The sequence below is a fragment of the Nesoenas mayeri genome, assembly GCF_963082525.1.
Source record: "Nesoenas mayeri genome assembly, chromosome: 11".
Lineage (NCBI taxonomy): Eukaryota > Metazoa > Chordata > Aves > Columbiformes > Columbidae > Nesoenas > Nesoenas mayeri.
In genome coordinates this window covers 21,697,271-21,758,218 of record NC_137563.1, presented here as the reverse complement: position 1 = coordinate 21,758,218, position 60,948 = coordinate 21,697,271, and the positions used below count along the sequence as shown (strand labels likewise).

The 60,948-nt window shown below is 45.8% G+C and overlaps 2 protein-coding genes and 1 long non-coding RNA gene across 3 annotated transcripts; all 3 read right to left on the bottom strand.

Moving 5' to 3' along the window:
• Positions 1–1,052: 1,052 nt before the first annotated feature.
• Positions 1,053–2,177, bottom strand: LOC308044305. The gene is made up of 3 exons (XR_013922584.1): positions 2,140–2,177; positions 1,550–1,585; positions 1,053–1,131 (listed from the first exon to the last, which is right to left on the bottom strand). It is a non-coding gene; the product is annotated as an uncharacterized lncRNA (long non-coding RNA).
• Positions 2,178–18,606: 16,429 nt separating this feature from the next.
• On the bottom strand, positions 18,607–25,378 carry LOC308044762 (alpha-2,8-sialyltransferase 8E-like; the record flags this gene model as incomplete). Its single annotated transcript, XM_080351626.1, has 8 exons — positions 18,607–19,066; positions 20,021–20,107; positions 20,356–20,468; positions 20,618–20,762; positions 20,876–20,962; positions 21,141–21,209; positions 21,519–21,661; positions 25,370–25,378. The coding sequence occupies 8 exons, from the start codon at positions 25,376–25,378 to the stop codon at positions 18,607–18,609; spliced, it is 1,113 nt and encodes a 370-aa protein (XP_080207752.1).
• A 14,198-nt stretch (positions 25,379–39,576) lies between these two features.
• On the bottom strand, positions 39,577–40,515 carry OR11L1 (olfactory receptor family 11 subfamily L member 1; the record flags this gene model as incomplete). Its single annotated transcript, XM_080351625.1, has 1 exon — positions 39,577–40,515. The coding sequence occupies one exon, from the start codon at positions 40,513–40,515 to the stop codon at positions 39,577–39,579; it is 939 nt and encodes a 312-aa protein (XP_080207751.1).
• Positions 40,516–60,948: the final 20,433 nt, after the last annotated feature.

Genomic DNA, 60,948 nt, shown 5'->3' with positions numbered 1-60,948 from the left:
AATTTTAAGGAGAAAGTCTCAATTTTTGAGGTGAACACCTCCAATTTTGACCTTCCATGGTGACATGGGGCCTCAAGGTCGGTGGAGGTGGGAGGTCTGAAATGGTTAAAAAATAAACAAAAACCTCCATTTTTCATTGAATTTGGCGAATTTGACCTCACAGTGGCAAAAATTTAAGGTGAAGATGTCAAAATTTTAGGTGAAAATCTCTGATTTTGAGGAGAAAACCTCCAAATTTGAGGTGAAAAGTCCAGTTTTGAGGTGAAAAGCTCCAATTTTGAGATGAAAGCATTCAATTTTGATGTGAAAATCTCCAAATTTGAGGTGAAATCCTCCAATTTTGAAGTGAAAATCTCCAATATTCAAGTGAAAATCTCGAATTTTGAGGTGAAAACCTCAATTTTTGAGATTAAAATATCCAGCTTTGATGTGAGCATGAATTTGAGATGAAAATCTCAAATTTTTAGGTCAAAACCTCCAATTTTTAGGTGCAAATCACCAATTTTGAGGTGAAAATCTCGAGTTTTCAGGTGACAACCTCCAATTTTGAGGTGAAACCCCCCAGTTTTGCAATGGAAATCTCCAATTTTGAGGTGAAAGTCTCCAGCTTTGATGTGAAAACTTCCAATTTTGAGTTGAAAACCTCAAACTTTGAGGAGAAAATATCAGATTTTGAGGTAAAACCCTTTGATTTGGATGTGAAAGCCTCCAAATTTTGCATTAAAATCTCCAGTTTTGAGGTGAAAACCTCCAATTTTGAGCTCCAAACCCTCCAAATTTGGCCCTTGTCTGCTGGAGCCGTCTCATGACGAACATCACCCTGCCCACCTCTGACGCTGATGACGATGGGTTTGCTCTCCCGCGAGCGCAGGTAGCGCCGGGCTGGGGTGAGGACGCTGTAGGTGCAGGTGTGGGCGCCACTGTCCTGTGGCCCCGCGATGGTGAACGTGTAGACATAGCTCTTTGTCCTCACCCGTGCGTCCACCGCCCACCCGCTGGTCCCCGAGAAGTGAAACCCATGGATCTTCTCCTTGGTGGCCGGCGGGGCAGAGCAGCGGAGGGAGATTTTGTCACCCATGATGTATTCAAGCTTCTCTGGCGTCACCGTGATGGTGGGAGGAGGAGGAGGGTCTAGGGAGGGAGAAGATGGAGGAGGAACCACTTGGTTGTCCTCAAAATGTCTATTTTTGAGGGTTAGAGGAGATAAAGAATGAAGAGAAACCACACAGTTTGCCTAAAAATCAACATTTTTGTGTTTGGAGGAGACGAGGCAAGAAGAGAAGCCACCCGATTCTCCCCAAAATGTCAATTTTTGGTGGTTGGAGGAGATAAGGAATAACCAGATTGAGGAGAAACCACCCAATTTGTCTAAAAATCACTATTTTGGTGGCTGGAGGAGATGAAGCAGGAGCAGGTGGGACCTCAATGGGTTTGGGGTAAAAAACAGTGAATTTGGGGGCTGGGGGTGGGGGGGAGATGGGGGGGGGTAGGTATTCACGTGACTCAGCAGGCAGGTGGAAACAGGTCGTTTTCCCCAAAAATTCATTACCTGTGGGTGATGCCGGTGGGAGGAGCTGGAGAGAGGCTGGAGGAGAGAAAAATGAGTGAAAAATGGGATGAAAAAGGGGGAAAAAAAAGAAAAAAGGAAAAAGAAAAGAGGGAAAATAGTGAAGAAATTGGGAAATAGACAAGAAATAGGGAAAAAGATCAAAGAAATGGAGGAAAAGAGCAAAGAAATGGGGAAAGAAGTGAAGAAACTGGAAAAATAATGAAGTAATGGGGGAAATAGTGACTATTTGGGGAAAAATAGCAAAGAAATGGGGAAAAATAGTGAAGAAATGAGGATAAATAGTGAAGAAATGGAAGGAATAGTGAAGAAATTGAGGGAATAGTGAAGAAATGGGGGAAAATAGTGAGGAAATGGGGAAAATAGCCAAGAAATGGGGGGAATTTGTGAAGAAATGAGGAAAAATAGTGAAATATTTTTTGGGAAAAAGTGAATATTTGGGGGAAAAAGCACCAAGAAAAGGGAAGAAGTGCCACAACTGCGGTGGGAAGAGGGAGGAGGCCCCAAAATGGGTGGAAAACCCCAAGAATTTGGAAAAAATAGTATTTTGGAGGAAGATACGGAATACTCACCGAGCAGGGGCACAAGGAGCAGGGTCCCCATAGTCCTGTCAGCACGAAAGTGGTGGAATAAAGGGGAAAACGCCCCAAAAAAAACCCCGCTGGGATTGCGACATGGTTGCTGATGTCACTGGAGCGGGGATGTCTCGTGGTTTTTGACTTCTCCACGGTGGCTTTGGGCCAAAAAATAGTGGTTTTGAGGAAGAAAAACATGGCGAATTGCAGGAAAACGGCCCTGAAATCAGAGGAAAAAGGGCCCCAAATCGGGGCAAAAAAAGGCCCCGAATTTGGGTGAAATCACCCGAATTTGGCCAATTCCTAACTGAACCCATCGGGTTGTCCCCAACCTGTAGGAGATGATGCCTTTTAATGGGACATTTTGGGGGTTTTTAACCTGATTTTTAGGGAAAACCCTCAAATTTTGGGCCTGTTCTCCTATCTGGGGAGAAAAAAAGGCAAAGAGGGCAACTCTGGAGCTTTGAAACAGGGTTAAAAACCTCGTTTTTGGTTGTTTTGAGGTCACAACAGTGGTTTCATCACATTTCGGAGGATTTTTCAGTTCAAAAATAACAGTAAAAAAGCCCAAAGTTAGGAGTTTTACTTCCTGATTCCGAGGAACCTCAAGGGCCGAACTTCCTCATTTTCGGCAAAATCGCGGCTCATTTTTAGCAAGTTTTATTTTTTCCTTCAGAAAATCCATTTTAAGGGAAAAAAAATATTCATTTTGAGGGTCCAAATATTCATTTTGAGGGTCAAAATACTTATTTTTTTAGGGGCCAAAGCCACATTTTTTGGCCAAGAATTCCATTTTAAGGGCCTAAATTTTCACTTTGAGGGCAAAACCCTCATTTTTTTAGGGCAAAAAGCCTTATTTTGGGCCCAAACCTCCATTTTAGTGGTCTAGATGCTCATTTTGAGGATCAAAATACTGGGGTTTTTTAGGGCCCAAAGGCTCATTTTTAGAACCAAACTCCTAATTTAGGGCCCACACTTCATTATTTAGGGTCTGAAACCTCATTTTGGGAGCACCACTATTTTAAGGACAAAATCCACCATTCTGGGGCCAAAATCAACGATTTTGGGGAACAAAATCCTCCATTTTGATAGCAAAATCCACTATTTTGGGGATCAAATCCACCATTTTGGTGATAAAACTCAGCACTTTGGGGACAAAATCCACCATTTTGGAGACAAAATCCACCTTTTGGGGGACAATATGCAACATATGGGGGACAAAATTCACCATTTTGTTGCCAAAACCTACAATTTTGAGGTAAAAAATCCTCCATTTTGGTGCCAAAATCCACCATTTTCAGGAAAAAATCCACCATTTTGTGGACTAAATCCACCAATTTGGCACCAAAATCCACCATTTTTGGGGAACAGAATCCTCCATTTTGATGACAAAATCCAGCATTTTGAGGATCAAATCCACCGTTTTGGGGACTAATTCCACCATTTTGGTGATAAAACCCACCACTTTGGGGACAAAATCCACCAATTTGGAGACAATATGCAACATTTGGGGGACAAAATTCACCATTTTGGTGCCAAAACCTACCATTTTAAGGTTAAAAAGTCCTCTATTTTGGTGCCAAAATCCACCATTTTCAGGATAAAATCCACCATTTTAGGGCCAATGTCCACCATTTTGGGAGACAAACCCACCATTTTGATGGACAAAAAAATCCACCATTTTGGCAGCTAAATCTACCATTTTGGGGACTAAATCCACCAGTTTGATCACAAAATCCACAATTTTGGGGACAATATCCAACATATGAGGGACAAAATCCCCCATTTTAGCACCAAAATCGGCTATATTAAGGTCAAATATAGCCAAAATCGGCTATATTAAGGTCAAAATCCACCATTTTGGGGACCAAATCCACCATTTTGGGGCCAAAATCCTCTATTTGTGCGCCAATATCCATGATTTTGGTGCCAAAATCCACGATTTCCTGGACAACCTCCACCATTTTGGGGACAAAATCTACCATATTTGGACAAAATCCAACAGTTTCAGGACAGAATTTACCACTTTGAGGACAATATCCACCATTTGGGGTCAAAATCCAGCATTCTGTGGACAGTACACAACATTTGGGGGGCAAAATCTGCCATTTTGTGTCTGCCTTCGCCATGACCTTCCACTTCTACCGCAATGGGGCCAAGATGGTGCCAGGCCCAGAAGGTTCCGTGGCAGAAAATCCGGGGAATTCCTCCCATTTCTACGTCCCCCGCACCCCTCTGGGGTTCGGCAGGAACTTCAGCTGCACTGTTGAAGAAAACATGGGCAGGATCTGGGTGGAGTGACCATGTAGAAACATGGCCAACATCACTGTCAGCGGTACCTCCATCTTCGGGGCTCAAAATAGGGTAAAATGGGAAAATTTCAGCTTTTTGAGAGGATTTTTATCTTCTGCTGACCATTAATTTGATTTTCTGCCAAGTTTCACCCTTCTCACAAAAATGAATTTCATCTTCTCATGATAATTTTTATCTTTTCATGATGATTGATTTAATTTTCTCCCATATTTTGTCTGCTCATCTTGATGAATTTTACCCTCTCATGATGAATTTCACCTTCTCTTGACCATTAATTTAATTTTCTTTCAAATTTCATCTTTTCACAATGACGAATTTCATTTTCTCATGACAATTAATTTAATTTTCTCCCAAATTTCATCTTCTCACAATGATGAATTTCAACTTATCACGATAATTTAATTTTCTCCCAAATTTTCTGTGCTTATGATGAATTTCATCTTCTCATGACAATTAATTTAATTTTCTCCCAAATTTTTCTCCTCAAGACCATGATTTTCATCTTTTTATGATAATGTTTTATTTTCCAATGAAGATTAATTTAATTTTCTCTCAAATTTTGTCTGCTAACAATAACAAATTTCACCCTCTCATGATGAATTTCACATTCTTGTGATGATTAATTTCCTCAAAATTTTCACCTTCTCCCAACCACAAATTTCATCTTTTTCTCAAAAATTTCACATTTTCATGACAACTAATTTAATTTTCTCCCCAAATTTCACCTTCCCCTGACCACAAATTTCACCTTTTTCTCACAAATTTCACCTTCTCAAGACAATTCATTTAATCTTTTCCCTTGATTTTCACCCTCTCACGACCCTGAGTTTCACCCTCACGAAACCTCATTGTCCAGTGGTGAAAATGGTGCGAAAATGAGTGTTTCTTTGGCCGCCCCCTCATTGGTGGTTTCCGTTCCTGCCCAGTCTGGTTCCCACTCATCCCATTGTTAGCTGGCTGTGGGGGAGGCATGGCCGAGCTGCTCCGGTTGCTCCCATTGGTCGTTTGGCTGTGGAGGAGACGGAGAGATGAGGAAAGGGGTGGGGCCGGGGGTTACATGATGCTTTGGCCACACACCCCTTCTTGTTTATTGGGCATGTGTCGCCTCCTGGAGGGGATTCTGGGATAAAGATGATGCCGGTGGCTTCTCATTGGCTGACGTGGGTGACAACTGGTCAGGCTGGCTGGGTATTGGGCCCCTTGGGTCCTCCCTTCTGATTGGTCAAGTTGGTCACTCATTGTGATGGGTCCCTTTATTTCTTCCTGGTTGTGATTGGTCCTCTCAGCTTCTCTCTCATTGTGACTGTTTCCCTCAGCTCCTCCCTCATTATAGTTGGTCCCTTCAGTCCTTCATTCTCATTGGTCCCCTCAGCTGTTCCTTGTTGTGATTGGTCCCTTCTGTCCCTCACTGTGATTGGTCCCCTTGGTTACTCCCTAGTGGTTGGTCCCTTCAGTCCTTTGTTGTGATTGGTCCTTTCAGGTCTTCCTCATTGTGATTGTCCCCCTGAGTCCTTCCTTGTGATTGGTCCCCTCAGCTCCTCCCACGCTTGTGATTGGTCCCCCCATTCCTCCTTTGTGAGTTTTCATTGCAATCCTTCCTTCTGATTGGCCACATCAGTCCCTCATTATGATTGGTCCCCACAGCTCCTCCCTTTGGTTTGGTCCTTAGTCCATCTTTGTGATTGGTCCCCTCACTCCACCATCCACCCCTACCCTCTTTCCCCCCACTGTCCCCTCCCCCCCCCCAACTGCCCCTTTTTTCCCTCCAAAAAAACTGCACTTCCCACCAAAAAGCTCTGCGCGAGGGAGGGAGGGGAACACGCCAGGGCGGGGGAAGCCAGAGGGGGCGGAGCCACCGCTCATTCACAGAGCAGGTGGACCCACCACTCATTCACAGAAGGGGCGGGGCTACCACTCATTGGCCAAGCGCATGGAGGTGTCGGAGCTCCAGGAACACACACAGGCGTGGGAAGGGCACCATGCGAGGGGCGGTGGAGCAATCGCTCTGTGAGGTTCTGTCAGACTCTGTGATCACTTGTCAGGTTTGTCGAGCCCTTTCAGTCTCTGTCGGGATCTGTCAGGATTTGTCAGGCTCTGTCGGGCCATATCGGGTTATGTCTGGCTCTGTTAGTCTCTTCTGCGCTTTGTTAGGCTGTGTCGTGCTTTGTTGGGCTCTGTCATGATCTTTTGGGCTCTGCCGGCCTTTGTTGAACCCTGTCGAGCTCTGCTGGGCCCTGGCAGGCTCTGTCGGGCACTATTGGGCTCTGTCAAGGTTTGTCTGGCTCTGTTGGGCTCTGTCAAGTTCTGTTGAGTTTTTTTGGGCTCTGTCAGTGCTTTGTCAAGCACTATTGGACTTGGTCAGGCTCTGTCAGGCTTTGTCAGGCTGTCTCGGGCTCAGTTGATCTTTGCCAAATCCTGTCAGGCTCCGTGGGGTCCTGTCAAGCTCTGTTAGGTTCTGTCTGGCCCTGTCGGCCTCTGTCAGGATTTATTGGACACTGTGTGGCCTTGTCAAGCTCTGTCAGGCCCTGTTGGGCCCTGTTGGGCTCTGTCAGGCTCTGGGGCTCTTTCAGGCTCTCTCAGGCTCTGTCGGGCCTTGTTGCGCTTTTTGAGCCCTATCAGTCTCTGTCGAGCTCTGTCGGGCTTTGTGGAGCCTTGCTGGGCTCTGTCAGGCTCTGTAGAGCTTTGTCGAACCCTGTCAGTCTTTCTCAGGCTCTCTCAGGCTCTCTCAGGCCTTGTTTGGCTCTGTCGGGGTTTGTCAGGCCCTTATCAAGGCTTGTCGGTCCTTGTCAGGCTTGTTTGGACTTTGTCAGGCTTTGTCAGGCTTTATCAGGCTCTTTAGGGTCCTCTCGGACTATGTTGAGAACTGTCGGGCTTTTCGAGCCCTGTCAGGCCCTTTCAGGCTTTGTTGGACTCTGTTGGTCTCTGTCAATCTCTGTCAGGTTTGTCGGACCCTTACGGGCAACGTCGGGCTCTACTGGTCCCTGTCGGGCTTTGTTGGGCTTGGTCATCCCTGGTCAGGGATGTTGGGTAGCTGAGTGTGCAGGGAAGGGGTGCAGAGAGGATAACAGTGGATGAAGGAGAAGACAACGTGCTCAGAAGGGATCAGAGGACACACACAGCTGGGGCACAGGGGACATGAACCCCCAGGGAAGAGGGAAGGGCTAGGAGAGAAGGGATGGGGTGGGGTGAGGTCAGAGCTTGTCCCAAGGGGAAAGGAAAGATCTGTGCAGGACCACATTGAGGGGACCATGACCACCTTGGTTGGGACATTGAGGGGTCCACAGACATCTTAGTTGGGTTGTTGAAGGGACCACGGCCATGTTGACTGGGGCGTCAAGGGGACCATGGCCATCTTGGTGTCTTAAGGGGACCAGAGCTGTCTCAGTTGGCTTGTTGAGGGGACCACGGCCATCTTGGTTGGGGCATTGAGGCTCCATGGCCATCCCCGCCAAGGTGCTGAGGGGACACAGGGTGACAGCCCGTGGGTGACACCCACCCTCGGGCCCCTCTGTCCCCTCAGGCCTGGGCTGGCCCGCATGCCCTCTTTGCCGCTGCAATGGTACATCCCACCGTCTCCTCCCCGCTTCCCACCCCTCGCCAGCCTCGTGACCGTTTCCATGGGGACAGAGCGACGCCTGCCAGCGGAGGAGAACATCCTCCTTCATTGGCTCCCCTACCGGGAGAGGGCGGGACGGGCAGAGTCACCCCTCCAATCGCAAAGACGTCCGCTTCCCCGGCCCCGCCCCGGCTCGTTAGGGTGGCTGCGGCGGTTTCCGGCGCGGCTGTCGCAGGCGGAAGCGGCGGCAGCGCGCACATGGCGTCGGCGGCGCCTGGGGCTCCCGCTCCCGCTCCCCCTCCCCCGCCGAGCGCCGAACCCCGCCCTTCCCCGACCCCCACGGCGGCGACGGCGACGCGCTCGGGGAGGCTGACAGTGACACGGAGGGCGAGGACATCTTCACCGGCACCGTGAGTGCGGGCGGGGGTGCCCCGGGGGTAGGCCCGGCCCGGGGAGCAGCTGCGGCCCCGGCTCTGCGGTGCCTGCAGGCAGCGGCATGGTGTCTTCTGGGCTTGCTTAAAACAGGGGGAAACGGCCTCAAAATCAAAGGGGGGGTCGTGGTGTCGCTGGGCTCTTGCTCTTAGAGTTCCTCGGGTGGCTGTGGAGGGGGGGCAATGGGGTACCCGGGGTCACGGAGCAGGTGGCTCTGGGGCTGAGGAACGACTCATCCCGGGCTGGCCTCAGTTTCCCCAGGTTTATAACCTGTCAGTCCTTGCAGAACCCAAGCGTCTCAAAGGTGTGAAGGTGTCGCTGTGCAGCGTAGTGCTCAATACCCCCCAAATCAGGAACACAGTAACCCCTGAGCAGGCCGCCTTGCTGGATTGAGATCTGCCAATGGTCACAGCTCAGTGTCTTTGCTTGTGAGACTTCATAGGGAAAAGCCTGTTCTTCCTTCAGCATCAGTTTTTGTCCTCTTGACATCTAGTGCGGTTGCCTTTGATTTGGAATTAGGGGGTGAACCCTCCATGCGGCAGGGATGAGGTGACAGGAGGGATCTGGTGTCCCTCACTCACGGTGAGGAGGGTCCCCAACACCTTGGTGACCTTTGCCTTGTACCAGCACAACTGGCTGCAGGATGGTCCAGGGCAGTTTGGTCGTGCTTGTTCAGCAAACCCTGTCCCTGTGTTGCTGCACAAATCCCCCACTAAAGGCAGAGGTGGGAAAGGTGAAGGGTTTCGGCACCTTTTCTTGTTTTTAATGGTGTTTTTTGGCCACAAATCCCTGGTTTTGGGCTCCTCTGTCAGGCTGGGTGCTTGAACACAAACAAGCCCTTGATTTGAAGGGAAAAAATAAATTTAACAGCACAGTCAAAAGAATGCCACTTAACAGTATAATTATTTTTTTTAGCACTGGGGAACACTGGGGATCATCCTCCATAAGTGCTCCAAAGACTGGATGCTCTTGCGTTGCTTATATTCGCATAATTATTACATATGCATTACAATTTTTGAAAATTTTTACATGAAATACATCTATACTAAGAAATAATTGATGATATTAGTCATAATTGTTTAGTTTTTTACTTACAATACACCGTTTAATTATTAAATATAAACTAAGCACTCTGCTTCTAAACAATGTACCACTTAATCTTCTGTCTCCCTCTTGTCATGCAGAAGGATCTAAAACTAGAAAAATATCCCCTCGTTCTGCAGGTGGTCAGAAAGCATTGATCTCGTGTCACTTGGTTAATGATGGGTGCGTCTTTTATAACTTAATCACAGTATACGTTAACTTGGCAGCTTTTCTTCAATTCCCTCTTTTTCAATACATTTGCAAATTCTTTTGCAATATAGATCTACAAAATATTATCATCTTGTGTTCTGGTACGGCATAATTCTCTGTTATCTGATAGCAGTACCAAATAGAACATTGTAGCATAATGCAAGTAAAAAAATTATTATCATTAAAATTAAAGTCACAAGATGTATCATTTTTGTGACTTCACGTAATACTTCAGTTTATTCCCAAAAGGATTTGTGATTGCTCGTATTTCAATACCACATAAGACTATTTTCAAGACTATAATTATCACCAATAATGCCAACAAGGGATATTTTGCATTTTCAGATTCAACCTGTGCAGACACTTCTTTCAGTTCATTTTGAGCTATAATAGTTTTCACTAAAGACTTGTATAAAAGCTGACTAGGAATAAAAGTATTTGTTAAAGTCACTAAGATCTGTGCTGAGGAAACTGTGAAGCAATAGGCCTGGTTCTGATGTTTGTTTCTTATCTGCTGCTTTCTTCACTCCTGAACAGTGAATCCAGGCGGGTTGCTCTTTAATCTTGATGGCAGTAAAGGCATCAGCAACACCTGGAATGGTCCATTCCACTTCTCTTCTAAAGGTGGACCTGAAAAAGCTTTAACAGAAACTTAATCTCTTCGCTTGAAAGAAAAGACCTAAGTTTTCCTTGATTCAAGCCTTAACTCTAATTCTGAGCAGCACTAAAGGTAGTGCTTGATTCCACTTCAAATTAGCTTCTTGGCAAATTTTATTTAACTGCTGTTTGATTATATGATTCATTTCCTTTTCTACCTGCTGACTTTCTTAAGGCTTGTAGGGCGTTTGCACCTGCCAATCCCTCTCTAATGCTTCACTGACATGCTGCACTACCTGTGCAAGAAATGTGGCCTCTGTCAGAGGACATCACAGCAGGTACCCCAAGTCAGCGTATGACCTCATTTAACAAAGCTTTAGTTACTTTTCTGACTTTACTAGTTCGGCAGGGGAATGCTTCTGGCCAGCCTGAGAAGGGATCCATTAATACCAGCAAGTATTGATACCCATCTTTTCTAGAGAGTTCAGAAAAATGTATTTGCCAGTATTGTCCTGGTACATTTCCCTTTTCGAATTGTTCTTATTTGTACCCTATTTACTGTATTAAGATTTTTTCCAGACATATTTCACATTGCTGACTAACTTGTTTCTAAATAGTATGTAAATTCACTTTTACCTTTTAATAAAGTCTTGGTGTAGAGCATCAGCTCCCCAGTTAGTTTTGTTGTATTCTAATAAAATTTTCCATAACATACTGCAAGGAATAGTTTACTGATGTTGGTTCGAGGAGACAGCCATCCGGGATCAGAGACATTACCTTCATATCTGTCTCTGTCTTTTTAGAAGCTTATCTAGCAATATAATCTGTAATCTGCCAATTTATTTCCAATTTCCTGATCAGTGTTTCCCTTTTTGATGCTCCTTGAAATGCATGATGGCAACTTTTCTATAACAGCACAGCTTCCAACAATTGGATTATCATGTTTAATCTGTTTCCCTCGAGCTGTTAATAAACTTAATACTTTTCAAATGGCTCCATGGGTGTGCACCACTCTAAAAACATACTTGAAATCAGTCCAAATATTAATCTTCTTCTCTTTGAATAACTTTAAAGCTCATGTGAGTGCAGCTTTCTGGGCAGAAGTCCTAGGAGGCAAAGGTTTCACTTTGATTACCCTGTCGGTAGTTGTCACTGCAAACGCAGCTTTACGTACTCCTGGCTTTACAAAGCTGCTTCTGTCAGTGAACCAGGAGTCTTCAGCATCCTCCAGTGGCTGGTCCTTTAAATCCGTCTGCTGGAGTAAACAGCTTCTGTTGTTTCCAAGCAATCCTGGACCACAGGCTTGGAAACAGACCCACTGAGGAAAGAAGCTGGATTGACAATGTTAGTAGTGACAATATTCACATCATCATTTTCCAACAACACCGCCTGGTACTTCAGGAATCTTGAGGGGGATAACCAATGGCTACCCTTCTGTTCCAGTATGGTTGTGACTGGATGGGACACTAGCACAGTCATTTTCTGTCCCATAGTGAACTTGGAGCTTCCTGTATATTGAGTACAACCGCTGCCACAGCTTGAAGACACCCAGGCCAGCCTTTGCTCACCTTACCTAATTGCATAGGGAAGCAGCCACTGCTCACTTATAGGCTCCTAATTGCTGTGCTAGGACACCCAGAGCAAGCCTTGCCTTCCATGTGAGAATATCCACAATGGTTTGGTGACATCTGGGAGTCTCAGGGCTGGAGCCCTCATCAGGTCCTTTTTTAGTTGTGAAAAAAGACCTCCTGGCTTCTCCCATCCAATTAAACTTGGAGGTGTTTTCTTTTAACAGTTTCATAATTATAAATTTCAAGATTATAAGTTTCAAGGCCAGGTGAAGGTAGAAGTGCATTTTCAGTGACAGCCACTGCAGGAAGTGTGGTTTTCCAAGAGTGCCTGGAGTGCAGGTGCTGCTCTTGGGGTTTCCTGTTTATTTGGCAGATACTAGCTGAGCCACAGTGCCCACAGGAGGTGGGACCCCTTAAACAGGGATGTAAGTGGAGTCTCCCATACTGGGCATTCAAATTATCTTCCTGCTGTCTGGAGCATCTCTCCCTTCTCTGCATCATTTGTGACGCATTCCTTCTTTTATAGATTAAGAGACCCATGGGTTTGAGGCTGAACCCAGAAAAACATTCCAGCCCTGCTCCTTCCTGGGCCAGTGCCTGCTATCCTTAGGTGCCTCTTCTGAAATGGGAGAGGTGTCAGTAAAGCAAATGCAGACTAGATACTTTGGATGGACCTGCAGCACTAAGACCACAGGTTTGTACCCTTCTCATGTTTTTCCTTCTTGCATTTTAACACGTTGGGACAGTTTGCTTAAAATGACTTTTTTGCCTTTCCTTGTTTTCTTTCCTTTTTAATCTTTAATGTCTCTATTTTTAGTGAGCTGCCTGTGCTCACAGGACTGGTCCCTCAATGATGGGGCAGGGCTTGCAATCACACTGCCTGGGTCTGCACTGAGAACCAGAGCCTCATGGCTTTCAGCCGCCTGGGCAGGAAAGGTAAAACAGGGTCCCATGCTCTCAATGTGGAAGTGTCCATGGCCTCCATTGCAGTGAACACTGAGGAGGCAGAAAATGAGAAGCAATACTGGCTCTGGGATTGCTGTCTACACCACCATCACCCTGACACCGCCTCCAGTTCACTACAGGGGTGGGCCTTATAGCTCAGTGCTTAGAGCACTGGCCTAGTAAAACAGAGCCCAAAACTGGAGCAGCTGTAAAGAGGAGCACCTCCTCACACAGCTTTGTACCTTCTCTGTCCACTCCCTTACCCCAGCTATAAGTGCTGCCTCATACCTGGGGCCCCAGGAGGGATACCCAAGCTCTCAGTGGCCCCAGAGGATTTCAAGGTAGGCAAGAGGCAGGCAGGGCATTCCTGAAAGGGGGGTTACTGGCATTCCTCCTGACACACCTTACCCCTTTGCATGGGGTCCAGCAGTGAGAATTCTTGTTTCTCACCTAGGCAGCCCAGGTCCCACTCCTGGTGTGGGAAGCAGTTGCTGGTGCCGCTATGGCCAGATGAGGTTTTTTTTGGTTTGTGTGACTTACAGCCTTTTATTCTATCTCCTCTGTCCTGCCTGCACCAAATCAAAGGGGGCATATCTGGGCCCTCGACCAAACTGTCCTGTGCAAAGGACTGCCTCTAACATCTTCCACACCTCTCCCTTGTCCCCAAGTCATCACCTTTTTGCCGATAACACAGAACTGTCCCACTGATGTCTGCAGCTCCTTCCCACCACTGCAGGGATTTGTCTCCCAGCATCAGAAGGCTGGCTCAAACAATCCCTCAGCAAGTGCTGTTAGGCCTCCTCCCAGCTCAGGCTGTGGCCAGCACATCCTCCTTTTCTCAGGTCTGCTGCTTTCAAGGCCAGGGGCTCAGCCTAGGGGACGTGCTCAGACATGCCTCTCCATCATCAACCCCAGCACCACTACAACCAGTGAGTTAATAGCCAGGAAAGATGACAGGGGGACTAACTCAGGGAAAGAAAGACCCACTGTACCACTGGGTGTTGCTACCCAGGGCTGGGCAAAGGCCAACCCACACCTGGGCTGATTTCTGGCACAATCTGTTAAATAGCAAGTTCCTAACATCTCCATAATCTGCTCCCTACCCTCCCCCCACTTAGCTATGTGGAGAGTTTGTTTGCAGCCAGTGGTGTTTATCTCGACAGTAAGTTCTTTCCTTCCAAGGGACCTGAGGACACATCCCATGACAAGGGGCATATCTCGGTCATTGGCACTTTGCCATTTCCTGCCCAGGGTGTCACTGTGAAGCTGGTATTGGCTTGGGGTACACACCATATCTAGGCAGCTGGGCACAGTTTTCTTCCCAGCTTGAAACACACTTTGTGGAGCTCCAGGAAAGCACCAAGATGTCACCTCCCCCAAACCACAGCTTCTACTTTGCTTCTGAGAAGGAAACACATCAGCCACCAGTGAGGGTGGGGTGCAAATCTACAGGCAATGAGCAACCACCACACACAAGCAGTTGTCTATGCAACCATGTTAAACACACCTGAACATTCAGACCTTAACTGCACTTGATATAATGACACTTCATAGCATGACCTCTCCCCAGCAGTCCTGTTTCTGGAAACAGGTCCTTTCCCACTGATTTCTCCAGAGATTTGAATTGTCATACATAGGAACTGGAGCTCTAGAGACAGAAGATGACAACTCTCAGAGGGGCCAAAAGGTTCCAAAACTTATCCTTGACCCCTGTCCGGGTTTTGGCTGGAATAGGGTTCATTTTCTTCCTAGTAGTTGGTATAATGCTGTGTTTTGGATTTAGTATGAGACTAGTATTGATAATACACTGATGTGTTTCGTTGTTGCTGAGCAGTCAAGGACTTTTCAGCTTCCCACTCTCTGCCAATGAGGAGGTGCACAAAATCTGGGAAGAGGCATAGCCAGGACAGCTGACCCAAACCAGCCAAAGGGGTATTCCACACCATATAATGTTATGCTCGGTATATAAACTGGGGGAATTGGCCAGGGTGACCATCATTGCTTGGGGATGGGTTGGTTATCAGTCACAGGTGGTTAGCAACTGCATTGTGCATTGCTTGTTGTGTATATTCTTTTATTATTTTCTCTACTGTCCTAATTAAATGTCTTTACCTCACCCCATGTGTTTGGATTATTTTTTTTCCCCTCATTGGGATTGGGGGGCCGGTGAGTGAGTGGCTCTGTGGCACTTGGTTGCCAGCTGGGGTTAAACCACAACAACCCCAAAAAGAGACTTCCATTGCCCTTACCCAGCTCCCAGTCCTCTTCTCCACTGGGGTGCCACAGAGGCAGCAGGGTCTTCAAGAAAACAGGACTGAAACCATAAACATCTGTACATGAAGTCCTGCCAAGGGACAAAGCCCTTCACAAATAACCCACAGATGGAAAATCTAGGGGGGAAGCCCATTTTTCCGTTGTCCAGCACAGCTGGGCTGACAGATGAGCCAGACATGGTGAGAGCTGCCATCCTAGGGCACACGGCATCTTTGTTCCCCAGCTTACCTGCCACCCAGTTTTACAGAATGCCTCTGGCTGGGGAAGGTAGATGAACACTCATTCATTCCACAGTTTACTTCCAGGCCAATAAGTGAAATAATCTAGGTCTTTATGCTCTTCAGATCTTGAGGAGTCGCTGCATTTGTTGTAAGGAATGGCATCTGTAAAGGAGGCAAAGCAGCTTTCAGTCCCAAAAGCTGGGGAATCAGGAGGCCAAGGGGAGGCGTGGGGCATAGCGGAATTGCCTCTTGGCCCAGAGCTGTTCCTGATAGGACAGAGTGGTCCTGCTCAGGGAAGGAGGTGTCATTGTTTGGGGTGGGCAGAGATAGTCCAGCAAATTAATGACTGTAAAATCTCAAGGAAAAGGCAGGACTACAAAATAATACATTCTACTTCTGCCCCGGCAGTTGATGTTGATGCAGCGCATTGACATGTCCAGGGTTCCTCATTCTGCTCCTCCTTACCTGTCCTGATAACCAAGATAAAGAGGTGCAAGCTGAAGAGATTTGGCAGTCTGGTCTTGTTCCAGCATGGTTTGGGTATCATACACAGAATAGTTAACAAATGTACAAATGCCCTCTCATTACATGTAGTGTACACCCCTCCACCTTGAAATAAACTCCTGGATGATAGGAATGCTGGTCCCACTCCCATTTCGGAGGTAGGCCAGGCATAATAAAGCAGGGATTCAGCTCACCTCCTGTGTGCCTCAACTGGCCCATGGAGAATCTCCCCTAGGGGTTTGCAGGCGTAATGCCTGCAGTTGCTCCCAAATCACTGTGCAGCCACTTTTGTTCCTTCTCACCATTCCCCACCAGTCCAGTGCCTGCTTTCTGCTTCAGCAAGCCAGAGGTACCACAAACATGCTGCTTTCCAGCTTCACTGGTCACCCTCTGAGCCAAAAAGTTTCCCTCCAGAAAAGCCCACATCCTAGCTGCCCATAGCATCACCAGCCTCACAGCCACTGGCCCTGGGACCTGCTCACAAAAAGTTTCCTGCAGCTGAGCAAGCTGTGTCATCCCAACCTGGAGATGGAAGCTGAGCACATGACAGAGGAGTCCTTGCAACCCAGCAGGGAGAGCTGTGTAGGGAGAGCCCGTGCCACTAAGTAGAACTCTGAAATGATTGTACTATCATTACTAGTATGGGTTGGAAGCACCTGTATAAAATGGAGACATGGAAAGTCTGGAACCAGACAGAGCTGGGTGTTTGAAAGATCCAGGTCCCTGCTGCTGCTCTAGTTTCTCAATGACTGTTCAGCTGAGCGGCCTTTTCAGCATGCTATAAGGTACAGGAATAATAACATACATGTGTATATGCAATACAGTATAGAAAATTAACGTTATCAATTCTTTAGAGATTCCCACAAGGGTCTAAAACTTAATGCAGTAATATTGGTGGGGACTGATAATTCTGATCGATCTCTCTACCAGTCATTCACCCCCTTGCTTCAAGCAAGGGGTTGCACCAGAGTCTTGTGGAGGTCCCTTCCCACTGATGAGAATCTGTGTTTCTATAACACCTTCCCCACAACTCATCCCCTCTGTCCTTCTCATGGGCATAAGAATCAGGACACAATCATGCCTGCTTTGGGTTTGCTCCGTTATGGCCATTCCTTTCAAGATAATTATTTTGGTTTACTTTTACTGTGCACCAAGAGATACTTCAGGCAGGATGCAGATAACTGATGTGTACTCAGAAATTATTCCTTGGCTATTGCACTCACCAAATAGCAAAACGCAGTGAGGATAAGCATTGATATGCCCACTGCCCCAGTAAGACAACCAAAGTCTTTATTAGTCACATGGAGAAACGTCAGCTCCCAGCTCTCATGGAGACAAAGATTCCCATTTTCTTCACCTTTTTCTCATAATATTTTAGAGCTCTTCAAGCCAGTGAGTTTTCTCTGGCATCCTCAAGCAATTAATTGTTAGCATCTCAAAAAACTTAACCCTCTAACTACAGGACTTTGCATTTCCCGTGGTTGAATTTCATTAGGTTCCCCTCAGCCCATTTCTCCAGCGTGCCAGGGTCCCTCTGGATGGCAGCAGGCCAAAGTGAACAGCAGTAAAACTTGTCCAGTGTATTAACTAATCCTTCCAGCTGTGTATCATCTGCAAAATTGCTGTGGCTGCACTCTGTCCGATCATGCAGATCATTAATGAAAATGTTAAATAGTACTGGCCTCCGTACGGGGTACACCACTGCTGGCTGCTGACTGGCCTGCGGCTGAGCTTCATGCCACTGATCACGTTGTGAGCTTGGCCATTCAGCTGGTTTGCACTCCACTGTCTGATGGTCTAGCCTGCACTTCATCGGTTCATCGGTGGTTATGGGAAACAGTGCTGAAACCCTTCTTAACAGCCTGATAAACAGTATCCACCTCACTCGTCTCATCCACCAGGGCAGTCACCTCCTTGCAGAAGGCTATCAGTTGCATGAGGCATGATTTCTCCCTTTGTGAATCTATACTGGTTACCTCCTGAACATAAGAGGAGCATACATATGCAAATATATAACAACTGCCTATATCAGCTGGCAGCCACCCACAGCATGGGAACAATTTGGTGTTCATTCATGCCGTGGGGAAAGAGACATTGCTTCATGTCTCATGAACACTGATGCCTGCAGCTGATCATTCCAGCCTGGGCTCCATGCCCAGTTACTGGCCCAGCGGGCGAGCCACGCAGCCGTGAGGACTGGCTGATTTAACTCTGAACTTCAAAGGCATGAATGAACATTAACTATGTAGCTCTGACAAATATGCAGAACTTCATGCTTTATGCCTAATGCTGATAACTAAATAAAAGAATCAGTGAAGTGAATCTGATTACAGCAAACAGAGATTAACAAAGAGTAATAAAAATGTGATAAGCACTTAGTTTATTGACAAATGGTGTTAGAGAAATGAAGGCTTTTGAGATGGGGTGTTCAAATTCTGAAATGCAGTTAATAAATACATACTATTGGCAAGAAAGGAAGTTATTTATTGGCAATCTAATTATACATTAAGCACTAATAGCTGACAATTAGTGATTTTCAGTTAATTAACAGAAAAATGATCTGATGCTAATGCTACTTACTGAACGGTGACCTTCTACTGGAACAGTGTGGAAAAGAGAAGGAGGCATATTTTTTATCCTCAGAGTCTCTAGGTTTGCATCTAGGTCTATATGTTCCCTTCAGAAGATCCCAGATGGATAATAACAGCAGGAACTCTGTTCTTTAGACTCCGTTTTGCTTTATCTTTGACTTGACCCCTTAGCACCGCCCCAGATGCAGCTGCAGCACGCCATGGAAGTGCATATCCACATAGTAAGTGAACTCTTTGGGCATGATGTGTATCCTGTTGTTGGGAAGCACATTGTCATAGTAATGATGGGGCAGGGAATGGCCATCAGGATGCAAAGAGAAGGGCCAGAATCCATAGAGTGTAATGTGTTGGCACAACTCCAGAGCAGCGTTCACCAGCATGAAACCTGAGGAGAGGCGAGGCGTATGAAAACCGTGGTCATGCCAGTACTTGCTTAGACCACTCAGGTACTGAGGGTGGAAGAAGAAGATATGTGACTGGGAGGCAGAGTCCTGTAGGGCATAGAGGGCTCGATAAGAAGCCTCACTGTTACCAGGGTAGGAGAAAGCTGGGATGAGGAACCGAGTCTTTCCATAGGAAGCTGCTGCCTTCACAAATGGCAGGCGTCGACCATTCAGACCATGAAACCTGTGAGGCAAGAGATGTGGGACCATCACCCTCTGACAACCCCATCCTCATTCCCTCCTGCCCTTCTTGTGCTACTCTGCCCTGCAGCAGTGAAATACCAGTCCTACTCTTTACCTCCATTTTCCCCTTCTCTGCATTTTGTGGGTGATCTGAATTCAAGATTCTCAGGTGCAGCTAACACAGACCAGAGAAGCTGCTTGAAAATATCCAGAAGGTTTGCTAGTAACTAGTTGGCTAAAAGGCTACGAAGATGTCTTCAAATTTTAAACTTTGGTGGCTTCACAGCTCACAATTCATGGAGAATGATGTCTCATAATGGTGGAGCAGAGGACTATGAAAGAATTAATGCCACCTGCCTTTAAAGATCTACTATATAGATATCTACATCTGAGCTAATTGTCTAAATGTACTTTCTAGTCAGTGGAGGGAAACAAGCACAGCTAGATCACAACTGACCTGTCTTATTTTAATTTTAGATGTTTGCTGTAGGACAAGGAGTACCTATTTTCTCCACTGAACATAAAGAGCATTTATGCAGCTAGGATCAGAATGATATTAAATAGTTCCCATCAGAGCTCCTCCTGACAGCAGTGGTACAGAATACAGCTGAGCCCCTTTGCCTGTCTTGATATCACCCTTGAGAGGATCAGCTCACTGGAAAGACTGGAAATGCCATTAATCTCTAGCAGTAAGCTAAACCAATCAGCAGCAACCAAGTCTTGAACAAAGTCTTCCCCAAACAATTCCAAGACTTGAAGTATCCCCCTGTATACCGCTGCATGTAGGGGAGCATCTCATGGCAGTAGATGCCAATAGCTTTTTTTTGTACAGGCCTTGTGTGGTAGGCAAGGCCTGTCTGTTTTATGGGACCCAGAGCAGAAGCAAAAGAGATTGCTGTTTCAAGAACACACAGTTAGGAGTCGCCTCCTCCATTTTTATTACCACACCTATTACCTTTTATGAAGGATACTAGGATTCACAGTGACAATGCTTGATTTTTTGCCCACATCCTCAGGGAAGTCCACAGAAGGCAAGTTAAACCTGATTGAGGTGATAAGCAAAGGAAGCCTATGACAAATAATGCTCCATGATATCCTGAGAGCTTACCCATTCCTCAGTGATGTTACCCAGGTCAGGTACACCCCACCATTTTTTCCAGCCCCTCAACTTCAACCACGCTCAGAACATTTCCTCTTTCTCCATTTTCTCTGCCCTCACCCTATTCCCATGAACACCACCTCCTCCCACTGGTCTCCTGCATCACTCCTGGGCAGTCTGGCAGCAATTACCTGATTACAAACTCGTGCCCATCAATTTTAGAGCCACAGCTACTGTTCCTGAGGATTCCTCCATTTCCCACTACAGCACAGGTTTTGTAGGGAGACTCTTGAAAGGGGGATTTCTATAAAACAACACATGTAGAAATTCACTCATTATTACAGAATTAGAGTAAAGACCTACCCCAAATCCTCCAACCTGATACATTTCAGGGTGTATGAGAGAAAAGCGTGCAGATTGTGAGTTGTATTCCTCATCAAAGAGCACTTTTACCTCTGGCAAGATCTCCAGCAAGCCACTGCTAACTTTCAATCGCTTTGAGGGATAGGCATCATAGACAATCTCAGACCCCAGTGGTGTACTGTCTTGTGTCACAGCCAGCCAGGCTGAGGCATTGCAGCAGCGCCCAAGCTCTGCCCTGTGAGGAGGAAGAGTAGAAGACAGTGAGCAGAGGTCTGGGGATGGGAAGAAGTGGGACTGAAACAGGATAAAAGAGGAGAGAGGGATGAGAATGAGAAGAGAGGGCATCACCTGTACTGGGCCAAAGCAGTAGTGTTGAACTTCCAGTGGCAGTTCTGCATTAACTTCACGTGTCTCAGGCTCCAGCCCTCATTCACCCTAAGGCAGAAAGAGCTTGTAAGCAACTTGAATGCTCTCACAAAGACTTATTGCAAACAAATGATTCTCTGTTGCATCCCTTCCCACTCCCTGGACCTTCACTGAGGCCACCAGGTGACCTAGTTTAGCCAGTTGCCTGTCTGCCACTGCCTAGCACACTTGTGGCCATGGCTCTCACTTCTGAGGTTGTGTTAGGTTGCTCAACAGTCTTTGACATGCTTCTGCTTCTGGAACCTCAATGTCAGGCCTGAAAAAAAACAAAAACAAAGGCTTAAACTGAGCCAGAATAACATCCTCACACAGCTTTCTGCCATCACTCCGCCCCAACAATCCCATATATGCAGTGTCTCCCCTTGGCCATGTCATGGCCCTGCCTGCAACCTCTCCCACCCTGCAATATCCGTCTGAAACTAGCACCACTGCATCTGTTCCCTACACCATCTCCACTCCTACCCTATTTATTCCTCACATGGAGGCCTCCTGGAGCGACCTTCTGTGTTCCTACCTCCTTCCAGGACTGAAGGGACACAGTTCCTCCACCCCATCCCTCACTCACCTATCATTCAACACCAGAAAGTACATATAGACAAGTGAGACTGCAGCTACAGGTAGCAATGTGAGCCATAGCTTGTGCATCTTCAGCAGTCCTTGCCTCACATACTCCTCCTTGATGATGCTGTTTGGCATTTTGGAGAACACCTGAGAGCAGAAGAAATGAGGAAAGTCCACATGTGAGCTAGTCTGTGTAAATACCCAGCCCAGGGCTTCTCTGGCACTGGCCCTCATTGAAAGTTTGCCTTAACTCCCTGAAAAAAAAACCAACAAAACTCCTATACAAGGGATAGTAGGGAACTCATTTCTTTTGGGCTATGCTGAGGCATTCCATGGGGTTGTCAGTGGATCCCACTGGACCCTATTGGAAGGCACCATGGACCAATACCAATCAGTATTACTCCCTCTCCTCTGAAGCTATTCCAAGGCAATGATTCCACTGGTATTCTTCCACGTCCTTGGCTCCACTCCCTGACACTTTCTCCATCTCATCTCTCTAGCAGTTAGCTGAAATTTCCTGCACACAGGTTGCCTCATTTATGTTGGAAAGAAGGAAGGTTTTCACCTCATTTGCTTTACTCCCCTGCACATCAGGGGCTGTGACCAGCACCAGTGACACTTAAGTCATGAGCACAGAACTGCAGCGCATCCTGCTCATGTCAGCTGTGAGACTTTGCCCTGGAATGCTGTGTCCTGTGTTGAACTTGTTTGCACGCAGTCACCTCAGTCACGTCAGCTCTATATCAAAACAGACGTGGCACCAGATCAGCATGTTTATTCAGAGGCACACCTTTATCTGGGGTGGGTAAGAGAGGTTTTTCAGAATTTTCTAAAGCATACCACTGTTTGCTCACATCACCGCCTTCCCATGCTTGTCTGAGGATTAATTGTTCTGTCTCTCTCCAAACAGTGGCATGACCAGAAGGTGCAGCAGAGAAGGGAAGGAAGAAGCAGAGCTTTGTTGTCATTCCTTTTGGAGTTTTGCCTCCGAGTTTGCTATTTTTCATCTCTGTTTACATGATGCTGAGTTAGCTTAATCCAAATTTTTCCAGTGGAAGTTTTGAAGGTTTGGGTAAAGATACAGTCCCCCATAACATTCTGTCTGCTAAAGTGGAGAGATATGGATTTGATGGATGGAATATTAGATGGATAAGGAAATAGATGGATGACTGCATCCAAAGAGTTACAGTCAGTGGCACAATGTCCAAGTGGAGTGCTCTAAAGAGTGGTGTCCCTCAAGTGTCCGTACTGGGAACAATACTATTGAATATCTTCATCATTGACACAGCGTGATTGAGTGCACTCTCATCAAGTTTGCAGATGACACCAAGATGAGTGGTGCAGTTTGCAGATTATACCAAGTGAAGGGATGCCATCCAGAGGGACCTTGACAGGCTTGAGAAGTGAATCCATGTGAACAAGTTCAACAAGACCAAGTGCAAGGTCCTGCAGGGCAGCCCCCGGTATCAGCACAGGCTGGAGGGTGAAGAAGGGTTTGAGAGAAGACCAGTAGAAAAGTACTTGAGGATACTGGTGGATGAAAAATTGGACATGAGCTGGCAATGTGCACTTGCAGCTGAGAAAGGCAATTGTATGCTGGCCTGCATATACAGAAGCTCAGCCAGCAGGTCAAAGGAGGTGATTCTCTCCTCTCTTGTGAGACTCCATCTGGAGTACTGCATCCAGTTCTGAGCCCCCTGGCACAAGAAAAATATGAACCTCATAGAGGTGTCCAGAGGAGGCCACAAAAATGGTCAGAGGGTTGAAACACCTCTTGTGTGAAGAACAGCTGAGACACTTGAGGTTGTTCAGACTGGAGAAGAAAAGGCTCTGGGAAGACCTTATTGTGGCATTTTAATACTTAAAGGGGGCTTGTAACAAAGATGGAGTAAGATTTTTTACTAGGGCTTGTAGTGACAAGACAAAGGGCAATGGTTTTAAACTGAAAGGCAGTTGCTTCAGATTGGACATAAGGAACAAATACTTTATGCTGAAGGTGATGAGAATCTATAACAGGTTGCCCATCACTGGAAACATTCAAGGTCAGGTTGGATGGGGCTTTGAGCAGCCTGATCTATGTCTCTGCTCATGGCAGAGGGCTGGAACTAGATGGTCTTTGATGGTCCCTTCCAACCCAAACTGTTCTATGAGTGTATGAATCTTTGATTGTATAATTCTATGGTTCTATGAAGGTAGAAGCTTTAGATTTATCAGGACTGTGATGCGATCATCAGTGACCTGTTCACAGGGAAAACAAAAGCTATTTCTTACCATTATTGCTCAACTATAGACTTTATCTCCCATAGCTGGAGCCAGACCAATCCAGCCCTGGGCAAAATACAAACAAAACATTTGTATTCCTATAAATCAACAAGTGCACTTCCTGTTACTTAGGTTTATTTTATGGGGGCAGGGGGTTATTGAACTACTTATGTTCAGGTTTTTGTTTGGTTTGGTTTGGTTTTTTTGTTGTTTGTTTTTGTTTTGTTTTGGTTTGGGTTTTCTGTTTGTTTGTTTAGTTTAGTTTTGTTTTGTTTTTTCTTTACCTGAGTAACAGATCTTTTCAAATGAGAGTAGTATTCTCTTTAAGGCCCTTGGTCTGCATAAACATATTGTCATCTCTTAAAAGTGACAGCTGCTGAAACACAATTCAAGCAGTGCACAAAGGTTTAGCACTAATTATATAACAACAGACTAGAAAACTGAAATTCATGGTTCAGTTTCCCACTCCAAAACTGCAAGGTTAAAACAACCTTTTCAATAAAATAAAAAGATATGGACTCTATACCCAAGAAAGCTAAAGTTCACATACCTTTCAGGGCAAAAAGTCCGTGAGGCACATCTGTTTGATCCCAAAGCAGGCTCCAAATACACTCATACCTGTGCCGATAGAGTTTTGCCGCATCTCAACCTTCAAACAATCTGGAACTGCCCTCTCTGGGGGAGGAGATCTGATGATTTCCTTCTGGTGTAATGATTCGCTCGTTTCTTAAGAATCACCTGTGAACTGTGATAAGTCCTCCTGACAGTCAGTGTTTGGTGCAATTATGTCCAGATCAAAAGCCTTTCTTGGCCTGATTTTTGTACATTGTGCGTACTGTTGTACATAGAAGGTGTCTTGTCCAGATGTTGGGAGTGTTTTGCAAACAGCTGCTGCACGAGACAACACGCACACAGGAAGACGAGAGTCCCGAGTGTATAGCCAGGACCTCAAAATCCTGCTGCAGAGCTGGGAGGGGAGCTATCTGCTGGGCTTAGCACAGAGGCTGACTGGAGTAAACCGCGCCTGGACCTACGATTCCCAAAACTTCTTAACAGCCTGTGGAAACTGGAATATCCCTACAGAATCAAGCTCCACCAAGTGCTCAAGCCCTTGCACTTACAAAGGCTTCCTTGCTGCTCCTTCCTGTGACTGACACTATCAAACAAAAAGCCCAGCAAAATGGGTGGGATTCACAAAAGGCTTTCTGCATCAGCCAGCTGAACCTCCTCATCCATGTATCTCCCAGTGTACTGAGACAACAGCTTCTGGAGCTGTGATCACCTGGGCAGCTGTTAGGGCGCTGTGGGTACAGTGACCTTGTGTTCTAATCCATGCAGGCACCTGCACACTTCTGCATGTTCCCTTCCTACAGAAGCTCATGGTCTTCAACAAATTGGATCCAAACTTGTCAGGAAGAAATCATGTGCTCATCAGTGTGTGGGAGAGTTGTGCTTTAAATACCTTTTGGAAAATCCTAGGCACGTGGGATTCAAGCCGCATGTCTCAGGGCCTGGTCATGGTGCTCTCAGGTCATGGCATTGCTGCTGAGAGCAACCATAACCACTCTGTCACACTTCAGGGTTGGTGCTTACCATGAACATGTCTTTAGAAGAGACATCCCTTACTTCTTGGGCCTGAAGCTGACCTATGCCTGACCAGGCAAACAAGGACCCTGGAACTTATGCTATCAGGTGGGGCTTGGGTAGAGTGGAGACAGACAGTCCCACACATATGTCAGCAGCCATGGTCTGGTGGCACTGTCAGACTAAAGTCCACTTGAGTATGGAAAAGGGCAACCTTCTCTGGGAAGTGCCCCAGGATGCCATGATGGGAGTTGGTGAGAGACAGCTCTTTGGGAAGCTGTTCCTTCAGGAGGAGGAAGAGAGCTTTGCCACAGTGGAGGACTGAAGAAAACCACCATCAAGAAAACAGACAGTATGGGACCCAAGGAGGCCTGGCTGTGGAGGGGAGCAGGACAAGGGGCCTAGCAAAGCAAGGAGACACTACTCTTCAACATGCTCCTGTCAGGAGGAGGACATGGCAGCCCCAAAGGAGTTGTGGTCCTGAGGAGCCTGGCCTCCACCTCCCACTGGAATGGCACCACAGGACAATGACCACAGCCATGTCATCTACACTAGTGTCCCTGTGCAGGGGAGCAGACCCTGCCATGCTCTGGCTCAGCACCTTCTGCCCAGGTGGCTCCATGTTGCTACTCTGCCATGCAACAGCCTGCCCTCCTTGAGTGCTTATGGACCCCTTGTTTTAGTGACCTCTAAGGTTACTGGCCCCTATGATTAATGCCACAAAGAGTTATGGGCTTCTAGGCCTATGGACCCTCATGGTCAGTGTCCCCTAGGGTTAGCACCATATTGGTTTAATGACCCTTAGGGTTATTGGCCTGTATGGTTATATGCTGTTCCAGAGCCAACCTGGTCTGCAGTGGAGCAGTAGATCTTGGTGCAATGAGGGTTTTCCTGAGGCAGGGAAATACCAGGAGCAGTGAAGTGACCTGTCAGGAGCCAGCAGCTCTCACTGGAGACACTGATGAGCCAAAGCAATGCTGACCATCCTCCACACCTGTAAAAACCAACTCAGGGAGTGCCAGCAAAGAGGAGTGCCACCAATAAAGCAGGAAAACAGAACATGGTGGGGCAGTTCATGCAGAAGGGCATGCAGGGAGGGTGGAGAAGCTCTGTCAGCTTGACCAGGGAGTAATGGTATCCATCTGGCAGAAAACCATGGCCTCTGTAAACTCGGCACCTACCACAAGTGATGCAGCTGCCCAGATGGAGATGTGGTGGGAAGGCCCTGGTGCCAAGCTGCGGAGTGAGCCCTGCTCTTGGATGGCAGCAGCAAGCACCCCTGTGGGATGTGTCCAGGGAGAGGAACTCCTCGGCTTAGTGACAGAGCTCCGGGCGGAGGAGTAGGTTGAAGAGTATCAGGGAGTGCGAAAGGGAGATAGAGCAGTGGAGTCACACCTGACCTTCCTTGAGAAAGGCCCAGCAGGTAGACAGGGCGCATGATACAGAAGACTCCCTATCTTCTTTCTGCATGGCAGAATATAGTGACTCAAGGGATAGGGGGCAATGGCAGTATATTACTGCCTGGCACAACAGGAGGGTCTGTGCTGTGACTCCCCCACCTCCCCAGGTTCCCTTGCACAATAGGTATGGGGCTCTGCAAGTGGAACCAAACAACATAGAGAGTGACAGTTCAACTAAGCTGGAGGTGCTGCAGAGTTCAAGTTGGTCTACACCCTCCATCAAAACTGCTTCTATAAAGATAAAAAATATTGTTGTCACAGGAAACTCTCTTCTGAAGGGAACAGAAGGGTGTCACGGTTTATTGCAGGGCAACAATGAAGTGCAGCAGATGGTCTCTATTAACTCCTACCCTTCCCACTAAGGGAAGGGAATAGGAGGAAAAGGGAGACACAAGTTGGAAAGTTAAAAAAGCTTTACTAATAATACTGTTAATGAGAGAAAATAATGGAAAATATACAAAAAACAGTACTGAATTTCCCAGAGTAGCGCAGTGGCCGTGGCTGGTGATGTGCCAGCAGACACCGGCAAGTCCTGGATTAGGCTTGACAGGAGACAGGAACTGGATGCACAGACTGGAACCAGAATCAGGACTGCAGGCAGGATAGCAGGCAGGGTCCTCTTCAGACACTGGCCATGGACAAAAAGAGTGAGACCCTCATGATCTCCTAGCTTTAAACTGCATATGACATGGATGGCACAGAATACCTCATTGGTCAATTTGAATCACCTGTTCTGTCTGCCCCTCTCTGCAAATAGAACCCCCTCATTTAGGGGGCATAAGAGATTTATCAGCGAGCTTGGCTGCTGTAGTAGTAAAAGATAAGCCTAGGTCTTTTCTGCATTCCGTTCCTAACATTAGCCCAGTAAACTTGTAAATATCAGACATTATCAGCTCTGGAGCGAACACTCTCTGTAAAACATGTAGCCAGCTTCAAAAAAAGCAGTTACCTAGAAGAACCTAGCTGGAAGGAAAATTCACTTGCAGAGAATTTGTCTTGTTTTAACCACACCAGGACAAAGGCCCAGTATGCAGATTGGACCCACTACTTGGGGTTAAAGATGTGAAGAGTAAACTTCCTGCCCTGCTGCAGCTCTCAGGTTATTATCCGTTTTTGATTTTTCAAGTAGGCAGAGATGAGGTTGCAATAGAAAATCCGAGGACAATCAAGAGGAACTTCAGGGCCTTGGGACGACTGGTAAGGGGTCAGAAGCACAAGTCCTCTGTGTCCCTGGTTACAGGAATGATGAAGGAAGATGCAAGAAGACCCAGCAGATCAGTACCTGGCTGAGGGACTGATGTCACTGGCAGAATTTTGGGTGTTTTGACCATGGGTCTGCTTATACAACAGCGGGACTGCTGATGAAAAATGGGGTGTAGGTTTAGATTAGATGTAAGGAAGAAATTCTTCACTATGAAGGCAGTGAGACATCAGAAGAGGTTTCCCAGAGAAACTGTGGATGCCCCATCCCTGGAAGTGTTCAAGGCCAAGTTGGACGGGGCTTTGAGCAACCTGATCTAGTGGAAGGTGACCCTGCCCATGGCAGGGGGGTTGTAACTAGGTGATCCTTAAGGTCCCTTCCAACCCAAAGCATTCTATGATGCTGATTCTATGTTTTTTATAACTTTTTTCCCCTCTCCATTTTCAGGAGAGAAACTCTCTACTGTTTAAAAGAAAGTAACATAAGAAAAAATCTACAATGGATAAAATTTTATCACTTCTAAAAACTGTACTATGCATTTAAATGTATGCAAAACTAGTTTTGTGAAGAGAAAAATAATATCCAGCAGTTAGTAATTTTTTTTTTTTTGCAGATGTCAAATATAAATTGTATTTCACTCAACCATTCTACTTTTGAAAGCTAAAATGAAAATATAGATAGCCCAAGAGTTGAGTCATTAGAGTGCAATTGATCTTATAATTTGATATTGAAAGTGGAATGCCTTTTACCCTTTTAGTCTTCTACAGTAGTGGTGACACTAGCCTTTGCAGGCTGCCATTTTAAACCCATTGGGAGAGATTTTGTAGTGTTATTCACAAGTCTTATAGTGAATTTAATAGCATTATTCTTACATGTATATTACCCTTACATTTATATAAGTATTTAACCAAAATCACAGTACTATGAAAGTTTCTATTTTGTTTCTGTGAATTTTAAAATAAGCCCAGACTTTAGTTGTAGCAGACAGCAGATGATTAGTGGAGACTAGCACCTGTAATTGCAAATTCATTTCTGCCTGTTGTGAACATTTAGTCACTCCTAGAATAGCCAAGTTGTTTCCTTTGGCTATACAAAGAGCCTAAATCATGAACACTAACTCATGGTACTTCAAAAATCCTCCATACATTCCCTGCATTTCTTAGTTTGAGATTTTTGTACTCACCAAAGACAAAGAAAAAAAGTTGCTTATTTTCTTAAGATGTCATTACCTGTTTGTAATTCTTGTATCTTCTCATTTGAAAAAGGTACTAAAATCTGTTGGATGAGTGTGTTAGTAGAAAATAGTGTAATGAAATAATAATAAACCAGTGTTCATGCATGTATATTCTCAAATCCACAGAAAAGAGCAAAATAACAGTCAACTGATGTACTGCCCCTTGTATTAAATAGAGCTGTTAGACAGAAAATATAAGGCAATGTTTCAGAAAATACAAATAAAGTTTTCTTGAAGTTCTGTCTCTCATTTCTGATCTACATCTCTTGTCTGTTTTGTTCTCGTTCACAATCTCTGCATCTTTAAGTCAAACATTTTATGTGAAAACAAGTAATACACTTTATCCCAGGAAAAGAGATGCTCCTCTCTTTTTGTCCTGGTGATTTACTGGGGAACAGTCTACTATACACGTCTTCCTTTGCAGCTGCTCTCTTTCCATATTCCTAACTAAATACTTAGCCTTACTTTCGAAGCCTAAATATTTCCTGGGTGCCTCTGGGATGATTATCTCTTGTGTAAGAAACTCTGAATATTTTGAGCAAGGAGCTAATAACCTTATTCAAAGACTGAAAAAAATAATAATCATAGTCTATTAGATAGCTTCTTATATCCTCAGTGTTGCCCTTTATGATTCCTTTCATGAGCCATTCTGTTTTGAAGACTGCTGTGTACCTCTGGCCATCGTGACACTGGAAAAACAAACTGTCTACTAAGTAACACTAGGACCAAGTAAAATACATCATTGCATCTTGGAAATGTTGGTTGAAATTAATTATTAATAAAATAATTAATAAAATTAATAAAATATATTATTAATAAAAAGCGGTAATAATTAATATTACAAACATCCCTCCCTCCCAAAATTGGCTGAGATAAGCTTCACGTCATGGATTATTGCTTATCTCTGGTCTAAATTATTTACTTTATTCTCCTAATGTTTGGTACCTACAATGCAAATAACAACGGAGATAGCTACTTACTCTGCCTGTAGCTTAATGTCCCTATAAAGCTCATATAGAAATATGGTGTCCATAGTCTGGATGTCTAAATATAATAGAAAAAGGTGCATCCCATCTGAAAGAACTACCACACCCAGTAGTAGCAAGAGGTGAGATAGCTTCCATTTGTTTTCTATGCATCCTCTATTTGCTTTTGATTAAAAGATTTTTTTGCCTGAGCTTGACTTTCTGTAATGGTGTGTATTTTGCTTAGTTTGCCAAAGAAAGCAGCTATTAATGATTTAGCCCCTTTGAGCATCTTTGCAGCTATGGTATGGCAGTCATCCATGGGTTTACCAGAGTTTCACAGAAGTATAACTGAGATAACATGTTTGTGGTGCAATAACATCCAGGACAAGTGGTTGATGTTCTTCAGTAGTCTTCGTCTCCAAGCATGCGGCAAAGATGGATATCCGATGTATCAGCAAAAAAAGGGCTGCATCATGGCAATCCTAGCTAGAAGAAAAAAACCTGTGCATAAGTACATGTTCAACCATGGTTTTCTCTGAAATTTTCCATTTCCATGTAGATCCTACACTACTACTGCTATGTGACCAAATAAATCAACAAGATTCTCAGTCATCCTATATTTATCTTTTATTCTTATTGCCAGCTTTAACCTGTTTCAAATAATTCTCATTCATCTAGTTAAAATTTAAGTAAACAGAAAAAAAAACAACAACAAAAAAAACCAACAAAAAACAACTTAATTCCTAAATTAGAATTCCTAAATTAGAATTCTTAAGTATTACTTTGTTGAATTTTGAGTAAACTCTCGGTAGACAAATATTCAAATATGCAGGTGGATAGACAGAAGAGGGAAATAGATTTATTTTTTTTTACTTTAGTGTGTTTAACGTCTCTCTTACCCAACACTGTCTCCCCTCAAGATCTTTCACATAGGTGCACATACATACATAAACATGCACACGCACAGACATCTCACCCCTAGAAACCCCCACACTCTACAGTGTCTCTGGCAGCTGGCAGCAACTCCCTGGTCTCTCTGATAATCAGGTCCTCAGTTGAGATGGAGTTCACTTTCTTGTAGGTTTCTTGACTTTCTCTGCTCCCCTCAAGGGGGGAAAAGAGGCACATCTGAGGCACAGCTCATTTTAGGTTGCAGTCTCATGGCTAAGACTGACTACAGGATTTCAGTACGTGCATGTTTCCTTCTTTTTTACTGCAGCATACCCTCCTTGTTTTAATAGTATATGAATGACAATTCCAGCCCATTCCCAAGATTGAAATATATTTTAGTGTTCTCTTTTCATCAGCAAGGGTGGGACCCCACCCTGTCTTTCCCATCTTCGTTTCATTATATGGTATTATACTGAGGCGGGGATTTCTCCAAGTGATAAGCAGTACAGATGTGGTGATATATAGCAAGCTATGGATTTCTGTGTGGACTCAAAACACTTTACCTTACTTGGCCAAAGAACAGACATTGATGCTGTGTAAAGATAAGTAATTGAGAAGAAACAGGAATTAGATTAGTCTCAACCTAAAATCATACAATATATCATTATCTGAGCAAGTCAATTCAGGTTAACTTTACTGTCAGTGCAGAAGATGAATAGTTCAGGAACACAGATTTTTTACCCAAATACAGATTCTTCTTGCAATTAAAATGCATCATGTTTTGGATTTTGTGATGCTTTCTAGATCTCCATGATTTATGAGCAAACTTACAATGATTAACTCTAGTGTACAATAAACTGGATCCACCCTATTAAATTGACAGCTGCATATGATCAAGGCTAAAGCAAATAGCTTTTAATCTATTTTTATTTCAATATACTTTCTGTCTTTGTAGATGACAGTTATGAAGAGAGGTTTTAGTGGTACCTAAAAACATTCCCAGTGAATTCATCCTGGGTGGGTTTCTAAATATTCCCAAGCCATCAGTCCTTGACTTCTTGTAGTTTCCAGTCACCTGCTTGATAACTCTAGTGGTAAACATCCTTTGTTGTCTCCTGATAAAACTCTATACTTGACAGACGCAAGTACTTTTCCATGGTGAGCTTATTCCTAGAAAACTGGAACACCACAAATATTGTTCCTCTTGTTCTTTCACCTGCCTGAATAACATCAAATTATCTCCATATGCCAAGGAGATTCCTATTTCTCATGCTTTTAATAACGTAATTTAAAGTGGGTGGAACCAATATTTGAGTACACACACTGCAATCATGTGCACATTTAGCTGTCAAAACAGCCTTCGGTAAAAGAGAAGAACTCCTCATTCCAGACTTACAAAAACTTGTGATACACCCAGTGTGAAATGGAGTACATCTCATTAGAAGCTACTGACATGGTAGTTTTAATTCTTTGTTCCTTATATGGTGTCACTTTCAGAGGGAAATGGAACATCCCACTGGGTACATTTGCAGAAGGGTGATGTCAGTTCAGAAGTGAGGGACACTGGATAAGCCGGAGATCTATTGCTGATATGGGGAGGTTTAAGGTGCAGGACTTCAGCAGAAAACTGCTTAAGACTTCGAGACTGGGAAGAGGACATGACACTGACAGTGGGACCCACTGAGCAGAGCTGAAGAGTGGGCCTGGAACAGCTGGGACATGCAAGGTGTCGCCACCAGAGAGAAGGTGTTCTTCATGGCTGAAGAGCACCCATCCTATTCTGGAAATCCAGGGGAATGATCTGCAGAGTTCAGGGAAGTTCAGGGGTTTCAGGAGCAGCTGTGAGGCACCACTGAAACAGTGGGGTCTGGTGGGATGGGGATCTGGTCTGGGGCAGGAGGGATTCTGTTTGGAGAAGCTGGGTACCATCTCTACGTGACTGGACTACCGGGGTCCTGCAGGCTTGGCCAGGGGGGTATCGGGCACAGTGAGGAGGTGAGGACTCTGTTTCAGGGCAGCGCAGCAGTGCTTGAGCCTGAGCCGTGCAGGGAAGAAGGGCAGTCCCAAGGCTGAACACCACTGATGTGTGGGACAGACTGATACACCTTTGCTCAGGTTCTTTTGCTGTGCAGCTGCTGCAGCTGCCCAGAAGCTGCCATGTCTCCTCTGCATGCCCCACACTGACCAGAGAGACGTCTGAGCGAGGTGAGGCCTGGAAAGGTCCTGCTGCAGACCGGCACCCGAGACCTTTCTTTGACAGGACACGTGGAACAGACTGCTTGGTGAAAGCACTAATTCCATCCTTTATTTTCCTGTAACCGTGCTCTGAGTTTCTGCTTCATTCAGCTCCCTAGGAGACCACTTAGTCCTCCTGCAGAAGCTCCATCTCTCACAGCCTCAGCAGGCCCCATTAAAACTCCAGGAAACTTTACTCCTGTGACCACCCTTCACACAGAGTAATTTTTACTCAAGGGCTTGTTAGAGTGAGGAACCGTAATAAGTTTACTGTTACCTGTAACTCCCCATGAAGTCATCAGGTTCCTAATAGGAAAAATTGTCTTTTGCTAGGCTTGGCAATTTCAATGAGAACATGGTGTAACAAGGCTTCCTTTGTTTCTCATTTTTAAATTAAATTACTTGCTTCAAATAACTCATAGATGTTGTCTTCTGGTCCTCGTGGTCTGACATATTTCAGACAGTTTCTGGCTATTTTTTTTCATTATCCACCAAGGATTAAGGGATCTCTTGTAAATTCTTCCTTCTCATCTACCCTTCAAATGGCAGAAGTAAAACCATGTTGTAAATCCTGTGTCACCTTCAATGCTTTATAGCACTTTTCTTGTGAAACTGACTGCACATGAAGTCAGAATGATTGACATTTGTAGTTAGTTATAGCATATAAAAGTTATGAAATGTATAAAATAATTTAGAAAATGGGTAGGATTTCATAATGTCTTGAAGATTGTTTTTCAAACATTTCCACATGATGGTAAAATGTATCAGTGCAACCAAGGTTGGTCATGTTGCTAGAAATGGACAAATGATCATAAGGTACACAGACAGATACATGTGGATACAACAAGATGGGGAGAAAGATGTTTAGAGATAAGAGTTAATGACAACAGCTTTTGTTAGTATTTTTCTAGTATTTAAAAAGAAAATTGTTAGATATGACAAATACAATTGGAAAAAAAGTATTTGATAGGCAGACAAGCAGACAGATGAACGTGTTATTTTATAAAAGGAAGACTGGCAGACATGTACTGATTACTTCACTAGCTAAAATATTAGGAATATAGGCATTCATTGTGTACACAAAAAACAAGTTTTCTTTCAACAAATAAAAATAGTTACAGAAACATGGGAACTATTTCCAGGATGGAAATGGATTCTGAAGAATCACTTAATGAGAAAAAAATCCTGAATTAAAAGTTAAAAAAAAAAATAAATTTTTTACAACCTCCTTTTTAGTAGGCTTTGTTAACTACTTCACCAACCATTAATTATTTGATAGTAAATTAGTCTTTCATAGAGGGGACACCATAGTATCATGTAATCAACTGAATACAGGTATTCTGATAACCTTTGTGGGAAAATGACATTGATAGTTATTGCTGGCATACTGAGAGGGTAAGAATCTGACAGACACGTTCCTGGGTTTGTCTGTGTTAGTCTGGCTCTGAGAGAGAAGGTCATGGCTATCTACCTACATTAGGACATTATGATCTGGCTAGGTGGATAACAAGACGTCATATAAAGCTGCTTGGAAGACTGAGGTCAGAGAGTAATTATTAATGGGTGATATTGTGCCTGGAGGCTGATGACAAATGGAACACCTCAGGAATGCATTTTGGGACCTGTTACATTTAACACATTTAGCAATGAATGAGAGGTGGTGGCACAGTTCACTTTTCTGAAGGCTGCAGATGACACCATGCTCGAGGGACCAGTCGGTATATCTGAGGACAGGTTTACTGGTTTTACCTGAGATAGGGTTATTTTTCTTCATACTAGCTTGTATGTTGCTATGTTTTGGACTTTTGGTCAAAATTGTTGATAACACAGGGACGTTTTAGCTATTGCTGAATGGTGCTTACACAGCAACAAAGCCTGTTTCTCACTCTGTCCCCACACAGCCAGTAAACTGAGGGTGCACAAGGATTTAGGAAGGGACACTGCCAGCACAGCTGACCCCAAATGACCAGAGGGATATCCCATACTGTATGATATCATGCTCAGTAATAAAAGCTATTATAAGAAGGAAGGGGGGACATTCAGAGTTGTGGGTTTTGTCTTCCCAAGTAACGGTTACACGTGGTGAAACCCTGCTTTACTGGAAATTGCCAAACATCTGCCTGGTGATGGGTAGTAGGGAGTAAATTCCTTATTTTGCTTTGCTTGCATGCACAGCTGTTGCTTTACCTACTAAACTGTCTTTATCTCATCTCACATTTTTGCACTTTTACCCTTCCAGTTCTCTCCCCCATCCCATCACAAGGGAGTGAGCAAGTGGCTGTGGTTGACTGGGCTGCTTACCATGGTGAAACCACAAGAAAACTGTCAGTCATTAAGACCTAAACAAACTGAAACAATGGGTCAACAGGAACCTTATGAATTCAATAAGGACAAGTGGGAAATCATGCACTTCAGAAGGAAGAACACTGTTGCAGTTATATCGGTTGGGGATTGAGTGGCTGCAGAACACCTCAAATAGAAGGCCTTGAAGTTCCTGGTAGTCATCAAGCTGAACATGAGCCAGCATTTTACCCTGGAAACAAAGAAGGTCGATAGCATCATGAGCTGTGTTAACAAAGCATGACCAGCTGTGTCCAGTTTTGGACTCCCTGGTGCAAGACATCAGTGGAGTGAGTTCAGAAGAAGGCCGCCAAGATGGTCCTGGGGCTGAACTCTTGCACTTAGTGAAAAGGCTGAGGGAGCTGGCCTTGTACAGCCTGGAGAAGAAAAGGAGTTTGGGGGACCAAGGAGCAGTCTCTAACATCTAAAAGGAGGTTATTAAGATCGTGGAGCCAGGTTCTTCAAAATGGATAAGGCACAACAGGCATAAGTTCAGGCTGACTATAAGGAAAAACTTTTTCATGCTGAGGACAGTCAAGGAGTTGCTGCTCGGACCAGTTGTCTCCACGTTGGAAGGTTCTCAAGACTAGACTGGATGAAGCTCTGAGCAATATCTGGTCTGATCTCCTAGGTGGAGATCAGGTACTTCTCGTGTGATATTGGACTAGATACCTTCTGAGGTGACTTTCAAACTGAACTATACTGTAAACAAAAATATAAGATATAAATTACCTTTATATATCACCTAAGAGAAGGTAGCTTTGCCTAACATCAGTTGCTTATGAGCCAGAAGCATAGTCTGAGCTGAACACTTCAGATCCCTCTTACAGTCAGTGAAGAAGGATAAGAATACCTGTGATGTATTTCACCTCACTCTCACAGATGAGTCAAGCTCAGAAAGATGCATCTTCCTCAATGACAACTTAAGGAACCAATAAAATCTCAGATTATAATATATCATATACAGTGTGGAACAAATAACATCTTTAAAACAAAGTCAGGCATTAAAACTTCTGTTATAATCAACAGAAAAAAAATCAGTAGCTTCTGTAATATGATTCAATTTACCTGTTTCAGACCTGTGCATTATCATGAGATGGGTCATGACTCAGAAGTGCTTGCTTCTCTCCATGATTAGCCCTGACACCAAAGTTGGCAGATCCTACACAACTAAAAGCGTCTTCTTCAGGGCATGATCACTTGCTTCTAGTCCTGGTGTACAGAGTCACTCATATCTACCAGTGCTGGTGGCTAACCTCCTAATGTGTCCACGCTGCATAGCTCTTGGCCCCATTGTCATTCAGGCCTTGTGTGATATTTCTGTTTCTCCAACATAATACTTCTGCTGCGTTCTCATTTTCCCTTCAAAATGCCTAGAATAGAATGAATGACAGACTGCAGACCTTCAAAGTAATGTTTTTATATACAGGGTGTTTTAAAAAGATGGACCCAGTTTCAAAGCAGGATACTTCACAATGACAACATGTTACAGTTACACAAAAAATTTACAAATGGTTCAATGAGTTATCAAGTTTAAGTAACCTTTTTATAAACGCTCTATGTTCACTCCACCTGCTATACAGGCAACATCGAGACTATGGTTGAATTTTTCCCAAACGCCTCTTGAGGTGTCCTATTCCACTGAGGCCACCAGTGGTTTTGAGGTCATCCAGATTAGTCACTAATTGTGGCACAAAAACACAGTCTTTGATGTATCTTCACAAGTAAAAGTCTCAGGATGTAACGCAATTTCAAATTGGGCCCATATTTTTGAAACACCCTGTGCAATCTGAGGATCTGTGTGTCATTCCCAAGGCTATGGCAGGGGGTTGTGTGCAGGTGTTAGAGGGCAAATGACTGATTAATTAGTTGTGGAAGACTGCTTTTAGTGAAAAGAATAAAGTCTGGCCTGTTGTGGTGGGCTGACCTTGGCTGGACACCAGGTAACCACCAACCCACTGTATCACTCGCCTTCTCAGCACAACAGGAGAGGAGAAAAAATAAGATAGAAAAAACTCATAAGTCAAGATAAAGGCAGTTTAATAAAACAAAAGCAAAGGCTGCACTTGAGAGCAAAGGAAAACCAAAGATTATCTACTTCTCACCAGCAGGCAATGTCCAGCCATTTCCTGGGAAGCAGGGCTTCAGTACATGTAGAGCAGGGGTGCCAAACTCATTTTCACCGGGGGCCACATCAGCCTTGCGGTTGCATTCAAAGGGCTGAATGTAATTTTAGGACTATAGAAATGTAGGAGTAGTTACATTTATACAGTCCTAAAGTCACGTTCAGCCCTTTGAAGGCAACCACGAGGATATAAACATCACAAGGATATCACCAGAGGCAGTGAGAAGACAATTTCATTGCTCGAGATGCAGACAACAGTAAGAACTCGGTGGAGTGCTTGCTCTGGTGTCTGTCTTTAGTAGCACCATGGTAGTTTTGTGTCTTTGTGTCTTGTTTTGGCTCTTTGCAATCTCTATCACAAATGTCATTTGTAGGTCCATGGGTCATCCAATGGACTAAAGCAGCTGCTGCAGACGGATACAAGTCTCCTGAGGCTACTCTGTGATATCTCACAATCTCCAGCAGATGTTCTAAGTATAGAATCATAGAATGTCCTGAGTTGGAAGGGACTCACAAGGATCATTGAGACAAACTCCTTTCCCTGCATAGGACAACCCCACATGTCACACCATGTTTCTGAGTGCATTGTCTAGTCTGTTCTTGAATACTGACAGGCCTAGGGCCACGACTACGTCCCTGGGCAGCCGGTTCCAGTGCTCCAGCACCCTCTGGATGGAGAACCTTTTCCTAATGTCCAGCCTAAACCTCTCGTGGCACAACTTCCTGCCATTGCCTTGAGTTCTGTCATTGGTCACTAAAGAGAAGAGTTCAGTGCCTACCCTTCTTCCTCCTCTTGTGAGGAAGCTGTAGACCACGATGAGGTCTCCTCTTCTCCAGGCTGAACAAACTCAGTGACTTCAGCCACTCCTCATATGGCTTTCTCTCCAAACCCTTCACCAACTTCATGGCCTCCTCTGCACACTCTCCAGTAGCTTTATATCCAGGTGAGGCTGCACCAGTGCGTGGCACGACAATCCCTTCCCTGACCAGTCCTGCCCCCAGGACATGTTGGGCCTCTTGATCGCCAGGGCACCATGTTGTCTCATGTTCAACTTGCTGTCAACCAGAACTCCTAGTACTATGCATCTAGTAATATGAGAGTATGCACTGATGTCTCAGCAGCTGACATGTTGCTGAAAGTTGGAGAGAAAGGAACAATGCACTTAATAAATCCAGCTATGTCACATTAGTTTCTTGTAGTGTTAAATTATTGTAAAGTAATGACAAAAATGTGTTTCTGAAATACATTTTCCTCATAAAAGGCAAATACACTTGTTCTGCTTTGTGTCAAGGGATTGATTTCACATGGCCGAAAATGAAGTATAAGAAAAACATAGTGACATTTCTTCTGAATCAGTGAATTAAAAAAATATGACCAGGCACATCAAGAGAAAAATCTACAAGCAAGGAAGCACATAAATATTTTCTAAATTTAAAATAATGTATTAGCCTTTGAGTGTTCATGCATATTTGTGTCTGTGCACTAATAAGAAAAAAAGTGTAATTCAGATAGCAGTTATAGTAGTAGTAAAAGGTAAATTAAATGGTGGGTAAAAAAGAGGAAGAGGAAAAACAGGAAGGTGGAACATTGTATAGTCCAGGAGTCATTTTGGTTTACAGTAATAACTTCATTGAATTATATCTTTATACAAAAGCAACAAAAACAGCTGCTGTTGTTCATGCTCATGATAGCCTGTTCTGTAGTCTAAATGCAACAAAGACCCTGAATATCAACAAGAGTCAACCTCAAAGTGTTCCCAACTCACAAAGAATGAAGACGATGGTGTCTGATGACTATTTTTCCCAAGGCCTTCTTGAATGCCTTGTTTCTCAAGCTGTAGATTACTGGGTTGAGAAGGGGTGTGACTACTGTGTAGAGCACAGATACAGCCTTATTGAGCTCTGAGGATAGATTGTAGGAGGGACGGACATACATGGAGATCATCGTACCATAGTATATAGTCACTACCATGAGGTGTGAGCTGCAAGTGGAGAAGGTAATTCTTTTTCCAGAAGCAGAGGGTATCTTCAGGATACTGAGAATTATAAGTAGGTATGAGACAAGAGTCAACAGAAAACAGCTGGCAAGTACCAGAAAAGAGAGGATGAAGATGACTGCTTCTGTGACAGTGGTGTCTGAGCATGAAAGCTTCAACAGTGGAGGAATATCACAGAAGAAGTGATTAATGAGGTTGTCACTGCAGAAACGCAATCTGGAGACCATCAGACAGGGCAGAAAACCAGTGAAAACACCAGTGATCCAGCAGCCCATAGCCAGACAGGTATAAGACTCAGCAGTCATGACCACACCATAGTGCAGGGGTTCACAGACCGCAACGTATCGGTCATATGCCATCACTGCCAAAAGGTAGCACTCGGTGGCTCCCAAGGAAATGAAGTAATAAAGCTGTGCCATACATCCTGAGAAGGAGATGTTCTTCCTCTTTGCCAGTAGATTGGCCAGCATCTTGGGTACAACTGTGGTGGTGTAACAGACCTCTAGGAAAGAGAGGTTCTTGAGAAATTTGTACATCGGCAAATGAAGTCTTGGCTCCAGTGTCACCACTGAAATAATAATGATGTTTCCTAGGATGGTGAGAGTATAAATAACCAAAAACACTGTGAATAGCAGGATCTGGCAGTGCGCGTTGCTACTGAAGCCCAGTAGTCTGAATTCCAGTACTGCTGTAATATTTGTCATGTCTTGGAGAGAGCTAGGATTTGTCTGATAAGGGAATAATTAATATCAGAGTATTTTAACTTTCAGTGGTGAACACACTGTCTATGAAGACTGTGATAACTCAAATAAACCTTGGGTATTAAAGTCACTATTAGTCTGTCCTTCTTTCCTTCCTCCCTCCTTTCCCCCCTCCCTCCCATCCTCCTCTCTCTCCCTTATGAAATGTAAGTTTTAACATGTATTTCATGATCTTCACATGGACAATTATAGAATAAATTGAAAATAGTCCAATAGACAGACACTCTCCACACCTGCACACAAAGATATGTATAAGAAAGTACATAAATATGTAAAGATACCACTCATACTAATCCATAGTAAAAAGGTATACATAAGCTTACACATGTGAACTCAGAGACACACACCCTCTGGCTTTTCACTGAAAGAGATATAAAAATTCATATACATAATCAACATTAATTATTACATTGAAAATTCCACTCATTAATGCACATATGAATTTTTTAATAAAATACATAAGTACTCATTTGCATGGTCCTGAATATACACATATACGGGCACACGTAAGAACTCCCTCAAAGTGCTTGGTCATAGAGGAGTACAAACTTGCACACAGATTCACAAGAAATCTTAACATTTCTTGTTAAATACTGTCAGTAGAGAGATATTTTCCACCTCAAGGATGGAAACCACAGATAATAATCTATTACCAGATGACTGAGACATTGATTAAGAGCAATGTATTTCATAAGAATAAACTCCACTTTTCATACGCATAATAAGGCTGATGCACATATCTGTAATATCTAGTTACTTACATATGAACTTATATGCATAATATTGAGCCTGTGTCCAATTTTTACAGGGCTGTTTTCCAAGCCCTGAAGACATTTGGTGGTGCTAGGTTTCACTCTGCATTCAGGTCCTTGTCTCAAACTGGATACAACAGTTACTTAGGCTTTAAAGGTTGAGGCACAATTAATAACAATATCAGAAAAAGTTGCCTGGTGAATTTAATCATCCTTTACTCTGTAGTTTGAGTCTTATTACTAAACATTGACTACAACATCTCATTGGACAGAAAACAATTTTAGACTGAACTACCTTCTACTCAGTCTTGACTTTCGTAAAGATAGACAGACACAGATAAAGGCTGAACTGTACCAAGCACTGATTTCAGTAGTTGTTGAGGATCTCTGGAGAGTAATTCCGTGGGTGGAGAAATTCCATGGGGCACATTAGCAACAATGGACTGATGACACATTTGCAAGGAAGAGCTTGTTAGTAAAAGAAGAAACCCTCTGGAAAAACTGCATCTGAAACTCACCGGAAACATTATAGATCTTTCAGCTGACAAAACTGCTTTCTGGAGAAAGCTTATATGTAGCAGCTCAAATAATTTAAAAATTGAATTCTATTTTGAAAAACAAAAACAACAACAAAAAAAAACATTAAAGGTTTCCGTGTGGGACATTTTCATAGTATATTTCACTCAGACTATATCTTTGCACTACATCTTCTGAGTGACACTTTGGGAAAGCTGTCTAGGCAAAGCATGTCCATTGCAGCTTGTTCACCACACATGGGCTTTCAAGGGTCTTTTTAATAATTTCTAGTTACCTTCACAAATGTTACAGGAAGCAAAGTAGTAAGAAAAAAAAAAATGAAATCATTGTGAAAAAAATATTTTTTCTACTTATTTCCTATTTATGATTTTTTTAATCAATGATCTTGAAACAGTAAAATATCAAAACAATCTTCCTAATTATTCAAATTTATTTTTGAAAACAAAAATCTTACTGATAAAGAAAACTTGAAATAAAATTTTCTCATGATTTTTCCACTTCCAAGTAGATTTAACTGTAGAAAAGAGAGTCACTGGAAGGCTGCCATGAAATTGCCCCAAAGCCATCTCTTCTCCAAACTGATAAAGTGCCCTTTGGCCATCCTGTAGCCCTCCACTTAACTCACTCCAGCTTGTTGATATTTTACTGGGAGGCCTTAAACTGGATGTAGTATTGTCAAGGGTTTATATTGTGGGGTGACAATAAAACCCTGGCAGATGTATTGCTAACATCCTCTCCCTCCTACTTCCCCCTTTTGCCCCTCCCTCTCTCCTCTTCCCACTAAGGACAGGAGATCGGGAGGAAAAGAAGGACAGAGAGAAGAGAGTTGGAAAAATTAAAAATGTGTTACTAATGCTACTAATAAGAATAGAGAAAATAATACAAAATATGCAAAACCAATCTTGAAAGTCTCAGCACCCAAAGTCCTGGATTGGACTCTGCAGCCAACCGGAGCTGGATTCAGTCTGTCACTAGGCCTCAGTTCGCAGGGACGACTAGCAAGGTCCTCTCCTAATGTCAGCCATAAGCAGAAGGGAAAAGAAGGCAAAAGGGAAAGGGACGAGATCCTCGTGATCTCTCACTTTTATATGAAGTATTCACGTGAGTGGAATGTTATGCACAGCTGGTCAGTTTCTTGGTCACCAGTTTCTCGTTGCCCCTCTCGTGAGATGTGAATCTGTCCTTATCAATAACTTCGCATTCCATTGCTATGTTTACCAAAGCATGTATATGGTTCTCCAGGAAAATGCAGCTAATATGAAGGCTTTAGCTGACAAGCAAATTCACTAAAAGAGAAACTTGCTTTTTAACAAAACCAGGACAAGTATCTATTCTGAACTATTTTCTGCATGTGCACTAAGGTAAAATAATAGCTGATATCACTTTGGATGATGATGAGTGGTCTATGATTTGTTATTTCTATAGAAATGTCTCATAGGTAAGTGATGTGGAACACATTTTCTGAGACTGGAAAGCTGACAGCAAGGGCTGATAATTCATATCACCTAGCATTACGGGGAGGATTCAACTTGCCAGTTCAGACACCAACATATAGGTGTTCACACGTACAACCTATCAGTACTGTACTGTTCAAGTTGTCCTTTCAGAGCCCAGTGAAATAACAGATGTTGGTGGTGCATTTGCCTAGACCCAGGCAAGATTACTAAGTGCAAGTGGCAGATGCTGTGGCTTGGGGAACTGAGTCCTACGACAGAGGCATAAAGCGTATGAGAGCAAGCAGCCAATTTAGCCACCCAAATCACTCTCCAGCTCTTTTTTTTTTTTTTTTTTTTTTTTTTTGGCATTGGCTCCAACTGCAGGGCTATTGTAGGAGCCACAAGACCTATACTTTACATCCAGCACAATAGTCTGATCTTGGACCCAAGCCTGCTAGATAAGAGGGGTGTGGGGTCTTATTAAATGTGTGGGAACCATGTTGTTCAGCTTTCTTAAGGCTTTTTCAAACTTCAGGCTATATTGCCTTTCTGTGATTCCCTTTGTTCTGGAAATTACTGTGATACCAAGCAATTAATTTCACATTTCCCAGGGCTCTGGTTGTGCTCTGTGTCTCTCTTACCTTGACCTTATCTGCCATAGCTGCCCTTTTTCCTAGCCATATTGCCTCATTGCCTCATATATAATGAGTTCTTCCAGGCATCTTTCTAACTGGGATCAGTCTCTGAAGACTCAAGGCTGTTTCTGTTGCTTTCTGAAATATCTAAGAGGCCCATGGCAGTAGTAGCTAGTCATTTGATAGAATTCAATTCGGTGGCCAAAGGGAGTCTTGCTGTCATTAATATCAGCAACATATCATTGCACTGCTTCATGCCTTGAGGAAAAACTGAGATTACTCAATAGTAACACTAACTTTAGTGATTCCCCCTTGACAATATTAATAAACTTTTGAAATTGGAATCAAGGAAAATTTTAAATTCAGAGAGTTTACTTAGAGTAAGTTAATAGCCCCCTCTAGTGTAACAGAAGCAATGAGGCATCCCTGAGGATGAAGCTGGATCCTAATATTAAATGTGCATGGAGACATTGTGGTGGTTGCACACATCCCGATGAGGTCCAGAGCTTTCAGTGGGACTCTTAAGCACCTTTTGTGCCCCTCTGCGACTGTCCTCATGTATGCACCTTGGTCAGTGCTGGCAGTCACATCGTCCCACTCCTCATGTTCACCTCCCTCCAGTTGGGGGAGCAGGAGGGGTGGCACCCTCAGTCAATAGATGTGGTGCTCAGCCAATGAAGTGCCCAGGCCCAGAGAAGCTTCTGGACCATGCTTATAACGCTCACAGCCAGATGTTACCTGGCTATAAAATGTGCCCCTGCAGAAGCTCTCCTTGGAGTGGCCTCCTAAGAGCAGCAGGACTGTGACTGGACCTGTGCCCTGAGATCAGGGACACTACCTAAGGAGACTTTCTGGGACTGAGTGGCCCCACCTGCTCCTTGGTGAGTGATTATTTTCTTCTGGACATATCCTTGAATGAGCCCTTGCCACCAGCCCCTGGGCAAGAGATTATTTCTGCTGGGTATCCTTGAGTGAGAGAGGCCTTTCCTGAGTGAGTAACTGCACACTGTGGATCATCATTCTTCTGTGGTTGCATGGTAATAATATCCCCAACTGGTATATTGAACTTACAGTTTATTAAATGTTGCCAGAGTGCTGACTGATATTGGATTAACCCCCCGCCCATCCCCCTGCTTTGGTTTTGGTCTATCATTTGGTTTTGGTTCCAAATTAAAGTTGGCTTTGCCTTATTATTTGCCTGTACTAGTTTTAGCCTGCCTCCATGACACTCATACATGCTGTAAATTGAATTAAGTTGGTGTCATGTTTTAACCCAAGCTAACAATACAACCAGGACAGACACTCTCTCACTCCCCTCCCCGCCCCCCCCAGACAGGGGAGAGGATTGAAAGGGAAGGGAGAAACTTGGATTGAGGTAGACACAGTTTAATAAAATAAAATACTAATACACTACTAGAAAATATATATATGTAAAACAGAAATAGGATATAAAATAAAAGATGGTCAATGCAATTCCTCATGAACTCCATCCACACCAAGCAGCCAGTCCCAGGAAACAACACACTGGTCCCATCAGCCAATCCCGGGGAGAGAAAAGAGAGAAAAAAAGCAGAAAAGGCCCAGAGGCCTCTGCAAAATGGCAGGATGGTAAAGGCTGATCTAAGGAAAGTAATGAAAAGAACTCCCCCGAACAGATCTCCAAGGGCAAAGAGAAGAAAACGTGAGAGAGCGACCAGAAGATCCTGACTCTCTTTAAATATGAAGCATGACACTAATGGGATGGAATAATCTTATGATCAGTTTGAATATCAGTCAAGCTCTGCTCTGTCCATGCCCCGCTTCCTTGATGTCTCACACCTGTGGGCAGAGTGCTCAGAATGTCCTTGGCTCTCAGACCGAAGCAATTAAAAACATTAACTCATTTCTAGGGTATTACCTCTTGTCCTCAAACTAAGTCCAAATAATGACCTTGCTAGCTATGTAAAGGAAGGTTTCTAACTGCATGAATAAAATCAACTCATTTTCAGTCAAACCAGCACAGTTGGTATTAAAGTCTCATGTTGAAATAAAACCATATGGTTTCGTAAGTGGAGACAGGATGAAACTGAACCTCTGCTGTCCCTTTGCATGCAACAGAATACTTTTTGCAGCTCTAAGAATATCCCCAACATGCTGACACTTTTGTTACTAGAAAAAAATACTAGAAATCTTGCTGCAGAGAAATTATTATTAAATGATAGAAACCAATGCAGGTGTTATTCCTGTTTACCATAACTCGAGTGTACACTCTCCCGTTTTCATGCATCCTTCTCAAGAGCAGTGTAGGGAATCTACCCCGTTTGTAGTGGATATAATGGAGACAAGCTTAGCCACAAGGTGAATTCCCTCAGCAGGCACTAAGACATAACTGCAAGTACATTGGATGTGACCTAATTGACCATCAAGAGGTCCATAGTCCAGTTCTGGAAAAAGAGGTCATAGTGTTGTTTCCATTGTCGGGATTTATATATACCCAAACTTCTATCATAGTCAGTGGAGCTCCAGTAAATGGAGCCTAAAGAAGAGCCAAGCTGCCCAGCTCTCTCTGTGACAAATACCTCCATTACTAGGTTGGCTGAATGGCTGCTTAGGTTCCATTTGTTTTACTGACAAAGGCAGGTCCAGTTGCCCTGAAAGGTGGAAGTTAATATCATTTGAAATGGTCAAGGGGAATACCCCCAGCACTTACCTGTTTACTAGAAGGATGTGTATCTCCCGTAATTCTACCATCATAACTTGTGACTACTTGTAGGTGCCTTGAGAGGCCAATACAACTCAAATGTCACTAAGAATTTCTGTGTGTTAACTTAAGCCTTTCCTCCAAGTCCACTGATTATATTAGGAACCTAGACAAGAACCTCATTCGTGATGCACTTTGTTCTGTACATGCCTAAACTTCAGCAAGAGGAATCATACTTCACATGTCTCGTGGAGTGCAAACTAGACCTTATCTTGTCCATTTTACTTTGCAGTTGCTTTTGGTAAATATGAGCAGAACTTTACAACTTAAAATTTTAGCAAATTCAGCTTTCCAAGTAACATGAAGCAAAGAGTATATTAAAAATCATACAACCTTATATCTCTAAATAATTCATTATATTTAGTATACATCTACTTAAGCTAAATGATTAATATTAAACTTAGATTGGGCTCATCCACTGACCTGTGAGTAGTAAATCTATTGCCACCCAGCTCACTTACTTAGCAGAGCAAGCTCGAAGTGGCTCATCTAGACTGTCATATTTATAGAATGAAGTAGTTGACTGTTGGAAAGTAGAATGTGGGAAAGCAAGATGTGCGGTTCCAGCCACCTGGATGATAAAGGAAGATCAATACTAACATGACCATCTGGATGGTCGAAGACATAATACTAACATAATAATATATAAAAGGCCTTGGACAGATTACTTTGAAGTATCTTTCTCATAATTGTAAAAAGTTATAGCCCAGACTCGTGAGAATGGTATCTCGGGCCGGATAACCGCCCCCAAGTGTCTGGGATGTGTGAATGTCCTTGGGCCTGGTCTGTGAATGAGTGGAAAAACAAGTGAGACAAATATCACATGAGTTTAGTGCGTTTTTAATAACAATTAGTGGAAAAACACCTTGTGGAAACATCTTAGTCCATGCTTGTATCTCTAAATCCTATAAAATGGTAAATGGTGAATAAAGAAGCTAGCCTAGGCCTAACTCAGCTCTCTGCTAAGCCAGACTCTGCTCTCCTTCATGAACAAGATCTCTGCCTCTGCGCGAATTTCTGTCTGTGTCCCGGTATGCGTTGTCTCTAATCGCCGCAGTTGACTCATAGTCAAATTGCACACAATAGAAAAGTCTGCATGAGACTCCCTATGCCCACAAGCCACCAGTATTCTGTTCCTGTTCTGTTTCCCTATGGGTCTCCTGGAAGGAGTTATTGACCTGGCTGCATCTCAGGCCCTTCTCTCCTCTGGAGCCTGGACCAAACTGCTGTTGGTTTGGCTGATGGGGGACAAATACATCCACCACATCCCTCACACAGCCTTCTAACCTATGTGACTTCGCAGTTTGACACTAACAGACTTCACTGCTCCTGTGTTCTGGAGTCCAGAGGTTTGAGGCAGCTGGAGATCCATGCTTTCAACAGCCAAAAGATGGAGAGACAATTTGTGTTTTGTGTTTGACTGTAAATCTCAGTCTATCTTGCAGTTCACCTTGATCATACAGGTCTCAGGAGAGGTCACTGTAAAGCTCAGGTATTGACCATGTGCCTTTTTAATGATTTCTTCTTAGAGATCACCTACAATGCAGCAAGGACCATGTGTCTAGGGCTACTGAAGAAATATCAAGCACGTTGGTTCCCCCCAATTTAGAAGATGGAACATAGAAACAAGAAAAGGACTGCAGAGTTAGGTAAAACATATCGTGGCTTGACTGGAATTTCTCCCATAGTCATTGAGTTATCCCAAGCAAGCTGAGTTCAAATGAGTGAGAATAGTTTCTACTGTTTCTTGAACTCAAATATTATCAAATTTTTATTAAGGGCTTAGTCCACTAGTTTATGATTCAGAATCAGTGACTATGAGCAAGAAGGGCATGATGTCAAGGGATGACACATGGCTCCCTTCCAGTGAGAGCATGAGTTTGAGGAAGGTATCTCATACGCTGGGAACACCCGGCATCTCCTGGGTCCTGGGTCCAGATCTCGTTTCTCCATTCCGGCTTGTTCTTCCCAAGGTGAGCGATCCGCTGGCCCTGCTAGTACAGGTTGCAGGAACGCAGGGGCCCACACAGACCGCTCCCAAGGCCTGTGAATCTCCCAAAGCCAAGGGCTCCCCCGGAAGAGACGGGGACCCCTCCAGTGCTGAGGGAACTGCCAACAGCAGCTGACAGAGAGGACCCCACGGCTGTGCTCTGAGGGAAAGAGGTGAGGATGGGGCCCGGCAGGGTGACCACCACCAGGGAGGGTTCGATGACGGTGGTGGAGTCAGCACACCGCAGAACGCAAGGCTCGTTGCAGCTGTTTGCAAGGGGGGCTGGTCCGCAGGGGAAAGGGAGGCAGGGTCTGTAGCAAGACATCTCTCGGCGAGGGAGGCAGAGCTGAAACACAGAGCCGGGCATGAGCCCCAGATGGAAGCCGAGGGAAGAGGACGGGTCAGGAGCACAAGCGTGCTCACAGAAAGAGCCCGTGTGTGCTCAGCTCGCACTTACCTAGCCGACTGAGGAGATGGCAGCAAGGGCAGTGTTTGGCAGGCCTGGAGACGCATGGACTTTTATACCCTGCCTCCAATCCTTGGGCATCCAGAAGCATTCTTCATGCATGAAGCACTGTGCTAACTAGCAGTATTTGCTTGCAGAGGTCTCCTGGATGATTAGTTCTTTCCCCTTTCATCTGAGAGGTTCTACTCTCATGTGACACGTGACGGAGACCAAAGTGTGCCCTTTGAGGTGCAGCAGTCATTATGCTGACCCCTAAGGCCAGAGGACGTGGTTGTCCCTCTCGTCTCAGGTGCTCTCAGAGAAGCTCAGTGGCGTGCTGGCCACAGCCATTCCTGGAGCACGCCCACAGCCACCGCCCCTCCACGCTGCACGCTGCCCTTCAGGCACTGAGGAATTCAGCACCTCAAGTCACCTCGCCGTTGTTTCCAGCTCAGGGCCTTGGCCTGAGCAGCAGAGACTCGCAAGTTTAGCAGGTGGCTTAGGCACTTGGGCAATGGCCAGCCCAAGTCTTTGTGGCTCATCCTCTGCCCGGCCCTCGCACTCTTCAACTTTTTGGACCCACTAAGGCAACTGTTTCGCTCTGACCCCGACCTCCCGGTAGCACCTGGGAGCTCTGAATCCCTGCCTTTACCACATCCCACAAAGGATGTTGGCCTGCAGGATGAGCACGAGGGGAAAAACAAATTCATTTTGGCTTGAATTACCTTTAGGCAAGGAGTCATAAGGCTCTCTGAACTCCTAACCATTCTTTCAACAGACTTGTTTTTCAGTAAACAATAAATCCTCTGAGCTGAGCTCATATGCCCTGTGGGAAGAAGAAAAGCAAAGGTGACATCCCATTAGGAACAGCACCTTCAGGTCCAGGAGTGAAACAGTTGGACCTTTCTGATGAGAATGACCAGCTCAGCTCTTTGTCCTCCCCTTTGATGTACTGCTGATGCCTGTATGACTTGGGCAGAGGGTGAGCCACAGGGACTGCTGAACAGTGTGCTCATCACAGCCCTCACTGAATGCCCATGTCCCCATGTGAATGCTCACGCTCACCTTCTGCACGCACAGGGACACATACAAAGCCCCTTGTCCTTGTTGGGAAACCAAACCAAACCAAACATCTCCCAACCAAACTCAACTCAGCTGCATCCAACCCAGCACAGTGCAACCCATCTCAGCCTTCCCCAACAAAGAGTGCACAAACGCAAACAGTGCCATTCCACACTAAATCAAATCAAATCAAATCAAATCAAATCAAGGCACTGAGGAGAAATTGCATCTCTGCTTTGTGACTCTTCCCTGGAAGGAGGTATTCTGCTTTTTGATGTGAAATGGTGAGTGGTTGAGTCCTTGGGTGAGGCTGTAGCTTCACCTGTGCTGCAGCTATCATGCCCTGATAGAATTCTCAGTCTTGAGGCGTACTGGATGGGTAGAAAGCAGAGTTAGTGCCCCCTAAACCTCAGAAAGGAAAATGTTTGTCTGTTTAGGGCACTAGTAGATGGGATCCCTTGGGAAACTGGCCTCAGACATACAGGAGCAACTAGGAGCTGGCAGACCTTGCAAGACGTTTTGCTTTGGGCATTACAGCTCTCAGTCTGGATGTGCAAGAAGTCGTGCAGGAGAGGCAGGAGTCCAGCTTGCCCGAGTCAAGACCTCTTAGCCAAACTAAGACACAAAACCAAAATGCACGGGCAGTGCTGGCTGCGACACACATCCTGGGGAGATGAGAGTGAAACGGCCTGGGAGTGCAAGAAGGGGCTAAAGAAAGCCAAGGCACAGCTGGAGCTGAACTTGGCAAGGGACCTGAAAAATTACCACGGGTTTTCTTTCTTCGGGTACATAGGACAACAAGGGAAGATGAAAGGAACTGAACTCCCCCAAAGAGCGAAAGGGTACAGCTGGCTACAACCGACATGGAGAAAGCTGAGGTATTCAAAAACTTTTTGCCTCAGTCTTCACCTGCAACTGCTTTAGCCATGCCACCAGATTCATAGGATGAAAAGGCAGAGCCTGGGAGGATGAGGTATCCCCACTGTAGCAGAAGATCAGGCTTGAGACCGTGTAAAGAACATGAATATACACCAGTCAGTGGGGCCTTATGAGACAGCTCTGAGGGCCCTGAGGGAACTGACCCGTCAAAGTACTAAGGCACTACTCATCAAATGTGAGTGGTTGTGGCAGACCGGTGAAGTTCACGGTGACTGGAAAAGGGGAAACTGAAGCCACACTCTTAAAAGGTGAAAAAAGGAAGACCTGGGAAACTACATGCTGGTCAGTCTCACCTCTGTGCCCAGCAAGACCATGCAGCAGATCCTCCTGGAAACTAGGCTAAGGCACATGGAAAACAGAGAGGTGCTTAATGACAGCCCACAGGCCTTCCCCAAGGGCAAATCTTGCCTGGCAAACTGAGTGGCCCTCTACGACGGTGTTACAACTTTGGTGGATAAGGGAAGAGTGACTGACACCATCTACCTGGACTTGTGTGAAGCATTGAATACTGTCCTGTACAAAATCCTTGTCTCTGAAATGTAGAGATAGAGATTTGTTGTGTGGACTACTCGTTGGATAAGGAATTGGCTGGATGGTCACACTCAAAGAGTCAACGGCTTGATGTTGGTTATCCAGAGTGATCTCTCTGTCATGCCCAACAAACACAGCCTTCACAAGAGACGGCACAGGAAAAGCTGTGGCACACGAGACACTGATCCTGAGGGACAACACAGCTGAGGGATTTCCTAGGCCTTCCCGACGATCATCAGGACAGGACTGAGCCCTTCAGTACTTGAAGAGGGTTTATAAGAACGATGGGGAACAAAGTTTTTATCAAGGCCTCTTGCGACTGGACAAGGGGCGATGGTTTTAAACTAGAGGAGAGTATCGCAGAATCACAGAATGTTAGGGATTGGAAGGGACCTCAAAAGATCATCTTGTCCAATCCCCCTGCCGCAGCAGGAACACTTAGATGAGGCTAATACTCCTGAGGCAGGATACTCTTAGGATGGCTCAGGGAAAGTGGGACCTGTGAGTGAGCATCACCTTCCTCAAACAGTCACAGTGGCACCACTTGGATGGGCTACGTCCCAGCTGGGGCTGACCCGTCCCTGGCTCGACAAAACTGACTGCCCTGATTCTGCCCCACCGCGCCGCAGATGGCAAGAGAGAGATGTCCCACCATCTCCATCAGCATGCCTCCAAAAGGCCCTCCCTGCCTTTCCGTGATGGGCCTGCCCACTTCCATCCTCTTGGTCACCACGAAGGCTTGGAGGGAGACCAAGCGAAAGTCCATCTCAAAGCGAGTGGCCTGCACGTGGCCAGGGATGAGGCAAGGGCAGCGTGGAAAGGCTGAGCAGGAAATTGTGCATCGACCTGTGGAGAAAATCACCAGCCCCACAGCACATGGTGCCCAGAACAAAGTTGCAGCTTCAGGAGAAAGGAACACACGGAGGCTCAGGTGGGGATGCAACATTTTTTTTAATGAGAAGACAAAGTTTAATTTTTAAAGGAAGGTGGAAGAGCACTGAGCGTGAGAGGCCCAGGGCTCCCCAGGGCAAGAGGACATCACTTTTTGCAGTGGCATGCAAGGCGCTCTTTTCTCTCCATTGCAGCCGCAGATGGTGAGAATCCTCTGCCACCCACAGCAGGGGTGGGTGGAGTATGTTGCCCTGGTCATCAGCAAAAGCTTTGAAGCCCCGCAGCGAGGATGCGTGGGCTACCTGGCAGTAGCAGGGAGAGCAAAGGAAGACTAAGAGCAAGAAGGGCATGATGTCAAGGGATGACACATGGCTCCCTTCCAGTGAGAGCATGAGTTTGAGGCAGGTATCTCATACGCTGGGAACACCCGGCATCTCCCGGGTCCTGGGTCCAGATCTCGTTTCTCCATTCCGGCTTGTTCTTCCCAAGGTGAGCGATCCGCTGGCCCTGCTAGTACAGGTTGCAGGAACGCAGGGGCCCACACAGACCGCTCCCAAGGCCTGTGAATCTCCCAAAGCCAAGGGCTCCCCCGGAAGAGACGGGGACCCCTCCAGTGCTGAGGGAACTGCCAACAGCAGCTGACAGAGAGGACCCCACGGCTGTGCTCTGAGGGAAAGAGGTGAGGATGGGACCCGGCAGGGTGACCACCACCGGGGAGGGTTCGATGACGGTGGTGGAGTCAGCGCACCGCAGAACGCAAGGCTCGTTGCAGCTGTTTGCAAGGGGGGCTGGTCCGCAGGGGAAAGGGAGGCAGGGTCTGTAGCAAGACATCTCTCGGCGAGGGAGGCAGAGCTGAAACACAGAGCCGGGCATGAGCCCCAGATGGAAGCCGAGGGAAGAGGACGGGTCAGGAGCACAAGCGTGCTCACAGAAAGAGCTCGTGTGTGCTCAGCTCGCACTTACCTAGCCGACTGAGGAGATGGCAGCAAGGGCAGTGTTTGGCAGGCCTGGAGACGCATGGACTTTTATACCCTGCCTCCAATCCTTGGGCATCCAGAAGCATTCTTCATGCATGAAGCACTTTGCTAACTAGCAGTATTTGCTTGCAGAGGTCTCCTGGATGATTAGTTCTTTCCCCTTTCATCTGAGAGGTTCTGCTCTCATGTGACACGTGACGGAGACCAAAGTGTGCCCTTTGAGGTGCAGCAGTCATTATGCTGACCCCTAAGGCCAGAGGACGTGGTTGTCCCTCTCGTCTCAGGTGCTCTCAGAGAAGCTCAGTGGCGTGCTGGCCACAGCCATTCCTGGAGCACGCCCACAGCCACCGCCCCTCCACGCTGCACGCTGCCCTTCAGGCACTGAGGAATTCAGCACCTCAAGTCACCTCGCCGTTGTTTCCAGCTCAGGGCCTTGGCCTGAGCAGCAGAGACTCGCAAGTTTAGCAGGTGGCTTAGGCACTTGGGCAATGGCCAGCCCAAGTCTTTGTGGCTCATCCTCTGCCCGGCCCTCGCACTCTTCAACTTTTTGGACCCACTAAGGCAACTGTTTCGCTCTGACCCCGACCTCCCGGTAGCACCTGGGAGCTCTGAATCCCTGCCTTTACCACATCCCACAAAGGATGTTGGCCTGCAGGATGAGCACGAGGGGAAAAACAAATTCATTTTGGCTTGAATTACCTTTAGGCAAGGAGTCATAAGGCTCTCTGAACTCCTAACCATTCTTTCAACAGACTTGTTTTTCAGTAAACAATAAATCCTCTGAGCTGAGCTCATATGCCCTGTGGGAAGAAGAAAAGCAAAGGTGACATCCCATTAGGAACAGCACCTTCAGGTCCAGGAGTGAAACAGTTGGACCTTTCTGATGAGAATGACCAGCTCAGCTCTTTGTCCTCCCCTTTGATGTACTGCTGATGCCTGTATGACTTGGGCAGAGGGTGAGCCACAGGGACTGCTGAACAGTGTGCTCATCACAGCCCTCACTGAATGCCCGTGTCCCCATGTGAATGCTCACGCTCACCTTCTGCACGCACAGGGACACATACAAAGCCCCTTGTCCTTGTTGGGAAACCAAACCAAACCAAACATCTCCCAACCAAACTCAACTCAGCTGCATCCAACCCAGCACAGTGCAACCCATCTCAGCCTTCCCCAACAAAGAGTGCACAAACGCAAACAGTGCCATTCCACACTAAATCAAATCAAATCAAATCAAATCAAATCAAATCAAATCAAGGCACTGAGGAGAAATTGCATCTCTGCTTTGTGACTCTTCCCTGGAAGGAGGTATTCTGCTTTTTGATGTGAAATGGTGAGTGGTTGAGTCCTTGGGTGAGGCTGTAGCTTCACCTGTGCTGCAGCTATCATGCCCTGATAGAATTCTCAGTCTTGAGGCGTACTGGATGGGTAGAAAGCAGAGTTAGTGCCCCCTAAACCTCAGAAAGGAAAATGTTTGTCCGTTTAGGGCACTAGTAGATGGGATCCCTTGGGAAACTGGCCTCAGACATACAGGAGCAACTAGGAGCTGGCAGACCTTGCAAGACGTTTTGCTTTGGGCATTACAGCTCTCAGTCTGGATGTGCAAGAAGTCGTGCAGGAGAGGCAGGAGTCCAGCTTGCCCGAGTCAAGACCTCTTAGCCAAACTAAGACACAAAACCAAAATGCACGGGCAGTGCTGGCTGCGACACACATCCTGGGGAGATGAGAGTGAAACGGCCTGGGAGTGCAAGAAGGGGCTAAAGAAAGCCAAGGCACAGCTGGAGCTGAACTTGGCAAGGGACCTGAAAAATTACCACGGGTTTTCTTTCTTCGGGTACATAGGACAACAAGGGAAGATGAAAGGAACTGAACTCCCCCAAAGAGCGAAAGGGTACAGCTGGCTACAACCGACATGGAGAAAGCTGAGGTATTCAAAAACTTTTTGCCTCAGTCTTCACCTGCAACTGCTTTAGCCATGCCACCAGATTCATAGGATGAAAAGGCAGAGACTGGGAGGATGAGGTATCCCCACTGTAGCAGAAGATCAGGCTTGAGACCGTGTAAAGAACATGAATATACACCAGTCAGTGGGGCCTTATAAGACAGCTCTGAGGGCCCTGAGGGAACTGACCCGTCAAAGTACTAAGGCACTACTCATCAAATGTGAGTGGTTGTGGCAGACCGGTGAAGTTCACGGTGACTGGAAAAGGGGAAACTGAAGCCACACTCTTAAAAGGTGAAAAAAGGAAGACCTGGGAAACTACATGCTGGTCAGTCTCACCTCTGTGCCCAGCAAGACCATGCAGCAGATCCTCCTGGAAACTAGGCTAAGGCACATGGAAAACAGAGAGGTGCTTAATGACAGCCCACAGGCCTTCCCCAAGGGCAAATCTTGCCTGGCAAACTGAGTGGCCCTCTACGACGGTGTTACAACTTTGGTGGATAAGGGAAGAGTGACTGACACCATCTACCTGGACTTGTGTGAAGCATTGAATACTGTCCTGTACAAAATCCTTGTCTCTGAAATGTAGAGATAGAGATTTGTTGTGTGGACTACTCGTTGGATAAGGAATTGGCTGGATGGTCACACTCAAAGAGTCAACGGCTTGATGTTGGTTATCCAGAGTGATCTCTCTGTCATGCCCAACAAACACAGCCTTCACAAGAGACGGCACAGGAAAAGCTGTGGCACACGAGACACTGATCCTGAGGGACAACACAGCTGAGGGATTTCCTAGGCCTTCCCGACGATCATCAGGACAGGACTGAGCCCTTCAGTACTTGAAGAGGGTTTATAAGAACGATGGGGAACAAAGTTTTTATCAAGGCCTCTTGCGACTGGACAAGGGGCGATGGTTTTAAACTAGAGGAGAGTATCGCAGAATCACAGAATGTTAGGGATTGGAAGGGACCTCAAAAGATCATCTTGTCCAATCCCCCTGCCGCAGCAGGAACACTTAGATGAGGCTAATACTCCTGAGGCAGGATACTCTTAGGATGGCTCAGGGAAAGTGGGACCTGTGAGTGAGCATCACCTTCCTCAAACAGTCACAGTGGCACCACTTGGATGGGCTACGTCCCAGCTGGGGCTGACCCGTCCCTGGCTCGACAAAACTGACTGCCCTGATTCTGCCCCACCGCGCCGCAGATGGCAAGAGAGAGATGTCCCACCATCTCCATCAGCATGCCTCCAAAAGGCCCTCCCTGCCTTTCCGTGATGGGCCTGCCCACTTCCATCCTCTTGGTCACCACGAAGGCTTGGAGGGAGACCAAGCGAAAGTCCATCTCAAAGCGAGTGGCCTGCACGTGGCCAGGGATGAGGCAAGGGCAGCGTGGAAAGGCTGAGCAGGAAATTGTGCATCGACCTGTGGAGAAAATCACCAGCCCCACAGCACATGGTGCCCAGAACAAAGTTGCAGCTTCAGGAGAAAGGAACACACGGAGGCTCAGGTGGGGATGCAACATTTTTTTTAATGAGAAGACAAAGTTTAATTTTTAAAGGAAGATGGAAGAGCACTGAGCGTGAGAGGCCCAGGGCTCCCCAGGGCAAGAGGACATCACTTTTTGCAGTGGCATGCAAGGCGCTCTTTTCTCTCCATTGCAGCCGCAGATGGTGAGAATCCTCTGCCACCCACAGCAGGGGTGGGTGGAGTATGTTGCCCTGGTCATCAGCAAAAGCTTTGAAGCCCCGCAGCGAGGATGCGTGGGCTACCTGGCAGTAGCAGGGAGAGCAAAGGAAGACTAAGAGCAAGAAGGGCATGATGTCAAGGGATGACACATGGCTCCCTTCCAGTGAGAGCATGAGTTTGAGGCAGGTATCTCATACGCTGGGAACACCCGGCATCTCCTGGGTCCTGGGTCCAGATCTCGTTTCTCCATTCCGGCTTGTTCTTCCCAAGGTGAGCGATCCGCTGGCCCTGCTAGTACAGGTTGCAGGAACGCAGGGGCCCACACAGACCGCTCCCAAGGCCTGTGAATCTCCCAAAGCCAAGGGCTCCCCCGGAAGAGACGGGGACCCCTCCAGTGCTGAGGGAACTGCCAACAGCAGCTGACAGAGAGGACCCCACGGCTGTGCTCTGAGGGAAAGAGGTGAGGATGGGGCCCGGCAGGGTGACCACCACCGGGGAGGGTTCGATGACGGTGGTGGAGTCAGCGCACCGCAGAACGCAAGGCTCGTTGCAGCTGTTTGCAAGGGGGGCTGGTCCGCAGGGGAAAGGGAGGCAGGGTCTGTAGCAAGACATCTCTCGGCGAGGGAGGCAGAGCTGAAACACAGAGCCGGGCATGAGCCCCAGATGGAAGCCGAGGGAAGAGGACGGGTCAGGAGCACAAGCGTGCTCACAGAAAGAGCTCGTGTGTGCTCAGCTCGCACTTACCTAGCCGACTGAGGAGATGGCAGCAAGGGCAGTGTTTGGCAGGCCTGGAGACGCATGGACTTTTATACCCTGCCTCCAATCCTTGGGCATCCAGAAGCATTCTTCATGCATGAAGCACTTTGCTAACTAGCAGTATTTGCTTGCAGAGGTCTCCTGGATGATTAGTTCTTTCCCCTTTCATCTGAGAGGTTCTGCTCTCATGTGACACGTGACGGAGACCAAAGTGTGCCCTTTGAGGTGCAGCAGTCATTATGCTGACCCCTAAGGCCAGAGGACGTGGTTGTCCCTCTCGTCTCAGGTGCTCTCAGAGAAGCTCAGTGGCGTGCTGGCCACAGCCATTCCTGGAGCACGCCCACAGCCACCGCCCCTCCACGCTGCACGCTGCCCTTCAGGCACTGAGGAATTCAGCACCTCAAGTCACCTCGCCGTTGTTTCCAGCTCAGGGCCTTGGCCTGAGCAGCAGAGACTCGCAAGTTTAGCAGGTGGCTTAGGCACTTGGGCAATGGCCAGCCCAAGTCTTTGTGGCTCATCCTCTGCCCGGCCCTCGCACTCTTCAACTTTTTGGACCCACTAAGGCAACTGTTTCGCTCTGACCCCGACCTCCCGGTAGCACCTGGGAGCTCTGAATCCCTGCCTTTACCACATCCCACAAAGGATGTTGGCCTGCAGGATGAGCACGAGGGGAAAAACAAATTCATTTTGGCTTGAATTACCTTTAGGCAAGGAGTCATAAGGCTCTCTGAACTCCTAACCATTCTTTCAACAGACTTGTTTTTCAGTAAACAATAAATCCTCTGAGCTGAGCTCATATGCCCTGTGGGAAGAAGAAAAGCAAAGGTGACATCCCATTAGGAACAGCACCTTCAGGTCCAGGAGTGAAACAGTTGGACCTTTCTGATGAGAATGACCAGCTCAGCTCTTTGTCCTCCCCTTTGATGTACTGCTGATGCCTGTATGACTTGGGCAGAGGGTGAGCCACAGGGACTGCTGAACAGTGTGCTCATCACAGCCCTCACTGAATGCCCGTGTCCCCATGTGAATGCTCACGCTCACCTTCTGCACGCACAGGGACACATACAAAGCCCCTTGTCCTTGTTGGGAAACCAAACCAAACCAAACATCTCCCAACCAAACTCAACTCAGCTGCATCCAACCCAGCACAGTGCAACCCATCTCAGCCTTCCCCAACAAAGAGTGCACAAACGCAAACAGTGCCATTCCACACTAAATCAAATCAAATCAAATCAAATCAAATCAAATCAAATCAAATCAAATCAAGGCACTGAGGAGAAATTGCATCTCTGCTTTGTGACTCTTCCCTGGAAGGAGGTATTCTGCTTTTTGATGTGAAATGGTGAGTGGTTGAGTCCTTGGGTGAGGCTGTAGCTTCACCTGTGCTGCAGCTATCATGCCCTGATAGAATTCTCAGTCTTGAGGCGTACTGGATGGGTAGAAAGCAGAGTTAGTGCCCCCTAAACCTCAGAAAGGAAAATGTTTGTCCGTTTAGGGCACTAGTAGATGGGATCCCTTGGGAAACTGGCCTCAGACATACAGGAGCAACTAGGAGCTGGCAGACCTTGCAAGACGTTTTGCTTTGGGCATTACAGCTCTCAGTCTGGATGTGCAAGAAGTCGTGCAGGAGAGGCAGGAGTCCAGCTTGCCCGAGTCAAGACCTCTTAGCCAAACTAAGACACAAAACCAAAATGCACGGGCAGTGCTGGCTGCGACACACATCCTGGGGAGATGAGAGTGAAACGGCCTGGGAGTGCAAGAAGGGGCTAAAGAAAGCCAAGGCACAGCTGGAGCTGAACTTGGCAAGGGACCTGAAAAATTACCACGGGTTTTCTTTCTTCGGGTACATAGGACAACAAGGGAAGATGAAAGGAACTGAACTCCCCCAAAGAGCGAAAGGGTACAGCTGGCTACAACCGACATGGAGAAAGCTGAGGTATTCAAAAACTTTTTGCCTCAGTCTTCACCTGCAACTGCTTTAGCCATGCCACCAGATTCATAGGATGAAAAGGCAGAGCCTGGGAGGATGAGGTATCCCCACTGTAGCAGAAGATCAGGCTTGAGACCGTGTAAAGAACATGAATATACACCAGTCAGTGGGGCCTTATAAGACAGCTCTGAGGGCCCTGAGGGAACTGACCCGTCAAAGTACTAAGGCACTACTCATCAAATGTGAGTGGTTGTGGCAGACCGGTGAAGTTCACGGTGACTGGAAAAGGGGAAACTGAAGCCACACTCTTAAAAGGTGAAAAAAGGAAGACCTGGGAAACTACATGCTGGTCAGTCTCACCTCTGTGCCCAGCAAGACCATGCAGCAGATCCTCCTGGAAACTAGGCTAAGGCACATGGAAAACAGAGAGGTGCTTAATGACAGCCCACAGGCCTTCCCCAAGGGCAAATCTTGCCTGGCAAACTGAGTGGCCCTCTACGACGGTGTTACAGCTTTGGTGGATAAGGGAAGAGTGACTGACACCATCTACCTGGACTTGTGTGAAGCATTGAATACTGTCCTGTACAAAATCCTTGTCTCTGAAATGTAGAGATAGAGATTTGTTGTGTGGACTACTCGTTGGATAAGGAATTGGCTGGATGGTCACACTCAAAGAGTCAACGGCTTGATGTTGGTTATCCAGAGTGATCTCTCTGTCATGCCCAACAAACACAGCCTTCACAAGAGACGGCACAGGAAAAGCTGTGGCACACGAGACACTGATCCTGAGGGACAACACAGCTGAGGGATTTCCTAGGCCTTCCCGACGATCATCAGGACAGGACTGAGCCCTTCAGTACTTGAAGAGGGTTTATAAGAACGATGGGGAACAAAGTTTTTATCAAGGCCTCTTGCGACTGGACAAGGGGCGATGGTTTTAAACTAGAGGAGAGTATCGCAGAATCACAGAATGTTAGGGATTGGAAGGGACCTCAAAAGATCATCTTGTCCAATCCCCCTGCCGCAGCAGGAACACTTAGATGAGGCTAATACTCCTGAGGCAGGATACTCTTAGGATGGCTCAGGGAAAGTGGGACCTGTGAGTGAGCATCACCTTCCTCAAACAGTC